General features: G+C 36.6%; 3 protein-coding genes and 1 non-coding gene across 4 annotated transcripts; 2 read left to right on the top strand and 2 right to left on the bottom strand.

Moving 5' to 3' along the window:
* Window positions 1-9,463: 9,463 nt before the first annotated feature.
* Window positions 9,464-13,648, top strand: LOC113290234 (putative ER lumen protein-retaining receptor C28H8.4). Its single transcript, XM_026539838.1, has 6 exons — window positions 9,464-10,022; window positions 11,684-11,883; window positions 12,200-12,340; window positions 12,434-12,514; window positions 13,057-13,181; window positions 13,301-13,648. Exons 1-6 carry the CDS (start codon window positions 9,800-9,802, stop codon window positions 13,347-13,349), a joined length of 819 nt encoding a protein of 272 aa, XP_026395623.1. The 5' UTR covers window positions 9,464-9,799; the 3' UTR covers window positions 13,350-13,648.
* Window positions 13,649-13,808: 160 nt separating this feature from the next.
* TRNAR-CCG lies at window positions 13,809-13,881 on the bottom strand. The gene has a single exon. It is a non-coding gene; the product is annotated as a tRNA-Arg (tRNA).
* Window positions 13,882-32,296: 18,415 nt separating this feature from the next.
* On the top strand, window positions 32,297-33,356 carry LOC113330214 (snakin-2-like). The gene is made up of 3 exons (XM_026577071.1): window positions 32,297-32,503; window positions 32,633-32,660; window positions 32,799-33,356. Exons 1-3 carry the CDS (start codon window positions 32,417-32,419, stop codon window positions 32,978-32,980), a joined length of 297 nt encoding a protein of 98 aa, XP_026432856.1. The 5' UTR covers window positions 32,297-32,416; the 3' UTR covers window positions 32,981-33,356.
* Window positions 33,357-38,058: 4,702 nt separating this feature from the next.
* On the bottom strand, window positions 38,059-38,952 carry LOC113331318 (protein MAIN-LIKE 1-like). The gene is made up of 2 exons (XM_026578058.1): window positions 38,827-38,952; window positions 38,059-38,736 (listed from the first exon to the last, which is right to left on the bottom strand). Exons 1-2 carry the CDS (start codon window positions 38,950-38,952, stop codon window positions 38,059-38,061), a joined length of 804 nt encoding a protein of 267 aa, XP_026433843.1.
* Window positions 38,953-60,948: the final 21,996 nt, after the last annotated feature.

Genomic DNA, 60,948 nt, shown 5'->3' with positions numbered 1-60,948 from the left:
CGTTTACTGTGTTTGTGAAAACCGTGCCCAAACGTGTACGTGTATGTTGGTTCAACATAGTAACCCAAAAGGTTAACCATATGAGCATTTCATATCAACCTTGTTCTTCTTCACCATAACTAGTTCAATTGACTCAAATGAACTAGTGAAAGAGTTTTTCAATTGCTATGAGATCTTATGTAACTACACAAGACACAATTGAAATAAAGATGATTTGATTCGATTGAATCGTCTCATGAACTTTATACCCACGGTTTGCATAAAGCATTCCTTAGTAATTTAATGTTTCATGTTCAAAGAACATATTAGATCATAACCTCTTAAGTTCACAAACAAGTTCGCGGACTTAAGTTAATCGGTTAAGTTTTCCAAACTCAGCAGAAATTCTTGGAAAGAGAACTTCCGCCAGTTCGCGGACTGAGCACATAAACGAGTTTTGGAAAATCAAGAAGAAATTCTCGGTCGAGAACTTCCGACAGTTCGCGGACTGAGTCTGCGAACTGGGTTCGCGGACTTGGCAAGCCAATTCCACAATCCTCCCGATTTTCTCTTGATCAACAAAGTTCGAAAACTTCGGTTCAAGGAATACATGGTTATGTAATCTAAACTCTCATTTAAATCATTGAGACATTCTCAGAGGACGCTATGTAGCCGTTATTCACAGACCGATTCACGTCAGAGCAATTCTCAAAGTGATTGAAACTTTTCATGACTTTCGTCACTAGGTGAAGATAAACTTGATCAAACCGAAATGCTTTAACAACACACGATTTCGAGATAACAGATAAGCAATGAATGCTTAGCTCGAAATATCAAATGTGTATGATCTAATCTATATAGCATACAACTTTTGGCTCATAAGAAGTAGGAGATAGAATAGATAGACTTTTGAGTGATAGATAAGTTCAAGTCTCCACATACCTTTTTGTTGATGAAGTTCCACGGTTCCTTGTGTGGATATTCGTCGTTGCCGTTGAATCGCCATGAAGTCCTTGAGCTAAACTACACTTTTATATCCTAGTCCGAGACTTAGCTATGTAGGCTAGAAACCAAGAATCATAGTTTTGATCACTAACATTGACAAACATGCTTGAGATAACAACGCATGCGAGGTTGACCGAGCTATGCTCTAACATTACTCTTTCATGAAATGATTACCATTTCTAAATATTGTAATTCTGGGCGAACCTGTGTATGAAATCTTGTCCAATACAAGTTTAGTACACATTGAGTTGTTGCTGTTGTACTTTCATATCCATGTAGAAGGCATTTACGCAGGATCTACAAGAACTATATCTCCATGCATGTAAAGAAAGAAAAAAAATGCAACATCAGAAACATCTTCAACCTAAAAAATCCAGTACAGTTGTTATATGCATTGTTAAAAAAATCAAGTACAAATGTTATGTAGTGTATGCTTTACTGCGTAGGGTAGTAGTGTGAAGACGGGTATGCAGTAAGAAGAAAAATTACTTCAATACAAAATCCAATATAGTTGTTATGCACCGCTCAAAAATCCAGTACATTTGTTATGTACCGTATATGTTTTATTCTAGTTTCGAACATACTGCATTGGGTAATAGTGTGGAGATTACTAGCCTCTGATTTTTCAGTATACTGATAGATGCATTTTTGTGTCTAATTTGTCCTCAATGTCCGTATTGTTGGAACTCTATTTTTGTACTAATATTGTGTTTTTATGTATTTTTAGGATATAAACATTTTTGGAAAATTCGGCTCGAAAAGTTGATTTTGGCACCCGGAGGACAAGTGTTATTCGGACTCTCGCTTTTGGATAAGGGGTAACCTAATTACTAAGGGGCACCCCCAGGTCACCCCCAAGGCATCTGCTATTCGCACCCCAGTTCAGGATAGGAGGCATATCATCTTCAACATTCAAATTCGTTTTTTGGCGGGAAATGAAATTCTCAACTGGCAGAAGTTTGATCACAAAAATGAAGGGGTTACGGGTCGATTCAATGGCTGAAATTTGATAGAGAGATGTGATATAGGTTAAGGAACACATTTTGGGCAGTGGGTTCGATCGGAATTGGCTGGAAAACGCATGATGATTCACACACCCAAAACAGAGCACGTGTATTGTACACACGAGCAAAATTGAAGTTCTTGTGTGCATGGAGGAGTTCTACTAGCGTTGAAAGAGTGCTGAGACGTGTAGAAGGCTAACTAGAGCGTGCAGGATCAAATCTAACGTGTGTAGAAGCCAAAAATGGAAATTATTGTTAAATATGGGCAGCGAGCAATGACGGGATTAATGGGAGATTATACGGTGTTATGGTCGGATATTTTTGTTCTAAAACACTATAAATACAAGGCTAAAGAGTTTAGCAAGTGGGGAGAGTCTTTGGGGAAAGTTTAGGAGTCGATAGAATCAAAAGAAAATCACGCAGAAACGAGAAGAGTTCTGCTGGTGTAGTTGAAGACGAAGAACAAAATACGCTCCAGGAAAGTCGTTGAAAGGTGTCGCTTAACTGCGACAATTTCCAATTCCTTCCCGCGACTTAGAAACAGTGCTTACAGCACTTCATTTGTATCGTTCTTCCCTGACGCTTCCCGTGTGTCGCAAAGTACGGTCGAATATTGATTTTTTTGACATTTCTCTTCATTGTAATCAACTTTTGAGCATCAATGAAATATTTTGAGAGGTTTTTCATCATGAGTAGCTTAACCCAATCCCAGGGGTGACGGAGGAATCCTTTCTCGCAATATTTATGTGGTAATTATTTGATTAATTTTTGCAATATTTATATATGATTAATTGCATTGAAAATAAATGATTTAAATGATTTTTATTAATCAAATATATTTTCTCTTGATAATACATGCTTAGTTTTATACTCTTGATGTATTATGCTTGCGATTAATCTTTGAATTTTGAGAATCTGCTTTTGGCAATAGTTAGAATCAAAACAATTATTAAATTTGCATAATAAAAAATAAATAAAACTACATAAATATTGTTGAATGGTGGAATCATCACCCCTAAATTCTCCATAAAATTTATATCACTTGTTAATTGAATTTTCTACATTTCTAAATTATTTAAATCTAAAAAAAAAATTATTCCCTTCACATGTTCGAAAAGAACCCCTTTTACCACAATCTACAACAACTTTTGAAAATACATCATATACCCAATATACTCGCATCAAAAATTAAATTGCATGATGGGTACTACTATACTCAATCAAAAATTAACAACAATTTATGAGCCAAAAGCACAAACATATACAACAAAAGAAACATGGATGTTACACAACTATGACTATATCAGAACCGAAACAGTTTTTAATTCAGTATTTCATATATGTACCACTAGATCATATGAATTAACTGAGTAAAACTATGAACACAACAGAATTAAAAGCAATTATTTTCAGTATTCCATATATGTACTTCTAATTCGTAAACTAAAAATCAACCGCATGTCAAAAATAACTTATATATTTATGAATCTATCATAATCCATATGTGTACTTATGGTTGAAACAACAACAAATGAAAAAACTAAGAATAAAATAGAATCCAAAACAGTTCGCATCAGTATGCCACATATGTATTGCTGAGTCATGAACTAAAACAACTGCATGGAATGAATTTGTAAAAAAAAAATAGAATCGAGAGAGTATTATTTCAGTATCGCATATATGTACTTATGGATCAAACAACAAGTGGTAAAACTATGAAATAAAACAAAATCAAAAGTAGTTTGTATCAGTACGCCACATATGTACTGCTGATTCATGAACTAAAAAACAACCGTATGTAATGAAACTATCAAAAAAACAGAATCGAGAGAGTCTTATTTCAGTATCGAAGATATGTACTTATGGATCAAACAACAACAAGTGATGAAACTAAGAATAAAATAGAATCAAAAGCAATTTGTATCAGTATGCAACATATATACTGCTGGATAATACCCTTGAAACAACATACAAGCACAATTTTGATAAAATAAAGAAGCGAAAACAACAAGATAATCAAATCGAAAGTTCGAATATGTTAAAAACATCATAATCTAACCAAAAATTGAATAATTATGATCAAGATCCATAAAAAAACAAACCAAAACAAAAATACACGCAAAAAACAAACAAAAAACAAAACAAGAAAGTGAAACCATAATCAAAACGTTCTGATCTTCACAGATTCAGTTGAAAAAAAAACAAACAACAGCAGCAGAAAGAGATATTGCAGAATATACCTGTAAATCTTCAAAGAAATATTCAAGAAAACTCAAGCTCGTAATCCAAGAGCAGCAGCAAAATTTAAGCAGAAGAAGGAAAAGAGCATGAGAGCAAAAATCAGATCTGTAAAAAAATGGTGATTTTTTTTGAAGAAATATATACGTATTATCAGGGAATGGGTAGTTTGGGTATTTAAAAAGTGGATTTTGACATCCCGCATGTGTACAGGACCATCAAATAGAATTTTGGGTCCAACTTTTTTTTTTCTTTTTGTTATGGACCTCTGATTATTGGACTCTTAATGGGTGGACCTGCCATTAATTAAGACCACGATAATAATACCTACTGGTAATTCCTACAAAGCTAAAAGAACTTTCAGAATCAATTTACGATGTTTTTGGATACCAGAAGATTTTTCACAAGAAAAAATAAATCATGAAAATTTGGATACCAGAAGATTTTTGGACTCGGTAAATTTGGATCCGGTTCTGGATCCTAAAGTTGGACCCATCAACAACTTGGGACCTGGCGAGTAATTACCCGGCTGAACCCGAATCTAAACGGGTAATACCCGTTGGGTACCCGATTATTCATTTTTTTGATCGATCAAATAGAATAGATTAAAGGACTCACAAACCGTGTGCAGGAGGATACGATTAAATATGGGTACAAACCCCAAAGGAAAACAAATAATACAAAACTAGAACTAAAGATAGACGAATTCTAAATACACAAGGAATATTAGCCGATGAAAACACATCTCAATGTACATGAATTTCAAAAAGTAACTTGCAAACAAAAAATAAAACATCACCTATTATCAGGTAGAAGACTCGTCAACCTCCCCTATGGTTAAATCATCGTGATTTTTTACAAGATTGTTAAGCATGTCTTGACGATGTACCTCCACATGGGGAAAGTCTAAACCCCATTGACAACCAAATTCCATAAGTTTAGTTGTTGATATCTTATTAAGATCTTTAGGTTTTGGGGAAGTTTTCTTTTTTGTACTTAAAGTACCAGACATGAACATACATGTCACTTTTGTTTTTGACTCAATTTTCTTGCTTTTTACTAGAATTGGCTCGGACGAAGATGGCTTTGATAAGCTTATTTATGTATATTCCAAACCTAATTGAGAAGTGGCAACCTTATCGTCTTATTCGAAAGCATGGAATCTATTGTGGTTTTCAAATCCTCACCAAAAGATAAGTCTTGCAAAATGTGAAAGGTATATAGTTGAGTAAATGCACTTATTGCTTAGTTACTAAACAAACTAGAGTTTCCTACCATAAGACTTTACCTAAGCATAATTATAACATCTTGGATCTTGTTTATTCCAAAGTTTGTGGACCTTTAAGGGTCAAAACACTTGGTGGTGCCGACGTTTCAAGGAAGGTTTGTTCATATGCAATTAAGACCAAATATTTATATTTTAATATGTTTCAAGGAAATCAATAGGCGTTTTGGTCCGGTTTTCATTGAAGATCTATTGGATGACCAATTCGAACTTGGGGTAAGAACTTTGGTAGAACCGATCTTGAGTTATGTTAAGAGTTATAGTAGAACCGATCTTTACGTCGTTTGGGATATGCCGTAAAACCGATCTTAACTATGTTGAGAGTCTTGGCAGATCCTTATCTATTTTGGGAATCATGGTAGAGCCGATCCTAGCTATTGTTAGGAGTCTTTGTAGAACCGATCCCTACCAATATTTGGAGACTTGGTAGAACCAATCTTAACCCATGTTAGGAGTCATGGTAGAAACCGTTCCCAATGGAGGAACCGATCCTCTACACTCACATATTACTTTACGGCTTTGTGTGAGTTTGGAATTAGGGTTTGCCAAATAGGAAAGTTCCAGATGTCGACATAATTTTGACATGAATATAATTCTTATATTTTATGTTTAAAGATATTCCTTGATACTCAAGGTGGTCCCAATTCGAAATATTGAGAATCTTTTAATTAAGATTTTCGATTATATGTTTTTGATTTTCCAGCAATCAAAACATATCTCTTGGAAGGTTATATTAGTTACGTGCTAAACTAATACTATATATTTTCTAATGAGAGATTTCAGAATTACAGATTGGATATAGAGTTAAAAATATGGAAATCGAAATTAGGTATTTTATTGCATATCTTGAGAATCTTTCGGTTTTGGAATTTCCTTGTTGCCCAAACAACCTTGGTCTATAAATAGTTAAGTTTGCATTTCTTTCAAACTATCCTGTGAGCCAGGAAAACTTCATTCGTGTTGTTTCTGCTGGAGTCGTCTATCCGGAGAGGAAAGTATCCTAATTAGGCGAAATCTCTTACGATCGCTCGTTTAAAAACTTTTGTCGGATCAAGAAGCTCTACGAGTACCGTTGGTGGGAAACTAGATAATTGCATTGTTATTTTAGTTTTCGATTATTAATTTGATTTACTAACAGTTGTTGAAACTTTGATTGCACCTAGTTTGATTATTCTTGAGAGCCTTTTCTTTTGATATAAGGGTCACTCAAGCTAGATCAAAGTATTGGAAGGATCTTTAGAATTATTATTAGATCTAAAGACAACTTGTAATCAACCATTGTTAATAGACTCAGTTATGTGCATGATCTATCATAAGTGGATTCAAGTTTTTTTTATATAGATACAAAAGAAGGCAATTGAAGATTTGAAGACAATAAGATTTTTTCTTATTGGTTTTCGTATCTCGTGATTTGTGCACACATCTTGATCGGCAAGGATCCGACTTAGATCCAGTTTATCTTTGATAGAATTGATCATATAATCACTTTGATCGGCAACTATCATTTGGTGATATTCTTCAATATCCGAATTTGATAGTTGTGAATCCGAATCTAAGTTACCGATTTGGATATATCTAACCAGACAAAGGAATTTACTAGTTTATACGGAAGAGCCTTTTTCAAATCTAAACAAATCTTTTTCTAAAAGATTATTGGAGTAGTTACCAAACATCTTTCTTCCTTTATTGTTTGGAAAATGATCAAAGGAGTTGAACGCTTAAGACTTTACATCGATAAAGCAACTCAAAATAGTGATTTTTGTCTTGGGATTCACGTGCATGACCAGATGGTCGTAGACGCTGGGATACTGAGGGAACTAAGTAAGTAGGGGTAGATTACTTGGTCTTAACTATCCAAAGTTGTCTTTGTTCTTTGTATATCGGCTTAATTCTGAGAGTATTCAAACTGGACTAGGTCTTGGGGTTTTTCTGCATTTGCGGTTTCCTCGTTAACAAAATCTTGTTGTGTCATTTACTTTACTTCTGCATTATAATCATTTCATTATAATAAAGTAAATAACACTTGTACGTTAAATCCTAATCACTTGGCATTGATCATATAGTCAATCGGTCTTGTACCATAACTATTTTCAAGTGAATACCTAGTTGTTGTATTGTCTCGACTTTATCCATAGATGATCACACTTGGTATCAGACTTATATGTTGAAACAAAAAACATGGTGTATTTGGGTACCCTCGTAATTTCATAAGCTGAGTTACAAAGATCTAACAGGCTCAAGATACCTACAACGAAGTATAAACCACATGAACATGTGATGCTCATAGAGGCAGGCTATGAAAATGCTCTTCATGTTCCCGAGAGTGGAAAGTGTTTGAAATCCATGAAATCAGAGGCTTTTTTTCTGATGAGAATGACATTTATGAGTTAGTTGAAAAGGCATGGGAACCATACATTCCGAAGAAAAAGCGGGTGTATAGAATTAAGACTGAATATGACAACCCAAAAACAAGGTACGAAGTTCACTTAGTTGTGAAGGATTTTGAGCAATGAAAGGGTGTTGACTTTGACGATATTTTCTCACCATTAGTGAGATTTCCTTATATTCGGGTGGTCTTGGCATTAACATCTAGTATGGAATTTGAGTTGAACAATTAGATGTCAAGACAATATTTCTTCATGGTGAATTTCAATAAAATGTGTATACATGGCACAAGCCGAAATTTTTGAAGTCAAAAGAAAAAAAAACATGGTCGCAAGCTTAAGAAAAATTTATATAGTTTGAAGAAAGCTCATCCTAAAAGATGGTACAAGAAGTTTGAGTTGTTGATAAAAGTACAAGATAATAATTTCAGACCATTTTGTGTTTATTTGTGGATGACAATTTTCTTATTATTTTTCTATATGTTGATGATATGTTGATTGTTGGAAAAGATAAGAAAAAAATTGAGGTTGAGCCCAGACCTGAGAAAATCTTTTGTTATGAAAAACTTGGGTCGAGCAAGGGGTATTCTTGGCATAAAAATCTCTCGCGATAGGAAGGCAAGGAAGCCGTGGCTATCACAAGAAAGCTATATTGAAAGGTGTTGCAAAGGTTTAACATGAGCAAGGCTGATCCGGTAAGTTTTCTACTTGAAAACCATTTTAAGTTTACTGGTGATCAATCTCATCTGAAAGATGTTGAGAAAATGAAGATGAAAGAAATTCCCTATGTATCCGCAATTGGTAGTTGATATATGTCATGGCGTGTATAAAGACGGATGTAGCTTATACATTTGGAGTAGTAAGCAAACTTCTGTCCAACCCCCACATGAAGCATTGGGAAGTAGTGAAATGGATACTACAGTTTCTAAAGTATACTTCTATTATGTGTTTGTGATATAATGGTTACACGTGTTCAGACTTGTTACGTGTTCAGACTACAATTAATGGTTACACTGACAATCTACAATTAATGGTTACACGTGTTCAGACTTGTTACGTGTTCAAGACAACTTGAATCGATATTGTGTTAATTATTAACATATGCAGGGGGAGTTGTGTCTTAAAAATTCAAATTACTAAGATATATGACATTGTGTACCACATAAAAGAGTACATAACATCTATATAGAGTTGCAAAGAGATGACATGAATAAATAGCTTTATTAGAGAACTCAGTGTAAAACCACAAAAATTCATTTTTTGTGACCGCCAGAGTGCCATCCATCTTAGCAAGAATCCGAATTTTTACTCGAGGTTGAAGCATAGCAAAATTAAATGCCAGTGGATACAAGAAGTTCTCAATGAGAAAGTCGTACAAATCGAGAAGATCCATACAAATGACAATGATTCTGATATAATGACAAAGTCACAACGGAAGTACAAACATTTTCGTTTTCGCAACATTGCAGGTTTAATGGTATCAAAAAAAAAAAAAGAACAAAGAACAAAGAAAAAAGAAAAAAGATCAATATTAGAGATGGACCATCTTCTCGTATGAAAACAACTTTAACCCGCATGAATACAAAGTCGATGTTAAAAACTTAAAAGCTTATCCTCAACCAAACCTTGTGTTTATATCCGCCCCAATCATACCCCAACAAGTTCAATAAACTTTTTGCTTGATCTGTATCAAAATACTGGGCTGAAATATAAACCCCCAAAAAAACTGATGAAAAGAAAGTGAACCTCTGTCTATTGCATCAACCACTTCTAAATCTGTCCTCCATTAATAAATCCAATCCTGCAAATTCCTCTTCTCAAAGCTATCTGGTTCAAACCCTCAGCTCTAAGCGCATAATTTGCAACACTCATCATCTTCATTTCCATATATAAGGAGAGCAGTGATGAGGGCTCAGAAGAAGCCAATCCAAGCTGTAGCAACGTGGGTAAGGAGACAACCACCAAAGGTGAAGGCGTTTTTAGCCGTGGTATCAGGAATGACTGCTCTTGTTTTCTTGAGATTTATCGTAAACGATCACGATAATCTCTTTGTTGCAGCTGAGGCTGTTCATGCTATTGGTGTCTCGGTTCTTATTTATAAACTCATGAAGGAGAAAACATGTGCTGGTATGAATTTTCTTAATTGCTTCTTAGATTTTGGTTTTATTATGGTCTTAAATATCAATTTCTTATTGAATTTTGGAATCTTTTAATGAATTAATGAAAATGATATTTTGGCATTTTGTGGAATCTTTTAATTTAAATGAAAATGAATTTCCCCTTTTTGATCTTGTTGATTCAATTTATGATCTATGAAAAATATGACTTTTATATCCTTTGAAGAAATGGAATTTCTATCATTTTTTGTGATGTTTTACTGGATGGGCTATTAGATTTGTTGGGTGTAGCTTAAAGAATGAAATCCAAAATTTGTAGGTTGGTTTAGGGATTGAGCGAATTCTCCTTGTTACATTACATGTGAACTTTTTCTGTTGTATTATATGCTAGTTGTGAAATTATATCAGTGTTATTGAAACTCGGTAACCGGATAAGTGAAATTGCATATGATCAACAACTTATTTTCATTATGTGTATGTTGTGAATGCTGTAGTTTCTTAGTTGAAGTGCTTGTGATCTCGTGCTTCTTATTGCGAAGCCTCTATGATCATAGGATGTTCGACATACACATATTGAACCTTGAATATAGGATGTTAGTCCACTTCACTCATTTCCCACAAACTTAACAGGAGAACTGTTGAATATAAGAGTGCATCACTTTATACGAACATGAGAACTATTGAGTTTTAGGGAGTATATGTAGAACCTCTTACCCTTTACAAAGAAACCAATATACAGAACAAGCACCTCAATCTTTATATGGATGCGTAGTAGAAAGTTTGGACTAATGTTACCTCTTTGTGGGCTTGGTTGCCTTTTAATAGGGTGATATTTGCCAAAACTTATCCAATGAATTGATATTGTATAGATTGTTAAGTAGATTCCATCCTTGTGTTGTTTTATTAATTCTTATTGACGACTTTACCTCTTTTAATTAGTTGGGTAGAAACAAACTTCAGATGCTGGTTTCCATAAGTTTTAGGAGTTAATGCAGAGAGGCGTAAATGTAAGATATGATTCAAAAGATAGTCCGTGGAGATACTAAAGGGTTGTGGTTTACAAGGGGTGAAAGTACTTTTCATTGAGAAATCATTGAATAGGACATGTCAAATATGAAATACTTACCATGACAAATTTTGTTAATGGTAAGTGATGGTTCATAACTTCGTATCAAAATGTTACAAATAGAAATATATTGGATTTGTACTACTTCGATGTAGCCAAGGGTCCAAAAGAAGATGATGTCTGAAATAGTGCGTGAAAGCGTATATGAGTGGTGACATGGTGCATTGTGCATTCAAAAAATGACCATATATATTCTGGAATTGCCATGTAGCATGTACAGGTGTGTGATTATACGTAAAGATTAAACGTGACTCAGATGGTTTTAGGTGCCTAACCAAGGGGTATTTAATCGGTACCCTCTTTTCTTTGCTCATGGTGAACATCAGTTTTTCAAATTCTTTGATTTACTTCTAGCTGCTAATAACAACATAATACTGCAAGTATATAAAGTCCAATTACCTTTACCTCTTCGATGTGCAAAAGTTTTATCTTTCTTGTGCATTTTTTGTTTGATGTCTGTCTGTTGTATATCCTGGATTATCTGCTGTTTCCTTCTTTTCATTTTAGTACCATTTGTTCATCTGTTGTTTGAACTTGTTATGTAGGACTTTCACTCAAATCTCAGGAACTCACAGCAATATTTCTAGCTGTTAGACTATATTGCAGTTTTGTTATGGAGTACGATATACACACGCTTCTAGATACAGCCACATTGGGGACAACCCTGTGGGTTATTTATATGATCCGATTTAAACTAAGATCTAGTTATATGGAGGATAAAGACAACTTTGCGATCTATTATGTGGTAAGTTTTTATGATCCATCCCTCCTCCCTACCTCATCTCTCTTATGCCTCTTTCGTATCAAGCTGGTATTTGAACTTTGAAGCGAGTGCTCAAAATGAGGCATTGTTGCTACCTTGATAATGTACAGTGAAAAAGTCTCTTAATGAAATTTTTAGTGTAACTATAACTTCACTTTTAGGATCGACAGGTGGATAACTAGATGGGTATTGTTATGAAGCAATTGACACTACTAGTGTGCAGATCGATTATTTCTCTTATAACACTGGGTTATATTTCTTTGTAATGTTTCACTGATTATTTCAAAACTTGATGTAGTTGGTGCCATGTGCCGTATTAGCTCTAGCCATTCACCCATCAACGTCACATAATATTTTGAACAGGATCTTCTGGGCTCTATGTGTATACCTAGAAGCAGTTTCAGTGCTTCCCCAGTTAAGGGTGATGCAGAACACAAAGGTACAGAGTACAGAACATAGGGTTAGAAACTTGTTTATATGCATGTATCGGTTTGTGAAACTCTTCTTAATGCATGTTTGCCAATAATTTCAGATTGTTGAACCATTTACAGCTCATTACGTATTTGCCTTGGGCGTTGCAAGGTTCTTGAGCTGTGCCCATTGGGTCCTCCAGGTTTGAATCAAATGACTCATCAAACATCTTTATATTATTCTTGCTCAGTAACATGGATTTCGCCTAGTACATTCCAAAAACTGATTCATTATAATCTACTTTGACTCTGGTTGATCTGAAAATGATCAACTAAGATTAAATATTATGTACCAAATCATGCTAATTCGTAGCTCTATTATAACAATCCAGTCAATTAGGATACACAAACATGATTCCTTTTCTGTGGTGGCTCTTGCTCCACCTTGTGGGCTAATTTTATTTTCTCTAAATACCCTGTAGTTCGCTGATGCAGCTACGTTACTGTTACACCTAAAGAAGACGATCTTGCCAAATTAGAGTTAAACAGATACCTAACCATGATTCCTTCGAGGGTGGCACCCCATTTTCATTTCTTTGATAAATACCCTGTAATCCACCAATGCAGCCACAATTGACATAATTAACTATAGGATACTGTTTCTCCATGCTGATTTCTCAATTTATATCCTAAGGGTCCAGCACTAAATTTTTTCTCTCTCTCTCTCTCTCTCTCATTTTCACAGGTCCTAGATACTCGTGGACGCTTACTAACAGCTTTGGGTTATGGGCTGTGGCCTTCTATGGTTCTTTTGTCAGAGATAGTCCAAACCTTCATCCTGGCAGACTTCTGTTATTATTATGTGAAGAGGTTCGTTTAGGACTTTGTGCAACACTGGTGTTTCTTGATTTTAGATTCATATTGTTTCCTCCCTTGATGCACGCACCATGTGGTCGGTAACATTTATTCGTGTCTCACGTTCTTTACAGCATTTTTGGCGGACAACTTGTTCTACGTCTCCCCTCCGGAGTAGTATGAGAGTCTTAAGCGAGCTCTTCTCTTACACGGTGTGGCGCTAACTGTTCACATCAATAACTTAAGCTTAGAGAATGTGTTTTTGGTCATTTTTGTTAGTTCGTCGTTCTCTCTCCTTTCTGTAGTAGTCAATGATGACTCTAAATTGTTGTAGCCCGGGGTAACTGTAAAGATAGAAATGCAAGCGTTCTCTTGGTGTTAAAATTTATTTCAAGGAAATCATGATTGTTCCATGGCTAGACTATATTATAACAGTGTAAGCATCTCCAATATTAATGCCATATCTGTTCTGGGGTTGATTTGCTGGTCTATGTGATTCTCTGTCGATGTAAACCCGTTTAAATCAGTGAGTGAGCGTATAGAGAAGTGAATAGCGAAGATGGTAGTGATTAGTGAAGGATATCAGGAGTCGAACCCAACAAAAAAAGACCTAGAGCAAATTAAAATTGAGAAAAAAAATAACGATCACGGCGGGACTCGAACCCGCAATCTCCCGCTCCGGAGGCGAGCGCCTTATCCATTAGGCCACGCGACCATTTGTGATGGGTTGGATGTACCTAATTATTTATTGATGTTAAATTGTAACAGTATTAGAAAAATTATGTCGACAAATCCTTCCCAATAACAAAATTCATAATGCTCAAAGATACAAAAACGTTTCCAAGAACAGTTTTAAGTAACAGATCTGAATTACTCCATTTATACCCGAAATATTATGTATCACTATTCTCATTTGCCGTGGTACATTTTTGAATGGTTGCTCCATGAGTTAACATTAGCACTAACATGTTTTTTGGTGGAGATATTCCCATAGAGTCAGGATAGATAGTAAAATCATGTACACAAAAATGTACTGCAATGATTCAAAACAGTATGCTTAGATAACATTTTTGGCCGACCTCTGCACTTTCACTGGTTACTGTCACTGAGATTTTTTCTATTTTTGAATGAACTGTACCGTCATTGAGAATTATTAATATTTCCAAATATATCTACATGATAAAAGTAGTAATAAAGTGCCTTAAGTGTTCTCTGTTCACCATCAGAGATGTGAATTATTGGAAAATAATGTCCCTTCGGGGACACCCAATAATATCATTGAGAAAATGTAGAACAGTCTTCGAACCCGATAAAACTTAAAAGACATGGTATTAATGGCTCAACATCAACAACTCAATAGTTGAAAAATGAAAAGCTTAATAGTGATCGGACCTAATAACATTAGAGGACGGTATTGCTCGGATCCGTACAACAGTTCCACTTGGCTAGTTCAAGAATAATTGGTTTAGACAAATTGCAAATTCGATTCGGCAAATATCAATATCCAACGAACTTATGATTTTTCCGTGCTATGGTTACTCATTTTATTGTCTAATATGATAAACTCAGTTTACTATCTTAGGTGTTAAAAATTATAAATATCAGACAACGAATTTTATGATTTTCTATGCTGTAATTACTCACTTTATTGTCTAATTTAATAAATTCGATTTACTATTTTTCATGTTAAAAGTTATAAATTTTTTAAAATAAAATTGATAACACAAGTGTATGCTTTGAATCATTAAGCAAATTAGTTCACGATATATGAGTTGACTTAAATTGGTAATAGTTGTGGAATTTGAGACACTATGGTCAAGGAAAAATTTCTTGGATAAAAACGACGGATTCCACATCACATAAAAGATTTGGGGTCATAAGACAATTTTCGGATTGAAATGTAAAATTTGGATCGTGAGACAACATGTTATATTGAGGTATAATTTTTGCTTCTCTTAAAGAATAAATCTAGATGAATTAAGAAGGAGAATTTGTGCTCACATTTTTTTTTTTTGAACGACAAGGAGAACTAGTGATAGAAAAAAAGGGAACCCAAAAAGATGGAATGTACAAAAGAAAACCCGATCAAGAGATCGGTGGAGAAGCAAAATAAAAACTACTAAGGTGGCTTGAAGTACAACTCTTTCCGATGCAAGATCATTTAATTGTAAAAAATGTCTTCAAAATTCCTGGATAGCTAATACTTGAGAGTAGATATGATACTGGATCACCTTTAACATCTAAGTCTTGCTTTTATTTTTTCCTGCACACACTTGTGTATTTCTTTCAATCCATATGGTCTAGAAGATGGCAGCATGAACCATACTCCAAATATGGATATAGAAGACAACATTTATAGAGTTCCAAGAAAGAAGTATAGGTGCAATGTATTAAGGAAAAACAAAAATGCAACTCAAAGTATCCAAAAAGATATTTCCCGCAGGTATTAAAGATGTGGTCAGCAGATTCATCATCATAAGACAAAATACAACTTGGAAAAGTGGTGATATCTAGTCTCAATAAATTATTTCTTGTCAGAATCTTGTTTTGAACTAGAACCTAAAGAAGGAAACCAATTCTTATTTGTTCCTCGATGAATTTAAAATTTTCATTGACTGCATCATCATTGGACTAAGATTGAAGATTATAACTTGATTTTATAGCGTAATTTCTCCTTATAAATTTTCAATGTTGAACTAACCCAGTTTATTCATAAGGATAACAAGTTCTTTTTGAGAGTATTCATATTTTTGGATACAAGCAGGACCCCTGCCTTTCCTGATTCTTCACTAGTCTAAACATCTTCGTACACGTAATAAGTCTAGCTAGTTAAAGGGATGCCCCATTAGTGTCTTGCAGAAGATTAGCTTCCCGTAAATTTATTCTTCTAAGAACAATTAAATTTCAATGCAAAGTATCATCTGTTATAGAAACAACCTCAACAACAATGCAAATTTTACTTCTAGACACATTATAAAAAGTAGGAAAATTAGACGTTCAATTACCATCCTGAAGCCAATATTTCACCCAAAATCTATCTTGTCCCTGCATTAACCTTGAAAGAAATATCCATTAACCCTTGAAATTGCATAATTCCTTTTCATATATCTTTGCGCAAGCACTTTTTAAGAACTTTAGTTTACCAATTATGGATAGAAGAACCATAGTTTTCAAGAATAATGTTTTTCCACATAGCATCACCTTCAAATACAAATCTCCAAGGCCATTTAGAAATAAGATATTTATTCATAAGCTTCAAATTTCCACACCTAAACTTTCATTCTTCTTGTGCTTACAAATTAATAGTTGACCATTTCACTAAGTGTTTTTCTTTTGTTTCTTATTGAGAACGTCAGCATAAGTTTTTTCAATCTTAGTAACAACTGAAACATGAATATCAAACAAGGACATATAAAGACAGGAAAGCTTGATAATATACTGTTCATGAAAGTTATTTTGCCTGCTCTGGAAATGAAAAACATCTTCCAACCTACTAATTTTTTGTTGAACTTATTAATAATTGTATCTCATTAATCAACACCCTTGCAATTGTCTCCTAGTGGGAGTACTAAATAGTTTGTAGGTACCTCCCTTTATACCAACCTAAAATAGAAGAAAAAAATGTTTTCACACATTATTTGACAAGATATGAGCCAATGTTTCTACGAAGGTCAAATGAAAAGGAGTTTGGAGCTAATATTTTGGTGACATATACTTCTTAAAAAAAATACATCTATGATACAAAACAACATGGGCTTCTGAGTTTTGGATGGATGGATAACATATTTAGAGACAAACATTACATCCAACCATCCTAAATAGAATTAAGTGCATGCATGTTAATGCAAACAGAATCTAATGTTAAACACTGGTGTAAACTAAACGTAACTTTGAAATAAAAATGCAAAAAAAATTACGGTTGAATACATTTTTCATTCAGATTTCGTTTGATAAACATTATGTGTTCAATACTTAGTGGAAATATTTGAGTGTCATAACTACCGTGCTTGCATCCTAAAGCCGATGAATTCATATTAAAACCCAAAAGGCTTTGTTAGCACTCAAATTGTAAACCTTACCAAGTTCAGAATTTTTACCTATTTTATAAACCACAACCTATAAGAGTAAGAATTTTATAAAATTTTGTGTATGTAATGAAACCTCAAATTCTACTATTATCAAAACGAAAAATAGGGTTTTCAAAGGAAGAGGACACATGGTATTTGTTTCTTTTTTGTTCTGTAAGTTCACCATCGATAATTTAGAAGACTTAGATCATCTACCAAACATTATACATGAATCACATATCAAATCAAGGAAGTGCCGTTATGGCACATGTTATTTCTAGTATTCCTACAAAGAATAAGCACAACGCGAGATGTATAACATCATTTACCACTTTGGAAGTCGACCGTCAATATTAAGACTGGTAGATGATGAGGTTTGGTATAAAGGAGCGTCTCATGTTTCGTAGAAATGTAGAGTTTTACAAGAGGAAAGTAAAAATATTAGCTTAAAATACGCTGTTGTTTGAGCTTTAAAGAAAAATTGGCACAAATCTTGTCAAATAAGGTGTGATTGAGATTGTGCGTGGATCTTATCTCATAGTTAATATCTTGGCTCTTTATATATGAATAGGTGATATGTATTGAATTTGATTTACAATATTTGGTAATGTCGATTTCATCGGTTTAAATGAGAACAAATTTGAAGATATTTTTGATATATTCTAAGCACACTTTCTTTCTTGACCAATAATAGCAAGGGATATATAATGTAAACTCTCACTTAAAGTGAAATAGATACTGTAACATCCCGAGTTCCGGACCAGAGTCAAACCCATATGAAGATCCGAACTCGAAGCGTTACGGGTCGGAAAGAGACTTAAAAACAATTCATTTTTTTATTTTTTATGATATGAAATTATGCACTAAATATTGTGTGTATATATATGCTTGGCCAGAGAGAATAAGTAAAGGGCCAACTTTCTCTCATCTTGTTTTCTCTCCTTCTTTTCTTGGTTTCCCTATTAACCTTAGAGCAATAAACTTCCTCATATATTGTTTATATTACCTTTTCTTATATGTGAATAGTTTGGAGAACAATATTTGGAGTGCTTTATGGAATGGAAGAAACATATTTTTCTATGGATTAGTTTATTGATTTCATTAAAGTATAAATATTGAGATGTAAATTATAATCAAGGTAGGTTTACTAACCCATCTTCTTTAAATATTTATTTGTGATTTATTTGATTGGAAATGGTGTCTTCTTATTTTATTCTATTTTGTGATTTCTTTGATTAAAACTAATGACTTCTTCTTCCGTTCTATTTTGAATCAAGTTGAGTAATTATGTATAATTGTTGTTTGGATAATATGAATGATCCTGAAACTGGAATGCAAAGATTATTTAAGTTAATTATAAAAAAATAATTTAAATAAGAAAGAGTTCATGTTTTTCCGTTAGATGTAACTTCGTTTCATGCTAACGGCGGGTAATGATCCCCGAGATTTAAATGGGTAATGATCCCCATGGGAACTTGTGTTTCCCGACCATCGATGGCAGCTGTCTGTGCCGGTAAACGATAGGTGGATGCACGAACCAACGTTTTCGTACCGTGAATAAAACGGGTCCGAGAGCATATGGGTATGATCCCCATAGGAACTTTTGTTCCTGACCATCGATGGAGGCTGTCCGTGCCGATAAAATATAGGTAGGTGTATGAACCAAGGTTTTCGTACCGTGAACTCATGGTTTCTCTGTGACTATATTAATACGTGAATATATGTGTTGAATCATCGATGAATGACTTGTTGATAATTATTTTGGTATTGTAAACTCATGGCTTGTTGTGACAATATTAATTTGTGAATCATGTATTGAAATCTAGATTAAATGAATTGTTGGAAACATAATTGATGTTATGAACTCATGCGTTGAAACTTAAATGGATGAATTGTGAACTGATGTGTAAAATTCAAATGGATGAATTGTGTTGTTACCAATGATGTATTAAATCGTAAATTGGATTATTTGTTTGAAATATTATTGATGTTGCGAGCTTGTTAATCGAACATATAATTGAATCCTTAAAGTTGTGCAAAGTCTTTTGTTGTATGTTCTCTTTGATTGGTTGATATTTGTTTTCACATCTTTATAGAATGGGGGTGCATTCAATTGAGCTGTCATCTCACCCCAATTGACATTCCTTGCAGATTTATTAGAGTTGCGCAGCGGAAGCTAGGAATGAGTAGCTTAGTGATTGAATTGTTTACTTGTATTTGTTTGAAATGTAAATTGATATCAAATGTTTCATGTATAATATTGTGAAGTATAAATTTAAACCTAAGAAATGATATTTTTCCTTTTGATTAATTTTGATATGTTAATTTGATTTAAATAAAAATAAAAAAAATGAATTGTTTTTAAGTCTCTTTCCGACCCATAACGCTTCGAGTTCGGATCTTCATATGGGTTTGACCCTGTCCGGAACTTGGGGTATTACAGATACGCATTAGGATCCCGATTCATGGACTTAAAGTGAAATAAATAGCATTAGGATCCCGATTCATGGATCTCTCGGTTCGAGAAATAAGAGGACCGAACCATTTCTTCTGACTCTTTTTCAATTTCGATAAATATTGGTTGATCGTATATTTCATTATAGTTCTATGATTCAGCGTATCATTTCCTATTTGATCCCCTTGAATTCCATAGAAGAATCGATTTGATACATTTCATATGTACCCGTAGGTGCTATATTAGATTTTAATCAGATTTCGGATCAATCTATATTGCTTTCTCAGAAGAAGGTTGGATTTGGATAAATAATTTGATAACATACTTGAAAAAGCAGGGGTCTAACAACTTCACCCAATACTTCGATTACCAATCTGTATGGACTAAATCCAATATACTTTCTAGAGAATCAACTAGACAGCCAGACTCAATCTAGATAAAAGTATATCAAAGAGTTAATATCTCAATCTCTCGATTTCATCTATACTCAAGCAAAAGTAAATCTGCGAGTCTTTATCAAATACTAGAGAGATAAACTTGGATGGTACCAAAGACCAATATCCAAGTGTCAATCAATGTAACTCAACAATCAAAGGTTGGATATTCTAATTGATTGATCTTAACGCACAACCTATGATATTTCAGTTATATAACAAAATATAATGCGGAATAGAAATAACACAGACACCAGAAATTTTGTTAACGAGGAAACTGCAAATGCAGAAAAACCCCGGGACCTAGTCCAGATTGAACACCACACTATATTAAGCCGCTACAGACACTAGCCTACTACAAACTAACTTCGTCTGGACTGTAGTTGAACCCTAATCAATATCACACTGATTCAAGGTACAATTGCGCTCCTTACGTCTTTGATCCCAGCAGGATACTACGCACTTGATTCCCTTAGCTGATCTCACCCACAACCAAGAGTTGCTACAACCCAAAGTCAAAGACTTTAATAAAAAAATCTGTATCACACAGAAAAGTCTACGATGATAGATAAACCTGTCTCCCACAGATAAACCTAAGAGTTTTGTTCCGTCTTTTGATATAACCAAGGTGAACAGAAACCAATTGATAACCCAGACTTATATTCCCGAAGAACAACCTAGAATTATCAATCACCTCACAGTAATCTAAATCGTATGGTAGCGAAACTAGATATTGCAGAATCACAAACGATGAGACGAAGATGTTTCTTTTTATCTTTCCCTATCGGAGATATAATCTCAAGTAAATCATTCAATTGAACTCGTATGATAGAAAATCGCAAGATCAGATCACTCAACTACAAGAGAAGTAGTTTCGTCTGGCTTCACAATCCCAATGAAGTCTTTCAGTCGTTAACCTACAGGGTCTCGAGAAGAAACCTAAGGTTAAAGGAGAATCGACTCTAGCAAAACCAACTAGTATCACACAGGAGGTGTGGGGATTAGTTTTTCCAGTTGCTAGATGTCTCCTTTATATAGTTTTCAAATCAGGGTTTGCAATCCAAGTTACCTTGGTAACAAAGCATTCAATATTCACCGTTAGATGAAAAACCTGATTTAACCAAGCTAATATCTTTCAACCGTTAGTTCGAAACTTAGCTTGTCACACACAAATGAAATGTATTTCATTTAGGTTTGAGTAACCGTACCTAAACTTGTACACTTAGTTGGTTCACAAATAGTTAACCAATGGTTAGCCATATGACCATTTCCATATTAACTGTATTCATCTTCTTCACATAACTAGTTCAAATGACTCATAAGAACTAGTTGAAGAGTTGTTCAATTGCTTAGGTCTTTATGAATAGACACAATTGAAAAAAAATCGGTTTGATTCACTTGAATCAATTCATGAACAATATAGCGACGGCTTGCAAAGATTGCATTCCTTATTGATTTTTTTTAAGTTTATCATCTTCCGATTTGAGAAATATAACCAGCTTGGGTACGCGTACGGGTACGTGTACCATAGCTACCGAATTTGAGTTTACAAACTCAGCAGAAATTTTCGGTCAAAAACTTCCGTGGGTACGCGTACGGGTATGCGTACCTAAGGTGACTGGTTTAACAGTTTGCATACTTACAAACTCAGCAGAAATTTTCGGTTCGAAAACTTCCGCTGGTAAGCGTACGGGTACGCGTACCCAACCTGTCTCCTTCAACAATACCGTATGCACACATATGCACACACTTGGTTTCCGACACATGGATTTATACACTAATGTGCGAACACACTATATATGCTTATATCCTTAGTTGGTTACGTAATCTCAACTCTACATTTCAATCATTGGAACATTCTTCTATAATGTTATAACAGTCGTTATTCACAACTATCGTCATCAAAGCTATTTTCAAGATTGAAATGTCATCATGACTTTCGTCAAGGATTAAGATGAAAAGTGGTTAAAGCGAAAGCTTACCAACACATATTTCGAGAAGATAGGCGAGTAAACTCGGCTCGAAATAACAAATGTGTATGTATGAAAACTATCATACGTATACGACTTTGTTTCAATAGTAGGAGATAGAGTATATATACTTTTGAGTGATAGATAAGTTCAAGTCTCCACATACCTTTTAGTCGGATGAAGTTTCACTGGTTCCTTGAGTAGTTCTTCGTCTTCGTAAGATGATCGTCATGGAGTCTGGAGCTCAAGTAAACTAAACTGTCCTAAACCGAGACTTAGCTATAAGTAGTCTAGAAATCAAGACATATAGTTTTGATAACTAAACTTGACAAACATGCTTGAGATAGCAACGCATGTGAGTTCGACCGAGCAATGCTCTAACAATCTCCCCCTTGTCAATTTTAGTGGCAAAACTATCAATACATATGGATTACAAAATAAATAAAACTTTGTAGCTTCTCGTCCACATGCTTGATCTCCTTGGTGTTTCAATATTACTCGAAAACTTCTTCTTTTCCAAGTACTCCCATATAGATGTTCAATTCAGCATCATAGTTGTTGAAGATCCGTAGCCATAACAATGAAAAAACAAAAGCTCTCGATCATTGTTATACAGTATCATAGTATTATTACACAATATCAAAGTTCTTATATCACAACTTCGACAACAATACTATGGTGATATGTATCACTCCCCCTTATTCAATACTTTCATCTCAACATGAAAACCACTCCCCCTTACATAATGATCCGTAAAACACGTAAACCATAAGTATTTGTACTGTTAACTACATATTAATTCTCCCCCTTTTTGTTAATAAAATTGGCAAAGGTACGAAAACGGGATCCTAATGAAATTTCCACGGAGATGCTTCAAGACCAAACAAAAGTACATATCAACTTGTTTAGATGCAATCATAAAGCCGAAGCTAAATACATTCATCAAGGAGTTTATAAAGATACAAGATAACCCCTAAAATATTCACAGCCGCACTCCCCACAAAGATATGGAAATTAAGCGCAAGTTCAAAAGAACTCTCCCCCATTTGATGTCATTCCCGAAAGAACAACAAGAGCGACCTTACTTTTACAAGAAAAGAAGGATTTCTTTGGACACCAGAAACCATAAGGAAATGATTTTGTATCCAAAAATTCTCAATCAAACTAATCACAAGAGAACCCATGATTAATTTAATCGGATACACAACCAAATTAATCACAAACGAATCTATGATTTGTTTAGTTGGAAATGCTCACATAAGAAAACTTATGGAGCCGCACAATATATACATAAAATATGGATCAGGGAAGATCAATATTGCGGAATATACAAAGATTCATTCTATCTTCATTACTATTTGCACAATGACATACAATAGACATAATCTTTATAAACAAAAGATTTTAACCTATCTTCCATCAAAGTATTGACATAATAGGCTTAACTTTTGTTTGTCAAAAGTTCATCGATCTTGTATCAATACATGCATATCGACATATGAAAGAGATAACTTCTGACATCATATGGGACAATAATAGTTCACGGACGCAAACATACATATCCCATAACATATTGCAATATATAAAACCATAAAGATTAATACTGCAAACATCATCTTCCAAATCATTTTAGAATTTAAATAAATAAATCTAAAAACATTGCAAAATTAAAACGTTGGACATAGCTATGTGTACTCACAATAATGGATATTCCAAACCCTAGTTATCCTTCTTAAACAAAAACAAGAATAAAGATTCTCTTAAGAAGTTTCCTAGAAAAATAAAACAAAAAAAATGTCTTCCAGAAAACTGATCATAAGTTGCATCAAAGTTCACGTTCGACAGCTTCACGGGTTTCGAGACCTTTGAGCTTGCGATTCATATCATCAACTGCATCTTCAGAGAAGATATCCTCATTGAGAAGTCCTTTAACATGTGACTTTATGAGACCAAGGTCAGTAGTAACCTTTTTCAACTCAGTTCTAATCACATCAAGATCCTTCATAGTATCAAAAAGTTGCAGCTTTGCTTTCTCAAAATATTTAAGAAAATCATGAACCACTTCAGCAGAAACCATATCATTAGTCTCAACATTTTGATGTGAGTATGCATATTAGCATGAGGCATTGGGTGCACCATCTTCTGCCAGAGTTCTTTTCTTCCTCCCTTTTGATTCGAAACCGAAACCTTTCTTAAGAAATCCCTTTGCAAAATCACCATAGTGAGATGAAGAAGAAGACATTCTTGACAACCCAAAACCTAGATTATGCGTACGTGACTTACATAACTCAATAGGTCGAGTACTTAAAGGTTTCTTAGGGAAGAATTTTTTTAGGGTTTCCTTAATTGATTCGTGCCAGACACATGGGTAGCCCGTACGAGATCAATCTTAACCCAAACGAAGGACAAGAGTCGTTTGCACACGACTTCAGAAAACTCTTTGCACATGAGGGAATAAAAAAGACTCCAAAAGAAATGTCTCATAAGAGAAGCAATTTTAGAGTACAAGAGTGACACCAAGTTTAACCAAAACAAAAAACAAAAAACAAAACTGATCACAATAAAAACAAATACTTGCACAAGAATTTTCGCAAAGATACTCATGCTAAATACGATAAGAAAATAGCTTGAGAAACCGAAAATACCATTGCCGACAAGTATACCTGAGAATATCTCTCAACCAGGATTTTATTGTGTGAGAGATTTCAACCTTGTGATTGAGTGGAACAAGTATGAGCTTTTAGCTCATCAAATGAATATTGTTTTTGGTTAAATCTCTTCCTTATGTGTTTTGGAGGAAGGCTGTCATGATGTGAAAAATTATCATAAAACGTACTATCATCATAATACGACACATAATGAGGATTCTTACATGATGAGTGTTGTCTAGATGGAGCAGTTAGCCCGTTGATGATTTCTTTATATCCTTCAATAATCAATTTAAGGTTGTCATCCATCTTCTCATATCTGCATTCTTCACTTGATGCAAGTTTCACATCAGGGTTATCATTATCTCCATTTCTGACAGGAGAGAGAACATGAGTTCTTCTTGGACGATATTTGTCAACAGGTCTATTCTGTTTTTGTGCATTTGAGGAACTCATTGAACTGACTTTCCTGGTAGGAAACACATGAAGTGTACAAAAACCAATTGGTATAAATATTCGAATGTTAGTTACACCTTTAAGAATCAAATGTAAGGTGTGTTGAAGTTGAATTAACAATTTGTTTTTTCAACTTGGGTTTCCTCGTTTACACTCTATACCCTTTTGATTCACAAAATAGACACACTTTCTGATCACAGAAGTGATTAGAGATTGCAGACCTAACATTATCGTTTGGAGATTTCTCTCTTCCAATTGATGTGTGAATCCCTTGTGCATCAATTTGAGTGGATAGAGAATCTGAAGTTACTTATAAAACTGGAGCTTTTTCAGTTTGTGTAGAAGTAGATGGTATAGAGGACCTTTTTGAACATTCTTGAATGGAGAGTTTACTCAAGATATGTTCAATTTATAAAGCATCCTTTTTAAGTTTTGCCTCAAGTAAGATACGAGTTGATCGAACTTCAGGTTTTTCCTTATAAGAAGACTTTTCACGGGAGCCACAGTCTGTTACTACACCAAGAAGGACATTGACATGTGTTTTTAACTGTTCGAATTTAACAGCTTGAATTCTAACAAGATTTAGAATTAATTTACTCTCTCTAGCTGTTTCCTCTTGAGCAACAGAGTCAGATTCATCAGGATAACACATGTCAGTACTGGTCCGTTTCATTTGAACACTAGGTTCGTCTATAACCGAGACTGACAGATCTTCTCTTTGATAGATCTTTTAGAAACATAGTCTTTTTCTGGTGACGCGTTTATCATAGATAGTACCTCTGTCCAAAGAGTCAGATCGCTACAAACACAGACTTTTGAGGTATTGAACGTGTTTGCCTGCTCTGATACTAATTGAAAAAGCGGGGGTCTAACAACCTCACCCATATTTCGATTAGCAATCTGTATGGACTAACTCCAATATACTTTCTAGAGAATCAACTAGACAGTCAGACTCAATCTAGATAAAAGTATATCAAAGAGTTAATATCTCAATCTCTCTATTTGATCTATACTCAAGCACAAGGAAATCTGCGAGTCTTTATCAAATACTAGAGAGATAAACTTCGATGGTAACAAAGACCAATATCTAAGTGTCAATCAATTTAAATCAACAACCAAAGGTTGGATATTCTAATTGATTGATCTTAACGCAAAATCTGTGATATTTCAATTATAACAAAATATAATGCAGAATAGAAATAACACAGACACCATAAATTTTGTTAACGAGGAAACCGCAAATGCAGAAAAACCGCGGGACCTAGTTCATATTGAACATCACACTGTATTAAGCCTCTATAGACACTAACCTACTACAAACTAACTTCGGTCTAGACTGTAGTTGAACCCTAATAAATATCACATTGATTCAAGGTACAGTTGCGCTCCTTACATCTCTGATCCCAGCAGGATACTACACACTTGATTCCCTTAGCTGATCTGACCCACAACCAAGAGTTGCTACGACCCAAAGTCGAAGACTTTAATAAACAAATCTGTATCACACCGAAAAGTCTACGATGATAGATGAATCTGTCTTCCGCAGATAAACCTAAGAGTTTTGTTCCGTCTTTTGATAAAATCAAGGTGAACAGACACCAATTGATAACCCGGACTTATATTCCCGAAGAACAACCTAGAATTATCAATCACCTCACAATAATCTAAATCGTATGGTGGCGAAACAAGATATTGCGGAATCACAAATGATGAGACGAAGATGTTTGTGATTTCTTTTTATCTTGCCCTATCGGAGATATAATCTCAAGTCAATTGTTCAATTGAACTCGTACGATATAAAATGGCAAGATCAGAACGCTCAACTATAAGAGAAGTAGTTTCGCCTGGCTTCACAATCCCAATGAAGTCTTTCAGTCGTTAACTTACAGAGTCTCGAGAAGAAACCTAAGGTTAAAGGAGAATTGACTCTAGAAAAACCAACTAGTATCACACAGGAGGTGTGGGGATTAGTTTTTCCAGTTGCTAGATGTCTCCTTTATATAGTTTTCAAATCAGGGTTTGTAATCCAAGTTACCTTGGTAACAAAGCATTCAATATTCACCGTTAGATGAAAAACCTGATTTAACCAAGCTAATATCTTTCAACCGTTAGATCGAAACTTAGCTTGTCACACACAAATGAAATATATTTCATTTAGGTTTGAGTAACCGTACCTAAACGTGTACACTTAGTTGGTTCACAAATAGTTAACCAATGGTTAGCCATATGACCACTTCCATATTAACCGTATTCATCTTCTTCACATAACTAGTTCAAATGACTCATAAGAACTAGTTGAAGAGTTTTTCAATTGCTTAGGTCTTTATGAATAGACACAATTGAAACAAAATCGGTTTGATTCACTTGAATCAATTCATGAAAAATATAGCCACGGTTTGCAAAGATTACATTCCTTATTGATTTTTTTTTTAAGTTTATCATCTTCCGATTTGAGAAATATAACCAGCTTGGGTATGCGTACGGGTACGTGTACCATAGCTACCGAATTTGAGTTTACAAACTCAGCAGAAATTTACGGTCGAAAACTTCCGTGGGTACGCGTACCTAAGGTGACTGGTTTAACAATTTGCAAACTTACAAACTCAGCAGAAATTTTCGGTTCGAAAACTTCCGCTGGTACGCGTACCCAACCTGTCTCCTTCACCAATACCGTATGCATACATATGCACACACTTGGTTTCCGGCACATGGATTTATACACTAATGTGCGAGCACACTATATATGCTTATATCCATAGTTGGTTACGTAATCTCAACTCTACATTTCAATCATTGAAACATTCTTCTATAATGTTATAACAGTCGTTATTCATAACTATCGTCATCAAAGCTATTTTCAAGATTGAAACGTCGGCATGACTTTCGTCACGGGTTATGATGAAAAGTGGTTAAAGCGAAAGCTTACCAACACATATTTCGAGAAAAAGATAGGCGAGTAAACTCGGCTCGAAATAACAAATGTGTATGTATGAAAACTATCATACTTATACGACTTTGTCTCAAGAGTAGGAGATAGACTATATAGACTTTTGAGTGATAGATAAGTTCAAGTCTCCACATACCTTTTAGTCGGATGAAGTTTCACTGGTTCCTTGAGTAGTTCTTCGTCTTCGTAAGATGATCACCATGGAGTCTGGAGCTCAACTACACTAAACTGTCATAAACCGAGACTTAGCTATAAGTAGTTTATAAATCAAGACATATAGTTTTGACAACTAAACTTGACAAACATGCTTGAGATAGCAACGCATGCGAGTTCGACCGAGCAATGCGATAACAATACTTCCCACAAACTATCAAGAATTTGAAGAAAAAAAGGAAAAATGCTTCCTTCCAGAAGAAGGAAAACTTAATTCAAAAAATAAAACGAAATATTTATTTGATTTGGTTACACCCGGTAGACATGATCAAAGAATTATAAAGGAATTCATTGGAATAAAAGAAGTACGTAAAGAAGTTCCTCAATGGTCATACAAATTAGGTGCTATTATATGTAGTGGACTGTGGCAGTCCATTTTTACCATTCATACACTCCTTCATGTTAAGGAGTGTTTCAAAGCGGAGATTAAGATGCTGAAGATCAGCCGTTGGAATTTTTTCCCCTTTAGCGACAAATGATCATCCTTCCAGACATTCTTCCGTTTCTTTTAATTTTTCACCATTTTAACATGAGTCCCACTGTTTAAAATAATTTATTAAACAAAACAAATATACTAATCATCCAATCAAAGCAAGAAGTTCATTTCAAGATCTAAACTCATCCTCTTAATGTTTTTTATTTCCTATCTCACGGTCCAAAAACTGCTCCTTCAACTAGTCCCTTGCTGGATTTGAAAACGAATACGTATATATAACAATCTACATTACAAATTAGCACAAAAACAACTCAAAATCTTTAAGGGTAGAGATTGGATTGGGAAGAACATAAATTGAAAGAGAAAGGGAAATTTTATTGTTAATATTCGATTATTTGTTCTAACAACCACAAGGTGAATAGAAAGACAACATTCACCTGACTAACTATGTGATTCACATGAGCACACATCCCAAAATAACTAACATAATGAAAAGTACGTAGCTAACAACTAAACTAATGGTAACTCAATTTTATTCAAAGCACCCCTCCAATAATGGCTAGCCCATAACAGGGACATGACAGTGTATTTAATACATTTTTTTGGTTGATTAACCCTTGGATTTGAAGATCTTCTCTATCCAATGAACGGGGAGTCCACTTTGAAACCGTCTACCCTGCATCACCCCCCGAGTATATGCTTCAAAAGGAATCACACATGGGTAAATTTATACAATAGAAACCTCCAATAAAATTCCCACCCGTAACCCAGCAGATAAAGTACATTACATAGTCCATTTTAGGGATTGACGCCTTACCCATTTAGTTATTTTGACACTGGACGTTCCCAAAATGGGTACTATTAGGTAGGATGAACTCGATAATATACGTTTGTTGGCATTACATCCCTCCTTCTCCTTCAGGGCAAGAAAATCCAGTACATCTTGGTCGTGTGAATATCTGAATAGAACGAAGCGGGCCCGTGAAAATCTTTGCTTCAGAACAAAACAATTAGAATTTATCTCGGTCAACTGAACTGTGTATTGGCCGTATAAGAGATATTTCAATTTTTCCAGGCTGCATCTAGGTGCATAATGTATCCTCGACCTGGTTAAAATATTTATTTATTTTTGAATTTCATATCAACAATTGATCTTGTAGTAGAGATTTTCGACCCCTTTCCAAAAATATAAATTTTATTAAAATCCAACTTATATTTCGGAAGTTAAGACCTTTCTCACGATTAATTTTAAATTGGAAAAAAAAGTAAATAAGAGAGAAAAAAATGATATAATAAAAAATAAAGTTTAAAGTAAATGATATATTTGACTAATTTTTTTGTGTCTTTATCACTCTGACCTATATTTTCCAAGTTCATTACGGCAAAATGACTTAAAGATAAATAGAAAAACCAAATAAACACAGTACACTTTATGTTTAATGATATACTACTAGTAGGATATAATTATACTTCTTTCTTTTTCTCATAATCAAACCAAAACAATGCACTTTCCCAACAAATACTGCTGCTGCCCGAAAGTAATCCCATCTCATAAAATATTTCAAAATCAAATGGATAATGATTGCATTTCAATAATTTTAGCTTTTGTATTCTAAACAATTTGATTACTACTCACCAGTAAACCTAATAATAAAAAGAAGGAAAATTCGGGCGACTGCCTTCATTTTCTTTTTCTTGTACGAAAACTTAGAGCATCTCCAATGGAGTATGAGTCGCTAAAAATATTGATGCCGCTTAAGATTTTAGAAACTTTTATCAAAAAAAACTTCTCCAGTGGTGGTTGGATAATTAAAATTTAATATGATATGGATGTTTGAGTTTGAAGGAGACCAAGGATTTTTCGAAACTCTCATTCATATCCACATCATCAATTTATTTTAATTTTAGTTATTTTTTAGATTTTGTTGTTCAACAAATAATTGATAAGTGTATCAAAATAAATATGGAAACAATTACTACCGAAGATGGTTATCAATAAAATTTGTATTTGTATTTTATGCTATTAAATTCTTTTTTAGGTGTCCACATAGAATACATATCCATATTCCATTGGAGATGCTATTAGTCGAGCTTGGGAGTGATACAATCTGCCCTCATTCGAAACCCAAAACTATTTTTCTGGCTCTAAGAAATCAACTTCATCCTCATCACATGCCACCTGTATGAATCCAAAAGGAAAAGAAAAGTATCTCGGTGAGCTAGCTAGCCGAGCAGTGAAGCCGATGGTTACACATGAACAAACCAAAACTGAGGACTTTGACGTTTTATTATTTTGAACTATTCAAGAAATGGAGAATGCTTTTTATTATGGACAAGCGTGAAATGAATGAACCCTATACGGCTGCACTGAGTTTAATGAAGAGAGAAGATTAGATTAGAGAGTGAAGGTTTTGTTTGGACATCGGAAGAAGAAGGTTAAAAGTGGTCACAACAGTATCTTAGACAGCTGTTAATGGCAAGTTTGAGAACTAATCCCTGTGAATCACAGCTGTATTTTGGTTTTCTTATTAGGATTTGGAAGCATCTCCTTTTAAGCTGCCATATCATCATCGTAATCATCATCATCATGGTCTCTAAATTAAAGTGTGCTTCATGGGTTTGGTAACAACTTAAGTACAAATAAACTGTGGGTCCATTGCACTTTGACCAAAGCCGGCCGCCCCATATATGGCTGTCTAGATGGCAATTTATACGACCTGAACATCCACATTTTTGTTTCTACAACTCGGATCTTTTTCATCTTTTGTGGTTGCCATACATGTTGGTTTGGATGCAAAAAAATACATGCACACGCATTTTGAAATGCTAGTTGCTTATATTCACTCTGTCTTATAAAAATTGGGTCTTTAAATTATAAACTGAATTCACTTACCGCAAATTCTGCATTGGGATGCTCTTACCGAGCAAGTTCTCGTGTTATATTTGGGATAAGATTAACAAAAGCTCTCCAAACGATCAATAATGTCAGACTATTTTCTTAATTGCTAATAAGAGATTTTTTTCTTCTTTCTATTGCAACCACTGTCTACCTTATCGACATCCACATGGAGCAAAAATGTGTCCGTGTAACACTCTCATAATCCTGACAGTGGACAGAAAGCAAGCTACCAAAGGGTCAACGTCGTTTTGCAAATGGCTAAGCTTGAGCCGTTTCATAGAAAGATATACATGCATCTTTTTTTTTTACATAAAGCTCTTAGTATCCAAACTTAGGAACTCATTAATTAGCTAGCTTGTAGTTTTGTGTATTACTAGTAAAGGATTACTTACTGCTCTGCGCATTGTTTGTTTTTTTATGCTCTTGATTGATTGCTGGCATTACAACCACCAAACGCGTATACTCTTGAATCATACCCACCTCGGATTATGCCCTCTGCCACTCCTCATAATTAACCTGCTCGTAATTAAAGTCCCTTATCAATAACACGGACATAAACTAAGTACACTACTCAAAACCCTCTATAAATAAGACCTCTATCTTTTTCATTTTCCTCACCACTGCAGCAAGCTTACAACAAAGAAAAACATCAACTTTAGAGTTTATCATCAAAACCAAAACAAACCCCAGCTTTTCTATCTCCTTTCTTTCATCAGCTAACTACCATGGCAATGTCTAAAGCTCTTCTTGCTTCACTTGTTCTATCTCTCGTCCTCCTCAATCTTGTCGAGGTGTTTGCCGCCGATCAGATGGTACTCCTATGATCACTAACCAGCTAGTTTCTCTTAGCTTTTCAATTTTTGTTGTACTTTCTTTTATTTTTGATCTTAAAATTAGATTACAATTCTAATTATGTTTGTGTGTATGTATTGGTGCTGCAGGCAACTGGAAGGTCACTCAAAGGGATCGGTATGTTATTACATAAATATTCAATCAAACAGTTGTAGTCTTGTAGAGAGAGATATTATTTGCTTGGTACTGATTATGATGATCACAGTTTTGTTCTCTATATAAGCTAAGTTTTTTTTTGTTCAATTCTTCTTATAGACTGTGGAGCAGCATGTAAAGTGAGGTGCTCGCTATCATCAAGGCCAAATCTCTGTAAGAGGGCTTGTGGAACCTGTTGTGCAAGGTGCAGCTGTGTTCCATCTGGTACTTCCGGTAACCATGATGAATGTGCATGTTATGCTGCTCAGACTACCCACGGTGGTAGAAAGAAGTGTCCTTAAACGGAACAACCCGGACAGGCTATAGACCAACCGTGACGTCTCTTTTGTCTAGTGATCAGCCAGGCTTCTCCATAGACGATGACGAGTATTATAATGAATTAAACGTTTTGTGTGTTTTATATCTGTAAACAGAGAATAAAATACAGAGTAGTATTTGATCAATACATTTTGATCATATTACTATATCTGTATAAATAGTTTTTTTATTTGTGTTATATGAGTAAACGAAGAATATGATCACCGTGTGAACAGTATCATCACGTGTAATTATGTAAATTGTTTTCGATATTTTAGGGTACGGAAAGAACATGGTCTGTACAATCCTGTTTATGTTTACGTCTATGAATATGAAACTTCGCCGTTATTGTGTTTGATATCTTTATCTTCTTTCATTTGGTTAACTTTGTCAACTTGAATCCATTATTTAAGGTTGTTTTGCCATTTACATTTTTTTATAGTTCCAGTGACGAGGTATTGAATATTGATGTTAGCCTGCTAAGCCTGGTTGAACTCGTGGTTTCAATATGCTGCCAAACCTGTTCTTACAAACTCGAACGTTTATCCAAGTATTTTTTTTGTTTGCAGTGACATGAAGATCACCGGTTAAAACACGGAAGAATTAATTTTCAGGATATGCATGGGACGAAATTCATTTGATTGGTCTTTGATGATAAATATGGATAGGTTCATGATCTTTGATTAGACTTTCGATAGATGCATACAACCATGCATGATCTTTATCGGCATTTTGGACCATCACCAATGCTTTGAACTTCACGGGTTCAGTAAATTACTTGTTCCAAGAAGCTTTTTAATATCGATGTCAATCCTAGCTAAGCACTGTCTGGCACTAAAAATGGAACTTGACGACTGCTATTCATCAACCAATGCCCCAAATTAACCAACTACACCGATTTAACATACTGTCAAACAATTAATTAATTCAAATTCTGAAAACACAGAATATCCAAATCTCACTGACTGAATTTAATTAGTTAGAGCTAGCACTATGGAGGGGTTCATCCCCTCCCTATCCTCAAAATGGTCTCCCATTTTGATTTAAGGGAAGGAATATGGAGGGATCTCCTCTGATCAGCCTTGTAGGGAAGTGAAATCTCACGCGTATTCAGTACGCGTATTATTTTACGCTTTAAGTGTACTGAGTACGCGTAAAACCGTTGATACGAGTACTCAGTATGCTAGCTTTTCGCACGGTTACTGAGTACGGGTTTGGTTAAATATATTTGTTTGACCTTTTCTCGTTGACACCTCTCTCACACCCGATCCTAACCATCCATCGTAAATAACGGCTCTATTTTCTATCCCGTCGGATTCCGACGGCCATTTTTTCAAAATCCTCTATAAAATACCACTCTAATTCTCCACTCAAACCACACCAAATCAATTTCTTCTTCCTACATCAATTGATTTCTTCTTTTAAATCTTTCCAATTTAATTTTTGTTTAAGTAATAGTTTTAATTTTTGTTTTGCTCATCAATGTCGGTGCCTCAAAGGGCAAAAAGGAAACACAGAATTAGATTTACTACTTTGGAAGATCATCATATGATTACTCAGTATGTTACTACTTTATAATCGACCCAACATCACGAATTTAATCATAATCAAACTCAAATCAAATTTAAAGCCTAAATTTTTAATCACTCACCTTTGTTTGTTTTGATGATGAACCACGAAATTAAAGAAGGCAAATGATTCAACGGATGGTAATGAACAAACCCATTCAATTTGAGCTCCAAAATCGCACAACAAGGTCTTCAAATGAAAGTGTTGAGGAGGAGAGTAATAGAGAAGAAAGAAAAAAAGAAGAAGAATGGTCGACTGAACCTCGCTTCTGTCGACTTAAACCTATGAAACGTGTATTGAGTACCCGTTTCTTGGTCAAGTCAACTGGTTGACTTGTACGAGTACTGAGTACGTGTATGTCACTATTCCTACGCGTACTCAGTACGCGTCTCATGTAGGGAAGGGATGAGCGGGAACCATAATAGAACTTCCTATCCCTATACATCCCTTTCCTCAATTTGAGGGATAGGGAAGGGATGCCCTCCACTATAGTGCTAGCTCTTATATATTCCACAAAATTAATTAGTTATATATTCCACAAAAAAAAGTAAATAAATTCTAATTAGAATTAAATTAAAGTATGTGCCTCTTTGGAATATTATGTTGCCTTTTTCAAAAAAAATGAAAACAACCAAAGAAGCAGGGAAAAGGCAAAGACGATCAAAAATGAAGTAGTCCTCTCAAGTACATTACAAAATTCTAAAGGGGGGCCTTCAAAAAAGCTAGTTGTATTTGTTTTCTTCCTGAAGAATAATAATGAAAGTTCCTCAAAGAATGAAAAAGAAAAGCTTGCACACCTAATAAAGATCATGGCTAAATTGAGGCCTATACCATTTAATTGGGGCATATAATTACAGGATAAAATAGGATCATTAAGAGAAAATAAATAAAAACCTCTTATCCAATATTTATATTAATGCCCAATATACCCTTATTAAATTAATGTTAATTTGGATTATTAAATAATGTTTAATCAAGTTAATCCTGAAATTAACTTTCATTAATCGAGAATCAAAACTTGTAAAAAAAAATTAATTTTTACTCGATCCAGAATCGATTTATGTTAGTGAATTTGTAAACCGATTATGAGTTGAGTTTTACGCTTAGGAAGATGTAAACCCAGAATCGGATTTTAATCAATAACCACAAACCGATTCCTAAAATCGGGCTTTTGTGATGCACATGTAAACCGATTATGCCTTACTTTCAGAAACAAAATATTCATTACATAGTTTAGGAAATTTGCCCACTACATATATATAGGACTCAGTATGGGAATTATAAAATTTGACACATCAAATGCTCATCAATGAACCTCCGAGCACGTCGGTACAACGTCGTATATTCTTTGTGGTGAGTGGACTTTCTTTCCCCATTACGAATTCTCCATAGCCCGTTGAAACGTTCCAGCTGAAATTTAATGATTTCTTATATGTTAGTATGTGAAATTAGTGTAGTTGACATGGGTATAAAAATGATAGCATTACTCACTTTTTTCCCTAAGAGGAGCTCTTGGATGATAGTGGTACACCATATTTCTGACTATTACGTACTCTCGCATTGCCCCTTTAATGTATTGGAATCGAAATGCAAAGTCTCTCCATTTTCGGTTGTTGGGATTCCCGGTACGCCCATAAAAGAAGTCTTTAACTCTCTTCCAAAACATTTAATAGATTTCATTCGGACGTTCACGAAACGTATTAGCAAACGATTTAATGAGACAAAAATCTTCATGAGGTTCCCATTCCATTTTCTAGGATAAGTGTGTGATATGAGAGTGGCTGAAAGAGGTTGTCCTTATATAGATAAGGACTCAACGGCTATTTTTTTTCAAATTCAAATCGAACAATCGGATTTTAGGTATGTCCACATAAACCGATTGTGTTCTTACAAAATAATATAAATTGTGCCTCTCAACAATCGGTCTATGTTAGTGCATTTGTAACCCGATTTCCAAAGTTACAGAACTTTTCTTCATGATAATCGGATTACATATCAAATCATGTAAACCGATTGACAAAGTTATAGAACTTTTTTCTTCATAAAAATCAGATTACATATTTATACATGTAAAACGATTCTAAAAGTTACAGAATTTTCCTTCTTAGTAATCAGATTACATTTGTGCACATAAAAATCGATTCTTGGCTTCAAAATCTACAGAAGTATTCTTCATAACAATCGGGTTTTATAAAGACAAATATAATCCGATTCTGAAACTGAACCTCTGGGAAATTGTCAGAATCGGGTTACATATAGTTATATGTAAACCGATTCTGAAAGAAAAATGCTAGAGTCCTCAATTTCTTTCAAACAAATTAAGTCATTCATAAACTAGAAACCAGATTAAGTCATTCATAGACTACGAGTGTAACCAAACATAATCCGACGATAAGTTTAAAACAAGACATAAGTTTTGACTCCATAATTATCCATACTTAAATACATAAACATGAATACAACCATTGATTCATGAACATCCTCACCACGTCCACCGCGTCCTCGTTTACTAGATTGGGCGCTGCTCGATACACATTCAGACATGTTTTTGGTAGGGGCTATCTTTCTCTTCTTCTTTGGCTCATCCTCCTCCTCCTCAGAATCATCCTCATCATGCTCCCCAAACTTTGCACCAGCTTTCACATATTCGAGACTGTTCAATTCATCAATTATCTTTTCATTGGCCTTCACATTTTTCCCTTCCCCGATTTCCATTTTTGCCCGGGTTATCATGTATTCGACTCGTCTTCTCTGTTTCAATTTCAAATAACAAACATTCAATATATAATGTTAAAACCATTAACTAAATCGTAATTGAGTAACAATACACACCAAGTATTCGAGAGCCGTATCTTTCTCCTCTATCATGGGACCCTCATCTACTCGTATCACTCGAGTATGCGAAACATTAAGGTACCATGGTATGTAACCCGAACTTGCATCGTCATCTGTTCGAGATGGACCAACCAAAGGATATTTGTGAAACGCTCTGTTATCCCAATACTCACATGATGGCAAAGGCTTGAGAACAATGACAATATCACTGTCATGTGCTTTCGTTTTTGTGTCATTGAATTTGAAATCCTTGTGCGCCTTTGGGATTTTTTTTATGTAACCGCATTGTCTTGCAACTCTCGACGGGTTGTACATTACATATCCTTTTGGCTGAAACAAAGGCCATGATATTCACTTTGGTCTGAGAACCCAACCATCTTTCCTTTTCCTTTAGCCTAAGCCTCCTTGTAAGGATCAAAGACAACGTCCTTCGTCGTCAATTTGTCTAACTGGCGTCTCAAATTCAAATAATCCGTTCTTTGTTTCTTCGGCTCACTTTTGTAGGTGTACTTGGTTCCATACTTCTGTCCGTCCCCATCCTTGTTCTCAAAATTCCTTTTAGAAAATATTGGGAAGTGCAAATATATCCACGCCTGCAGAAAATCCATATTCCCTCCGAGTTGGTTCCTTTGAGCCCTAGAAGCCTTTCTCAACTGCGTCAAAGAGTGTGCAAGGATGACAGTGCCCCAAGAGTAGTCCTGTATCTTGTTAAATGTTTCAATAGCTGGATAAAGTTGGCGTTAACACGGGCACCGGAAACGTCGTGGAAGATAACAACTCCAAGGATATAGAGGACATACACATTGGCCGTAGCGATGATACGTTCTCGCGTCACCTCTTTTCCCTCATGACGAAGCTTCTTTGTTCCCATAAAATTGCTCCTCAGCCTCGAGAGATGGAATATCCTCTGCTTTTCCTTGCCTAATAGCATCTCCTGCTTGGTCTTCTCCTCATCCCATTGGAACACTTCCTTGGTCCACTTGTAAATCTTGTCCCAATCAATCTCTTGTACGTACTCTTTGTGCTTCACGGATTTACCTTCTATGCTTAGCCCGGTAATGAACTTCGCATCATTTGGAGTTATCGTCATTTCTCCAAACGGAAGATGTAAAGTATCCGTTTCCCCATAGTATCTCTCGGCGAAGGTGGAACAAAGAGGTCTGCCGTAACCAAGGTGGCCCAAATTGTTGACCACAGAAAGAAACCCCGTAGAATTGACTAGATCGACCACTTCCGGAACTTCTCCCTTGCTTAATTCATCATCTATAAGTAGCCATATCGTCATCATATTCACTGACGTTCCAGGTTTCACAAGACGAACGACATGCTTGTGATCCTATAAACCAAACAACCACGATGGACAACAATCAAAACACTACACGAATAATAATGTTTACATTACATGACACAAGGTTTAGGTACTTACTATGGTATTGTAGACGACGCCGACCCAACTTCCTTTGTAACCCCATAACACATTTCCTCCATCACCTGGTATCCCTAAAGGTGGATCATCAGGGCCGCGAACTAACATCTTCAGCTCGTCGGGCATGTGGTCACCTTTCTTCTTCTTTGGACCTTCTTTATTCTTACCTTTTACTTGAGCGTCTCCTCATTGGTCTTGTTGTTGAACTTCTTGTTCGTGAACGACTTCTTGTTCATCAACTTCCTTCTAACCTTCTTCTTCATCACTTTCACTCTCCTCACTTTCTTCTTCATCACCTTCCTTGCCACCACCTTCTTCATCACTTTCACTCTCATCACTTTCTTCTTCATCACCTTCCATACCACCACCTTCCTTATCACTATCACTCTCTGTTCTTCATCACCTTCTTGTGTTGGTTGGTTGGTTGGTGTTTTGGGATTAAATTCTTCATGGGTTGGTTGCTCCGCTGCCGGTGGTGGGTCGTTGATGCTGATCCCTTTGGCTTTACTTCGGTGGGAAGCATTTAAATTTTGACAGCATCTTCGACGAGGTTCCAAAGGCTTAGAAGTAGCATGGTCATTTCTCTTCTTATATTTCTTTTCGGCTTGATTTTTTTGCCTGTAGAATACGGATTTAAGCAACAAAAAACAATTGAATAGATTGCATTTTTGAAGTCAGTGTATATAATCGGTTTACTCGATATATATATGAAACCCAATTCTAAACATATAAATTAACAATCGGGTTTCTGCAAGTGCTAATGTAAACCGATTCCTGAAATCGGTTTACTCGATATACAAATAAAGTCCGTTTCTGAACTAAACAATCGTTTTTTGTTAAGACATATGTAATCCGATTCCAACAAAATAAGATCCAGAAAGATTGGCTACAATAATCGGGCTATTTATACACTAACGTTCCCCGATTCCTTTCTACATACAGAACAATCAGACTATAAGTTTATGAACATTATCCGTTTCTAATAAGAATCGGTTTACTTCCTTACTAACGTAATCCGATTCTGTATACACTAAAATTTCTTGATTTCAAAATTCTCGATTTCTAACCTAAAGCATGTTACTAAAACCTAGTTTAGAGGATTGGGTTGATAGAAAAGTACCTGGTTCGACACATTTCTTCCTCCTGTGCGATACGAGGCGATACGAGGGGCTTCAGATTGTTCTTGCACTTCCCTCGTTCTATTTCGAATCGCTTCAACAAGCCCGGGATCGTCATCACTAGAATGATTCCTGTTAGTAGCATGTTTAATTCTTAGATTCGTCATTTTATAGAAGAAATAAACGATTAATCGTTTTTGAATCGTCGATCATCGACGATTTTTGATTTGAAAAAAATGAAAAAAGAGAGAGTGGAGGAGGAGATGAATCGGTTTTTATGTTAGAAATAAAACTGATTTTTGTTAGTTAGGTTTATTAAGGATTGATGGGGATAATTTTGTAATATTAACTTTTTTTGAGGATAATTTTAGTAGTTTATATAAATATTAGACACCCCTTATCATTGTGAATTGGGTAGATGAAGTAATCTATAGGCCCCAATTAAGTGGCATAGGCCCCAATTTAGCCAGGATAAAGATGTGCCAATTATATCTGGAAAAGCTTGAAATATTCCCGAGTAGGCGAGTAGGTCATGCCTCATGATTTGAGTGTCCAAGTACCAAGCATATTGCAGCAGCAGCTGTGGGTTCCATGTTTTACAAGTGCAGTTTGGCGCCGCCGACACGAACTTGTATTTAGATTTGTTTTAGGTTTCTTTTTCTTTTTATTATTTTTTGTTCTTTGTTACGTGTTTTGGTATTTTTCGATTCTTTTCAGATTTAGAGCGAAGCTACAAGGAACGAAAAAGTGTTATAAAAGGAAAGCATCGCCATAGAAGGAAAGAAAACAGGAATCCGAAAGGAGTGAAGAAGAAGATTTTGTATATAGTTATTTTGTTTTATTTTTAGAAACTGTAAATAGGGTTTTATTTTTATAATTCTTCTTTTCCTTTTTGGACATTTTTATTTTTGGTCTTTTTGGACACTTTGGACATTCTTGGACATTATTTGTAAACCCTAAGGGAGGGTCAAAATTAAATATCAACTGTTTGCAGGGAAGGACGACAGTTACGTTACTGCCTCGGCCCCTCGGGTTCGTACACTGACATCGGAGTCGGTGGCCTGAGGCGACTTCAAAGGTTCATCGCCCTTCTGGTACGGGAGGTAAAATTCTTTCCACCCACGAATCCCCTGTCAGTGGGTTTATTTTGTGTTGAGAATGTCGATCTGGTATTACAATAGCCAATATAACGAATATCCGACTGATTTTCAAAATGAACATTACCATAGTGTGAATAGTGGCTGGAAGCATCCCCATTTTCAAGGTTATGGTTCATACCATGGTGCGCCCAATTACTATTCGCACACACATCAATCATATGAGCAAAAAAATTCGTCTATTTCTCTAGAAGAGCTTTCAAGAATCATTCCTTATTTATGAAGGAAACCTTTAATATTCCGGATGAGTCCCTAGAGCAGTCAACTAAGATTCTTTAGAAGAGTCTCTCAAGCAATTTACCGAAAATACAATAGGATTATCGAAAAACTGGCTCAAGATAGTCTTAAATTCCAATACAATGTTTCCAATACTACCCCAGAAAATAAGGATAGTTTTTATTCACATAATCAAGATGACGAGGCTAGAATTGGTAACAATAATTTTTTAGATGAGGTTCGACAATTTTCATGTTATTATCATGATGATTATGATGAGGATAGTGTTGATGAAGAATCTGAAATATTTAGGCATAGTGATCAGGAATTTGTTACTCCAACTGAGCTTTATAATGATAATGTTATTTCTAGTTCGAATCCAAATAATTTTAATAATTATTCACCTATTCAAAAGGACGAGGATTTGACTAGAGATACCCACGTTTTAGACGATGTAGTACTTCCTTTTACGAAGCCGATGATAGTTTTGAGGAACGAGTTTATTCTGAGAACATTATTTTTGAGTCTAACGATTTAAAAACATTAGTCTTAGACAAAGAAGATGAACTCGTAGAGCTTTCATATATGATGAGTGAGGATGCACCTTCCGATCATAACTTAGAAGAAGCAACTGATCATTTTCAGGATTCCGATGATCTAGAAATTAGGGAAATTGTAGATAGTCTATCTAGAGACACCCAAAACTCTAAGTTTACGGGTGATTATCATTCTCCCTGTGCTTTACCTTTATCTCTTGTAGAGATCCTTGACTTGGGACTTGATATATGTGCCTCAACCATTGTGCCAGATTGCCTTCATACTAGTTCTCCAGAACCTAATAATGTCAAGGAAGAAGTTCAGTTGTTAGAAACTCATCCTCTGGTTGATGTGGTTTACCCAGGCTATGATACCAAGATTGATTTTGTTTTCCCACCAAATATTTTTCAACCAATTGTGGGAACGTATAAGTTTCAAATGTGTCAATTATTAGAATCGACACAATTGCCTAAAATTGACCACCACTTTCATCGTGGTTAATTGTGTGAGTCAAACCTGATTGACTTTAAGGATCCACAATTATTTAGGTTATTATTATGTGCTTCTAAGTTTTTACTTGAGTATTTCTAGACTCTAATACCTGAATCGGATCTTAGCTACGAGGAAATGCAACCCATGAAAATATTTTATTTGGACCCTTTCATAGAGCCTGAACTTGAATCACAGCTAGATGTAGTTGTCTTAAACATAAAACTAGACAAGGGTGTGCTTTATTTGTTAATTTTCTTGGCATGTTGCAGATTCCTTTTACCTGTGATAGCGCTCTTTGGTTTTGATGACCCACAAATATTTCGGCTATTACTTTATGATTTTATAAGGTGACTAATCCTTTCTTAGTCTGGCTGAAGACGTTAAACTTAACACTTCTTGGGAGGTAACCCAATCTCATGAAACACGGTAATATCTTTCATTAACTCTTTTGCTTCAAATGGTAACAATTTCTCCTTGTTCATGCTTTTAATTTCATCTTTAGAACATTGAAGACAATGTTAGATTTAAGTTTGGGGGTGTGGGAGAAATTTTTTAGTTGCATTGTTAAACTCCAGAGCCTAGAAATTTATGCTTATTAAGGATGACACTAACCAATCTAAGTGGATGGAAGCATCTTGGTTGTAGGAGTTGAGGAACCGATCTGATTAGATGGAAACATCTAAAGAGTCTATTCATAAAAGCACAGAGCTCAGGTGTTAGAAATAACATGGTAGTTTCTCCATATCTCGTTGAGTCCTTTTCACTTCTGTTTTTTATTTTGTTTTCTTTAAAATATGTTTCTCTAAGTGATTAGGTGTAGCTCATGATTCAAGTTGTTACCACTGCTAGAGTGAAATAGAGTGATTGAGATGCCAAAAAAAAAAAAAAAGAAAAAAAAAAGAAATTGAGACCAGACCATCAAACCAACCGGAATAAATTCAATAAAGTCGACCACTAGTACCCTTGTATATGCCAGTTGTGTTGACCTAGAGTTAGGATTATCGACCACTGGTTCCCTTGTATATGCCAGTTGTTTTGATATTAGTCAGACCGGTATCTCAGTCCATTATGATAGGTTCATTTTGGCAGTGGCCTTCAGACAGATATGAGAAACACCGTTCACCTAGTCAACATCAAAACCATCTATGTTTTTCTCTATATCCATCTCTTAATCTATCCATGTGATTTGTTGACTCCGGATATTGATGTCCATAGTGCGACTATCTGAGTAGAGCTCTGTCACTTATATATATATATATATGAATTTTAGTACGCTTGAGTGCAAGCTCGTGTACAATAATTGGAATTTCGCATCAGGATACTTCCTCCTGTAGACAATAAGTATGCCAACCAAGGAGATTCTTTAGTGCCTTCCAAGGTTCTGCGTAGATAGCTAGGGTATGGAGTGTAAAGGTTTTGTGGGTATATCTCTTGTAAGCCCTCCCGAGACTATAACTCGGCCACTAGGGCCACCTAGGGGTTTAAAGGCTTGTTGCATAAGCTAAATGCAACCGACAATGCCTGCGACAATGAGTTAGAATTTTATTTTAGATTTTCTCGGGACTAGCAAATAATAAGTTTGGGGGTATTTGACAGACGCATTCATGTGTCTATTTTGATGTCGATTTTCTATATTGTTAGTACCCATTTTTTTTACTTATTTCGGTATTTTATGTCTTTGAAGGTATTTTTGGAGAAATAAACATGCGCGGAGAAATTGACTCGAAAAGGGGTATTTGGACTCTCCGGATAAAATTACTGAAGTTACTCCTCAAATGGATAAGGGGCACAGAGTTGATAAGGGGTGACCCAACGTTATTTGCACCAAAAGTGCTATTCGCACCCCATCAGACGATAGGGGGCATTCCATCTTCACGGTTAAACATAGGGAATTGGCGGGAAATGCTGTGTTTGAAAATGTATAACAGCGAACTTCGCAAACTTGATACCAGCGTATTGTTCTTGGATTTATGGGAGGAAATGGATTGGATTTGGCCTGTCTTGATGAAACAGGGATTGTACGCTTCCCAGATTCGTAAAAATAGGAGTGAACCACCGAGTTTGCACAAAACAGAGACCAAGATATTCTCGGATTTTCTATGGTCTATATTCGGGAGTATAAGGTGAGTTTGGATAGTTTAAGTCTATACGGGACTTTTGTTATCGATTAAGAAAGATTGGACTTGACCAAGATACCGCGTGAGAAGATTTGCAGGCAGTCTCGACAAAACAGGAAAGAAGTGTTATTCTCGGGTTGATTTTGTGGTTACCATGGGAAGTTACGTGAGGAATAGGAGATAATATATTCTCTGTTGGATACTTGGATTCGATTCCATCTTTGGAGGTGGATTAATTCAGGGAAGACGTATCAGAAGAAAAAGGGAGAAATAAAAATGGAAGGTCCGTAACTTTTGGTGGAGAAGAAAACAGGGGTTGTTCTCGGGATTTAAGGAGTTGTGGTCTATATAAGAGGTGTTAGGAGACTTTGGGGGAGAGTCGAGACCTTGGGGGATATTTCTGGGTAGTTGCAGAGAAGAAACAAAGCTTGCAGAGACGTGAGCATCAGCAGCATAGAAGGAAGAAGAAGAAGACACAGGCGACACTTTCTGTGTGTCGTAAACTGTTCATCATATAAGACCGTTCTTCTGCAGTACTTCATAAGTATAGTTTTTCTGTAACAGTTCAACACTCATTGTAACAGCTGGTTTGTAACGCCTATATAGCGTTGCAAACTGCCTGAGTTATTAGTTTTCTCTTGTTGTTCTCTTATTTGAGCTATGAACAACTATTTTGAGCACGTGAATAATATGAGGAGCTAAACCCCAACACTGGGAGAACGGAGGAAGCCATTTTTCACGCATTTGATAATTCTATTAATTCTTTTATGACTTATTGCGTTGATTTTTAATCGTATTTATGATTTTTATTGAATGATTGTGATTTCAATTGATGGGTTATGCTTTCTTAAGTGTTTTGATGTCTCATGCTTTAGATATACAGTCATTACTTTCAAAATCTACTTTCAGCAATGAATTAGAGTCAATAAATTTGAGCTATAAATGTCTAGAATTATTAGTTGAACCAAATGAATGTAAGAATTGGTGGAATCCTGAGTCCCAGTAATCTCTCGATATTGCGACAAACTGTTGTATATATTATCTTTATTGGCCATAGTGTTTTCTTAAATCAAACCTTTACAAGTCCGAGTGAACGATACTTTTCTTACCACTTTTCTACAACATAAAAAAGTACATCACTTCACATTGCTACAACGAGAGTGCGAGGTTGTCATTGATCGTACATATTGTGCTATGGGTTGATCCCCAGATATTTAGGTTGTTGATTTATGGAGAGTCTTGTTTGTATATTCCAGTAGGTATATCTTTGTTTTTGTTTTATTTTTATTTGTTTCTTTTCGCATATTATGAATTTCCCATCTTAATTTTTACGTTGGATGATTCAGTTACATTGAGGACAATGTAATATTTAAGTGTGGTTGAGTGGTTAACTTTTCGATTTTCTTTTTCAGGAATTTTCTTGCAAATTATGACCAGCTGTTGAGCGGGTCTATTGTAGGGTACTTATGATCAGCTGTTGAGCGGGTCTATTATTTTGTTTTCTTATCATGTTCTTATGACCAGCTGCGGAGCGGGTCTTTTTTTTTTTCTTTTTTAAAAAAGAAGATCAGTTATGTAACGGGTCTCAAAAAGAAAAAAAGAAATTTTTTTTATTATCATTATGATTTTTGGGGTTATGACCAGCTGTGTAGCGGGTTTTGTGTATCGTATTTGTCATGACCAGCTGTGTAGCGGGTCTTTTGTAGGATATTTTGTATGACCAGCTGTGTAGCGGGTCTAAGTTTCTCTTATGATATGACCAGCTGTGTAGCAGGTCAACTCTTTGTTTTGCTCGAGGACTAGCAAAATAAAAGTGTGGAGGTGTTGATAAGCACGTATGTGCTACATTTCATACCCATATTTATATTAGCTAGGACTCAATATTTTGGGTAATGACACTATTTTAGTGCTTTTGTAGAAAGCACATGCGAAATTGATCTTCTGGAGAAAAACAAAACTAATCACAAGCTAGAATGAAGTTTACGACTAAAAGCATCAGTGCTGCATTCGCACCAAGGGAGTCTGGAGCTTAAACTGGGATGCCTATTAATTTTGTCATGTTGCTAGCACCACTAAAGGCACTCTCGAGTCAAGACCAGATGACCATATGGTGAACCGAAGAATAGTTTTTCTTTGTTAAGCCAAGTTTTGTTTGCACGGCAACAACAATGGTTCTGGTGGCTGTATGGTAGAGATGGTTTGTTGGTGGAGCTGTGATAATGGAGTTGCTCATATTGCGGTAGCGAAACAGGGAGAAAGTGATGTTGGTTCTCGATGAGGATGATGTTCGAGTCAGATGGAACTAGTGTTGTTGGCTTTGCTTCATGGATGTTGCATGGCTGGAATCTGAGATGCACAGGAGAATACGAATATGAGAAGCTCAGATGGCATCACTGGCAAAGTCAGTTCTTACAGATTGGTCTTGATCAAACGACAACAGCTTATTGTGGCGTCGTTGAAGAGAAGAACAACAAACCCATCTACTACAGGCGCGTTTCGTAATTGAAAGAAGCAGTTATTGGCACGTCAACAGCAACAACAAAAATGGCGTTGGAGGTTTTCGTATGGGTTTTGAGCTGGTTTTTGTAAACTGCTATGTAATCGATTGCTATTTAGTCCAATCAGGGGATGAACGATCAAGTTAAGCAGGTCCGTTACATGCAGCAGCTATTTACGAAGGAAGGCAGTGATTGATGGTGGTCTTGTGCCGAGAGAAAAATGATAGTTGTATAGAAAGCTGAAAATGAATGCATGGTTGCTGGTAGAAAGAAAGTGTTGATTTGGTGTTGTGCCTAGCTGAAGTGTTCGAGCAGTGGAGATGGGAATGAAGACGAATTCTTGATGGGGTCTGAATAACAAAGTGAAGTTGTCAGTTCTGGATGAAGATTGCACGGGTGATGTGTTAGCTGTGGTCGACGAGAAGTTTGATGGCCAGCGAATCGGTAATGGTGACTGATGATTCGGTTGTTTTGTCCGAGATTTGAAGGGCAACAGACGGACACAAACTAGGGCCGTGGTTCGGATTTTGGAAGGAGTAGACTGATTGCATTTGGGTTGTTGGACCGGGCCTTGGAAGAGATCGCTAGGTCTTAATGTGACTTATCCGCAGCTGTACAAATACTTGAAGAGACATTCACACGAAAGTGTGGTCGGCTTGGAGTTTCTTTGCGCCGCTGGTGACGAACTGTGAGAAGAAAAAGGGGCGAGGAAGCTGTGTTGACCGTGGAAATCATTTGGAATCGAAAACAAGAGAAGGCCACGGTTTAATCTTTCTTTTCTCTTGTTATTGTTTTTGATGGGTGTTGATACATGAAAAAAATATCCCCTTAACAAGTTGGGGGTGCCCCTGAGAATGGAGGTGAGCCTGGGCTTAAGCATGGGGACTAAGCCCAAGTCCAACTAGGAGATACCCATGAGAATGGAGGACAAAGAAGGAATTAATGGAGAATGACAAGGTTATGTTAAAGAATGGCATTAAGGGTAATCAAGAGGTATTAGCAGCAAGAGTAGCTGGAACCCAGGAGCCGTGAACAAGGGTATGGGTAGAAGGATCCACCCTAGCTTCGGCGGCACTTACTACCAAAGGGAAACGAAACTGCGCGTCCTCTGGGTCTGCCGTTACAACAGGGCCTCTCGGAGCATCAGTAGGAGGAATGTTAGCCGGCTTATCTGTAAGAACAGACAAACTGCCATCATCCACTTTAGTGCTCTTAAAAGATCCATCGCCACTAGGAACCACGCGCCTGGCGATGTCCATGTCGGGTTTCGCGACCTCCTTTTTCTTCTTACTCATGTCCTAACACGAATAACATGTCAATGAAAGGAAGGGAAAACGAACAACAAAAATAATAATATACAAGGAGAGAGGAGGAAAACCAACCTCGGGAATCGACGGGCCTAGCGGAGTATCAACAACTTTAGGACGAGACGCGGAGGAACTAGAGGAAGATTCAGAGTCACTAGTGGAACCTAAAAAATGACAAATAAGCACCACCACGAAACCAACTTAGATTTATATATAAAAATAAAAGAGAAAGAGAGAGATGAAAAGGGGAAGATAAAGAAAGAGGAATGACAAAAACAAAGACATGTATTAAATAAGAAGTTACCTGCAGGATCGTTGACGTCTAAAGCCACGTGGGACGAGGACCCACCAAAAACTGACGGACTAGACCCAGAAGGGCTCATTGATTGCGAAACGGCACTGGGAGACACCGAAAGTTCACCCCTGCCACGAAGTGTTTCAGCCCTAAGAGGGTGAATTGATGACACGTGAAGGCGCGGCGATACCCATCCATCCCCCGAGGGAAGGGGAACCCCCAGATCTCTCAACTGGTCCACAAACGAGGGAGTTGGGCTGCCGCCCGCCTCCCTTGTGGGTTGTGATGCGCTCATTCTATGACTTTGACGTGACTGAAAAGGCGCAGTATTAGCATAGGAACAATGGAGCGGGGCAGAAGATTGATTCGCCTCCCGCATGGCTTTCTTCCTTAAACTACTCTTAGTACAATCACACTCGGGCATGTTTAAATATTCCTCCATCACGTAAGAAGGGGCTTTCCACCCTAAGCGATTGGAAGGAGGGGCTCCCTGGGGAAATAATTTCCGCCATCCATCTCAATCAATATAAAGCGGAGGAACATAATGACATAACAAAATTTCAAAAATATATATGTATAGCAAATACCTGGGGCGCCGAAGGACTAGTAGACGTCTTCACATTCAAGCGCGGGGGTTTTCGGTCGGAAAACACCCCTTTCTTGGGCTTCACGGGCTCATGACCATCGGGCGGGGTCCAAGAGGTCACCACAGGATCTGAGCGACCTCTGTTGGATGGAACGAGACGATGCTGAGAAACCACGACATCATCAAGCTTGATCCGACCAGACGCATGAAGCTCTCGAAGATCTTGGATAGTCAGATCACGGGGGGGGGGGGGGGGGGGGGGGGGGGGGGGGGGAAACGAAAGTTCAACGCCCGATGCCTTAAAAAATCATGATATTCGTGGGCCCTCTCGGTAACTTCCAGAGGCCGTGCTGAGATGGGTTGCTTGAACGAAAAATTGATCCCACGATCAGACAAACAAGTCGCCCCTTTGAAGACGTAGTGATTGAAGCTGGCGACAATGTCTTCGGCACTAGAACTATCTGGAGGAGGAAACCTAGGAGGAACCCCCTGATCAAACTCAACTTGTCAGGCCGCGCGATCAGGATTATACGACATAACAATGAATTTGCCGGTATAAATACCAGGGAGATAACCAGGTAACACAGCCATTGCCGAATCAAAGTCCGCTTCCGATAAAGTCTTTGAAGAATCCAACTCAACATCGAAAGGAGCGAGAAATTCATAATGCGCCGGACCTGAACGACCGTCTTGGTAAGGGAATGTTTCGAAATCCTTAGCTATATCCAGATGCTTGCCTAAATCATTCTTCGATATTTTCCCCTTCATGTTCCACAAATCCATCCGCGGATAACCATAAACAACGGGAAGCTTCTTCACTGAACCATCATCCTGTTTAACATCTTCTTCACGATGGATGGCGAGGTCATTTGGCTCTGGCGCACATGGGGTGACGTGCTCCCAGTACCAGGCCTGCATAAAGGAAGCTGGGATGTAGGTATCGATCTTGTGGGATGAACCTACCGTCTGGAGATCCCTAAAGAACAAATCAATATGACGGTACAAGCCACCTAAGAACATCGGCGCAAGTGGAAAAGAAACACCGCGGAATAACAACACCGCCATCGGCACGAGCTCACCTTTAATGATATCTTGTACTGTACTCAAACACATCATGACAAAGCCAAAAAAGGATAAAAGCAGCTAACTCCGCGCGGGAATTCTCCTCCCCACGCTTGCAGGGGAACACTTTCTTATCAATTATCTGAGGAGCCCAATACTTCAACCAGAGGGGAAAAGAGGCACGACGGTTAACCTTAACAACCCACTCGGGATCATCTTCTGGTGGATCGGATGAGCCATGGACCGCCTCATAGGCGCGAAAAGAGCTGGATAACAGTTGATCGCCAGATGAACGTTTAGGGGGCGCCTTCTTCTCTTCTATCCACTTGGATTTCCCTTTCCTGGCTGACGAGGGTGTCTCCTTTTCGGGGGCGGCCTTTTCACCTTTAGCCTGCTCCGGAGGCGCTTGGGTTCTCCGAACCAATTCCCGACGAGAATCATCTTTACATTTCAGCAGATAAGTACACAATTTCTTGTCTTCATCATTTAGCGCTCCGAAAACAACCACCTCCTCATACAAATGACTATCATGTATCGTGAAAAAGCGGGGGTCTAACAACACCACTCAATATTTCACTTAGCAATCTGTATGGACTAACTCCAAAATACTTTGCTAGAGAATCAACTAGACAGTCAGACTCAATCTAGATAAAAGTATCTCAAGGAGTTGATATCTCTCTCTTGATTTGATTTTTAATCAATCTAAAAACAATAGCGAGTCTTTATCAAATACAAGGAATAATTTGGACGGTACCAAGACCAATGTCCAAGGATCAATCAATATCAATCAACAACCAAAGTTCGGATTTCCAATTGATGATCAAGAATGCACAACCTGTATTATTTCAATTATATACTCCTTCTGTCCTAAAATTTCTGTCCTCTATTCTATTTTCGTCTGTCCTAAAATACTGTCCAGTTTCTATTTATAGTCATATTTTTTAGTCAAACTCTCAAATATATCCTTCAAACTTTTATAATTATAAAAATATTTTAAATATCACTAATATAAATATTAAATGATATCTTCCTCAATAGGATACAAATCTACTAAATCAATCCATAAAGATTTTTATTTTTATCTTCTATTTAAATATTTATATAAATACTATAATTACCAATGTATTTTCTTACATATTCCATATACTCCTTAATTTTAGTAATAATATATCATTTAATAGGGGTTAGTTTGTAAACTCCATCGGTCTCCTTATTATCTTGACTTAGTCAAAGCGGACTAATAATTTAGGACGGAGGGAGTACCAAATATAATGCGGAAAAGAAATTACACAGACGCCAGAGATTTTGTTAACGAGGAAACCGCAAATGCAGAAAAATCCCGGGACCTAATCCAGATTGAATACACACTGTATTAAGCCGCTACAGACACTAGCCTACTCCAAGCTAACTTCAGACTGGACTATAGTTGAACCCCAATCAGTCTCCCACCAATCCAAGGTACAGTTGTACTCGTACGCCTCTGATCCTAGGAGGATACTGCGCACTTGATTCCCTTAACTGATCTCACCCACAACCAAGAGTTGCTGCAACCCAAAATAGCAGACTTGAGAATAAACAAATCTGTCTCACACAGAAAAGTCTATCAAAGGATAAGTCTGTCTCCCACAGAAAAACCTTAGGTTTTGTTCCGTCGTAAGATATAAAATCAAGGTGAATAGGAACCAATTGATAATCCGGTCTTATATTCCCGAAGAACAACCTAGATTAATCAATCACCTATCAACAATCCTTCTAGTCTACACAAGCGGTTTGTCGAGGAACCACAAACAGTGAGACGAAGATGTTTGTGACTTACTTATCTTTCCTATCGGAGAACTCTCACGATCTCAAGCCAATCAATAGATTGTACTCGTACGATAGAAGATGCAAGATCAGATCACACAACTACGATAAAAGTAGTATTTTTCTGGCTTCACAATCCCAATGAAGTCTTTAAGTCGTTCACCTGGTTTTAGAGAAGAAAACCAAAGGTTAAAGGAGAATCGACTCTAACGAGTGCACTAGTATCACACAGACGTGTGGGGATTAGTTTTGCACAATGCTAGATGTCTCCTTTATATAACCTTCAAATCAGGGTTTTGCCTTAGTTACAAAGCAATCAATATTCACCGTTAGATGAAAACCTGATTTAGATTCAAGATAATATTTCTCAACCCTTAGATCGAAAACTTAGCTTGTCACACACACACTTGGGTAGACGTTTACTGGGTTTGCGAAAACCATGCCCAAACGTGTACGTGTATGTTGGTTCAACATAGTAACCCGAAAGGTTAACCATATGAGAATTTCATATTAACCTTGTTCTTCTTCACCCTAACTAGTTCAATTGACTCAAATGAACTAGTTAGAGAGTTGTTCAATTGCTATGAGATCTTATGTAACTACACGAGACACAATTGAAACAAAGATGATTCGATTCGATGAATCGGCTCATGAACTTTATAGCCACGGTTTGCATAAAACATTCCTTAGTAATTTAAGTTTCATATTCAGAGCACATCTTTAGATCATAACCACTTAAGCTTACAAACAACTTCGCAGACTTAAGGTAACCGTCAGAGTTTTCCAAACTCAGCAGAAAATCTCGGCAAAGAGACTTCCGCCAGTTCGCGGACTAACACGCAAACGAGTTTTTGGAAAATCCCAGCAGAAATTCTCGGTAAGAGAACTTCCGTCAATTCGCGGACAGAGTTCGCGGACTGGGTTCGCGGACTTGGAAAAGCCAATTCCTCCAGTTTCTCTCAATCAACAAAGTTCGAAAACTTCGGATTAAGGAATACATGGTTATGTAATCTAAACTCTCATTCCAATCATCGAGAAATTCTCAGAGGACGTTATATAACCGTTATTCACAGACTGTTTCACGTCAGAGCAATTCTCAAAGTAATTGAAACTTTTCATGACTTTCGTCACTAGGTGAATATAAACTTGATCCATGAGAAACGCTTTACCAACACATGATTTCGAGATATAGATAGGCGAGATATACTCGGCTCGAAATACCGAATGTGTATGATCCAGTCTATATAGCATACGACTTTTATCTCATAAGAAGTAGGAGATAGAAGAGATAGACTTTTGAGTGATAGATAAGTTCAAGTCTCCACATACCTTTTTGTTGATGAAGTTCCACGGTTCCTTGAGTAGATCTTCGTCGTTGTATGATGAATCTCAATGAATTCCTTAAGCTCAACTACACTTTTCTATCCTAGTACGAGACTTAGCTATGTAGGATAGAAATCAAGACTCATAGTTTTGATCACTAACATTGACAAACATGCTTGAGATAGCAATGCATGCGAGGTCGACCGAGCTATGCTCTAACAATCTCCCCCTTTGTCAATTTTAGTGACAAAACTATTAATACATATGGAATACAAAAAAGATAAACTTTAGTGGATCCTATTCCATAGTCTAATCTTCAACGTTCCTTGAAATCTTCGTCCTTCCAAGTACTCCAATGATCCCAAAGGTTGTAAGTTTAGCATCACCGTTATTGAAGATCCGTAGCTATAACAATGAGAGAAATCGAGATTCTCGATCATCATTATACAGTGACATAATACTATTATGTAACATCGAAGTCCAATTGCATCACGACTTTAACAATAATACTACGGTGATATGTATCACTCCCCCTTAGTCAATACTCCATCTCACATGGAAACCACTCCCCCTTACACAATGATCCGAAAACCTTATGTATATGTAGTATAACTACACATTAATTCTCCCCCTTTTTGTCAATAAAATTGGCAAAGGTACAAGAACAGGATCGTAATGAAATTTTCGAGAAGAGACGTTTCATAGACTAAAAGAAAAAATACATACCAACTTAATTTAGATGCAATCATAAAGCCGAAGCTAAATGCATTTATCAAGGAGTTATAAGATACAACATAGCCCCTATAAAATTCCACAGCCGCACACCCCGCAAGATATTACCATTAAGCACAAGTTCAAAAGAACTCTCCCCCATTTGATGTCATTCCTGAAAGAACAACAAGAGCGACATTAATTTCGAAAGAAAATAAGGATTTTTTAATTGGACACCAAAAACCATAGAAATGATTTTCTATATCAAAAACTCAACCAAATTAATCATAAGTAAACCCGTGATTAATTTACTTGGAATATGCAACTAAATCAAACCAAAAAAGTGATCAATTTAATTGAAAGTGCTCAACATAAGTAAGCTTACGGAGCTACAACTAAGGTAATCATACGGAGATGACCAACTTAATCGTTCACATACTCAACATAAGGAAAAAACTTTACGGAATATACGTCTACATTAACCAATAGAACATGATTTGTATAACCGTTCATATACTCAACACAAGAATTTGTGGAATATATGAAAACTCAACTAGACTAATTACAAGAGAACCCCTAATTAATCTAATTGGAATACAAACAAACAAACTAATCACAAAAGTAATCAATTTAATTGTCAAAAGTTTTTCTCGACAAAAGAAGACTTTCGGAGGAAATAACTAAATAACCAACCAAGATGATTAATTTAGTTCATAATGCTCAACATACATCATCTTATGGAATAACCAACAAAGCCAATAAGAATAATCGACTTAGTCGTATCGTGCTCAACATAAGACACACAATGGAGCCTTCACGGTAAAACATAACAAAATGGATCAATGAAGATCAATACCGTGGATAACATACCAGGATCTATTCTATTTTCCATCATAACGACATAATAGACTTTATCCTTGTCAAACAAAATATTTCATCCTATTTTCCATCAAATAAATGACTGCATAGGCATACTTTTGTAATTGTCAAAAGTCCATTCGTCCTTTCATCAATACGAATATCAATTTATGAACAACTTTACTTTTGACACAATATGGGACCTTCAAGTTCACGGATGCAAACAATATATATCCCATAAAAATATTGCAATACATCTGTTTATGGGAAAAAACCATTTCTTCTGATTTTTGGTAATTTCGGTGAGTGGATGAGAAACAAATCTAAACCTTAAACAAATGTACTGCACGGGAGTACTTTTGATTCGAGAGATCAATCTATACAAATTTGGCCTAAACCAAGAAATGGCCGTTCAGTATTTGCTTCGGTCACAAAGAGGAGGAGAAGGACTGGTTTAGGGAGGGAAGCGAAGAGAGTGTTGAGACCAGAGCAGTTCTGGAAGAGTAGTACTTGACTTGTATCAGAAGGTGAAAGATTTTATAAAGCTAGCAAAGTTTCCTTTCTGAATATTGTATTTCTCCCTGACCAAAAACTTGTGTTTTTGTGGAAATAGGCAAGACCTATTTATACAAGTCTAAGTGAAACGTACTCTGGCCTCGTAAGAAAAAGAAATGGATGAGTTAAATGGGAAGAGGTGGTAACGCCTGGTATTGATGGAATTGATGTTCCATATGAAAGAGCGTTTCACCATTATTTCCTGCATTTACTAACCGTTTTATTCTTAATACACTGTCTTGAAACGGGCATTTGTGTATGCCGCACGCTGTAAACCTCCAGACCAAAACCCTAAAGAGCATCCCCCAGTTTGTGACATGTATTGATGTCTCGAGTGTTTTTGTGGAAAATGTGTAGCATGTCGCTGGTGTTTGATAAGTTGAGTTTGAGAGACGTGTCGGCTCAGTGGCGACCTTTGACGGTCGAGATCTTGCATCTTAAGAGGAATCGTGGCCTTTGATGTAGGCGCGGCATGCCAAAGTGCAAAGGTTGCACGGCATGTGGCAATGGCTTGTGTGGAATGCCTTGGCTGTAGGTTGCACATCGGGTGCAAGTGGCAATGCCAAAATGCAACTGTTACATGGCATGTGCCAATGGCGCACATAGAGGCTTTGGATCTAGGTTTGCACGGCTTGGCATGCTAGGTTGCAAGGGTTGCTTGGCATGTGCCAATGGCGCGTGTGGCGGCTTGGCCCTAGGTTTGCACGGCTTGGCGTGCTAGGTTGCAAGGGTCGCTTGGCATGTGCCAATGGCGCGTGTTGAGGCTTGGCCCTAGGTTTGCACGGCTTGGCGTGCTAGGTTGCTGTAGTAACCTACTACAAAGGGGACTGAATTAAGAGAAGAATTATGGTAAGAATCAGATGGGAAGGAAGAACATGAAAGACAATGGATAAGAAGACATTTTAGAAAAGTAATTGGTTCATAATAATCTGCCCTCAACCAATGCCTGATCGGCTACATAAGTACTCTCATTGGTTAACACAGCCAACTAAACACACCACACAGATAAGGGCCACCCCATGGTTACATATGCTAAATACACCCTACAGAACAACTGGGTGTATGAAAAATACCCCTTACCCAAAATGATTCTTGTCCTCAAGAATCAACTTTGGAAACTGACCCTTGATGAGAGCTCTGTCCTCCCAAGTAGCTTCAGCAGTTGTAGAGTGCATCCAGTGCACTAAGACTTGTTCCACCTGCTGTTGATTCTTCATGACAGTTCTAGCAGACAGAACCTGTAAAGGAGTGACCTTTATACAACCTTTAGAATCAAGTGTTGACAATGTGGTTTGAAGAAGTAACCCTGCTCCCATCTTAGGTTTCAACTGTGACACATGGAATACAGGATGCATCTTAGAAGTAGCAGGAAGTGCTAATTGATAAGCCACCTTACCAATTCTTGCTGTGACTTGATATGGACCAAAAAATATTGTAGAGAGCTTCAAATTCCTCCTGAGCTGAATATAAGTCTGTCTGTAAGGCTGAAGTCTTAAGTAAACCCAGTCTCCAACATGGAATTCTCTCTAAATCCTCTTCTTATCAGCTTGCTGTTTGATTCTATGTTGAGCATCTTCAAGAGTATACTTCAGTAGAACACCCATTGCTCGTCTGCATTGCAAGTAATCTTCTACAGATGTATTGGAGCTCACTTGATGAGAAAAAATGCCAAATTGTTGGGGAATGTACCCATAGAGAGCTTGGAATGGAGTGGTTTTAAGACTAGTATGATAAGTGGAATTGAACCACCACTCAGCCAAAGATAACCACTGCACCCATTTAGTAGGTCTGTAACTAGTCATGCATCTCAAATATGACTCCAGACAGGCATTAACTCTTTCAGTTTGCCCATCCGTTTGAGGATGGTAAGCTGAACTCATGTGCAATGCTGTGCCCAATTTAGTAAATAATTCTTACCAAAAATGGCTGAGAAAAATGTTGTCTCTATCAGACACAATGATAGCTGGTAAACCATGCAATTTGTAAATATTATCAAGGAATACCTTTGCCACTGAAGCAGTTGTGAAGGGATGACTCAGTGGAAGGAAATGGCTATACTTAGTGAATCTGTCCACCACTACCAGGATGACTTCTCTGCCTTCTGATTTTGGTAAACCAGTAATGAAGTCCATTGAGATATGTTTCCAAGCCTGGTCTGGCACTAGAAGTGGTTGTAATAAGCCACCAGGTGAAGAATTAGAATGTTTGTGCTGCTGAAAAATGTCACATTCTTGGATATACTTGAATAAGTCTCTTTTCATACCAATCCAATGGAAATAAGTCTTAGCTCTTTGATAACTAGCCTGAGTACCAGAATGCCCTCCCACAGAAGAAGAATGGACTGCAGCCATGACTTGCTGTCTCATTGTACCAGTGGAGCCAATATAAACTCTATGCTGATATCTAAGAATTCCTTGTAGAAGAGTATAAGGACTTATGCTTGCAAGAGCAATGGTAAGTTGTTGAATGAGTTCAGATGCTATGGAGTCTGCTGTATAACTGGCTTGTACTTCACTAAACCAAGTAGGTTGAAGTTGGAAGATGAGATGGCAGGCAGGTGCAGATGAATTAGGACTCTTGATAAGGCATCAGCCACTTTATTCTCCACTCCTCTCTTGTAAATAACTGTGTAATTATAGCAAGCAGCTTAGAGAGCCATTTTTGTTGCACCATAGTATGAAGTCTCTGCTCCATGAAGTACTTCAAGCTTTGGTGGTCTGTGTAAATAGTGAAGTGATTATCCAATAAATAAGCTCTCCATTTTGAGACAACCATTACTATGGCCAGTAACTATTTTTCATAAGTGGACATAGAGAGAAACCTTGTGCCCATTGCTTTGCTGAAATAAGCAATAGGTCTTCTATTTTGCATTAAGACAACTCCTACACCTGTGTCACATGCATCAGTTTCTAACTCAAATGGCAAGCTGAAATCAGGGAGTACAAGGACTGGTGTGCTGGTGACAACGTTCTTTAGAGTCTCAAATGCAGATTGAGCTGTATCAGTCTACTGTATGTTATCCTTCTTCAATAACTCTGTCAGAGGTTTACTGAGAATTCCATACCCTTTGACAAACTTTCTATAATAACCAGTGATACCCAGAAAGCCTCTAAGTTCTTTTAAAGTTGTTGGTCTTGGCCAGTTGATCATACAAGCAATTTTTGCTGGATTAGCTGTGACTCCATTACCAGTACTAATGTGTCCAAGGTATTCCACTTGAGTTTGTCCAAAGGTGCACTTACTGAGCTTGGCAAACAGTTGGTGTTGTTGGAGAGTCTGGAGAGTGATTTCGAGATGCTTTAAGTGTGTTAACATGTCAGTACTATACACCAAAATATCGTCGAAGAAGACTAAAATGAATTTCCTCAAGTGTGGCTGAAAGACATCATTCATCAAAGCTTGAAAGGAAGCAGGCGCATTTGTCAAGCCGAATGGCATAACCAAGAACTCATAATGCCCTTGATGTCTTTTAAATGCAGTTTTGTGGATGTCTGGTGGAAAAACCCGAATCTGATGATACCCAGCTCGTAAATATATTTTGGAGAACACCTTAGAACCAAACAATTCATCTAAGAGTTCTTCTATGATAAAAATAGGGTATTTATCTTTAATGGTGGATTCATTCAACTTCCTGTAATCGACACAAAACCGCCAACTACCATCCTTCTTCTTAACAAGTAAAATTGGAGAAGATAAAGGGCTTCGACTAGGTTGAATCACTCCAGTTTTAAGCATTTATTGCACCAACTGCTCTACCACTTCCTTCTGAATATAAGGAATGCGATAAGGTCTTTGATTTGGGGGTGGAGGGGTGGGGTGGGGGGTGGGGGTGGGGGGTGGTGAGGGGTTTTAATGTAATATGGTGATCATGTGTTCTAGAAGGTGGTAGTGTGTGTGGAGTTTGAAACACAGAATCATATTTTTGAAGTAAGGGTCAAATGGGTGATGGGGTAATTGTTTGGTCTTCACAAGCAGTAACAACAAAAAGTCTTCCAGCCATACTACCTCTGTTTTGTTTGAGCCACTTATGAAGAGCCTTACCAGTCATCATAGAGAGTTGTGCTATAGGTGAGTTACCTTGGAGTTTGATATGTCGTCCATCCTTGTCGAACTCAACAGTAAGTTTGTTGAAGTCAAAGACCATTGGGCTCATTCCGTGCATCCAGTCCACTCCAAGAACCATGTCACAACCGCCTAAATTTAACAGCCGCATATCAAACTGAAAGTGGTGCCCCTGCATCTGCCAACTGAAAGAAGGACATTTAGCATCACTCACCATCTTACTGCCATTAGCTACAACAACCTGCAATGAATCTGTGGGAACCATCAATCCAGCACATCGTGATGCCGCAGCTGGGTCTAGAAAACTATGTGTACTCCCACTGTCAATCAAAATAGTCAATGATTGTTTCTTAGCTGCTCCTTCTATGCGAAACGTGTTATGAGATACATTCCCAGCTAAAGCATGAACTGAAATCTCGACTTCCTCTTCTGTTGTTGGAGATAAGGGTGTATCTAGAGGAGAGTCTTCTTCAGATTGTGTGCATTCATCATCTTCAGCGGCCAGCATATAGATCTGTTGTTTAATACACTTGTGCCCTGCTTGAAACACTTCATCACAGTTATAACAGAGTCCTTTTTCCCTGCGCTTCCTCATTTAAGCATATGATAACTTCTTAATTGGTGGTGGTGAAATGACAGGAGTAGGTGAAGGTGGTTTTGTGAAAGTTTTTGGACTAGTAACTGGAGAAGATGAATTTCTTGGAGAATAGTTGTTGGGGACATAGAGTGGTGAGGGTCTGTATTGGGCTCTAGCTTTTTTAGCTGCATTTTCTACGAGTGCCTCTTGCATTCTAGCTAAATAGACAGCATTAGTAAGTGTTTTAGGTGCAAACATTTGGACATGTAATCTCAGTTCCTCTTTAAGACCACTAATAAAACTGGAAGTGAAGTATTCCTCAGTGAGGTGAGGATCTTTTGCTAGAAATTAAAGCCTTCAACTCCTCAAAGATCTCTTGGTAATCAAGTACAGAGCCAATTTGGCAGAGCTTGTTAAATTCCCCTACAACATCATCATGTCCTAACTCTTGAAAGCGTAAACAAATTTCTCTAATGAAATTTTCCCAAGTGATTTCCTGCTTACCAATTTGGTAGTCCTAAAAACAAATATCAGCCTTCCCTTCTAAGTACATGGAAGCCAGATTTACCATATGTGGATCAGACAAATTATGTAGAAGAAAAAATTTTCTACACTTGCGTGTCCAAGATCTGGGGTTAGTACCATCAAATCTAGGAAAATCTACCTTAGGCCTGGGTTGTTGAAACTGATTTTGCTCATGCTGAATAACATAATTATGAGGTCGAACAATGTTTTCACCTGATATAAATGGATTACCGTTTGGTGGAGGACCCAAAATTCCGTTGTCATTACCCATTTGATTGTCTTGATTTACGTTCCTCCCAATTGAAGCCGCAATGTAACGGTTC

Source organism: Papaver somniferum, chromosome 1 (assembly GCF_003573695.1).
Source record: "Papaver somniferum cultivar HN1 chromosome 1, ASM357369v1, whole genome shotgun sequence".
Lineage (NCBI taxonomy): Eukaryota > Viridiplantae > Streptophyta > Magnoliopsida > Ranunculales > Papaveraceae > Papaver > Papaver somniferum.
The sequence above is the reverse complement of the archived record's forward strand: the minus strand, read 5'-3'. Positions and strand labels throughout refer to the sequence as shown.

Coding starts and splice junctions, on each gene's coding strand:
- LOC113290234 (XM_026539838.1), top strand. CDS start 9,800: ATGAGGGCTCAGAAGAAGCCAATCCAAGCTGTAGCAACGTGGGTAAGG. Junction 10,023..11,683: donor GAAGGAGAAAACATGTGCTG/GTATGAATTTTC, acceptor CTTGTTATGTAG/GACTTTCACTCAAATCTCAG. Junction 12,341..12,433: donor GGGTGATGCAGAACACAAAG/GTACAGAGTACA, acceptor CAATAATTTCAG/ATTGTTGAACCATTTACAGC.
- LOC113330214 (XM_026577071.1), top strand. CDS start 32,417: ATGGCAATGTCTAAAGCTCTTCTTGCTTCACTTGTTCTATCTCTCGTC. Junction 32,504..32,632: donor TGTTTGCCGCCGATCAGATG/GTACTCCTATGA, acceptor TTGGTGCTGCAG/GCAACTGGAAGGTCACTCAA. Junction 32,661..32,798: donor AAGGTCACTCAAAGGGATCG/GTATGTTATTAC, acceptor TTCTTCTTATAG/ACTGTGGAGCAGCATGTAAA.
- LOC113331318 (XM_026578058.1), bottom strand. CDS start 38,952: ATGCCCGACGAGCTGAAGATGTTAGTTCGCGGCCCTGATGATCCACCT. Junction 38,737..38,826: donor GCGTCGTCTACAATACCATA/GTAAGTACCTAA, acceptor TTTGGTTTATAG/GATCACAAGCATGTCGTTCG.